Source organism: Cervus elaphus, chromosome X (assembly GCF_910594005.1).
Source record: "Cervus elaphus chromosome X, mCerEla1.1, whole genome shotgun sequence".
Taxonomy (NCBI): domain Eukaryota; kingdom Metazoa; phylum Chordata; class Mammalia; order Artiodactyla; family Cervidae; genus Cervus; species Cervus elaphus.
This window is the reverse complement of record NC_057848.1, coordinates 43,097,438-43,169,526: the sequence shown is the minus strand read 5'-3', so window position 1 is coordinate 43,169,526 and position 72,089 is coordinate 43,097,438. Positions and strand designations below refer to the sequence as shown.

At 41.1% G+C, this 72,089-nt stretch overlaps 1 protein-coding gene and 1 long non-coding RNA gene across 2 annotated transcripts; both read right to left on the bottom strand.

Annotated features, from left to right (window-relative positions):
• Positions 1–36,938: 36,938 nt before the first annotated feature.
• LOC122689744 lies at positions 36,939–51,555 on the bottom strand. Its single transcript, XR_006339909.1, has 3 exons — positions 51,433–51,555; positions 48,801–48,803; positions 36,939–36,950 (listed from the first exon to the last, which is right to left on the bottom strand). It is a non-coding gene; the product is annotated as an uncharacterized LOC122689744 (long non-coding RNA).
• A 1,778-nt stretch (positions 51,556–53,333) lies between these two features.
• On the bottom strand, positions 53,334–70,106 carry LOC122689743 (homeobox protein ESX1-like). Its single transcript, XM_043896443.1, has 4 exons — positions 69,828–70,106; positions 69,285–69,663; positions 57,148–57,193; positions 53,334–53,935 (listed from the first exon to the last, which is right to left on the bottom strand). Exons 1-4 carry the CDS (start codon positions 69,931–69,933, stop codon positions 53,534–53,536), a joined length of 933 nt encoding a protein of 310 aa, XP_043752378.1. The 5' UTR covers positions 69,934–70,106; the 3' UTR covers positions 53,334–53,533.
• Between the last annotated feature and the right edge of the window lie 1,983 nt (positions 70,107–72,089).

The window sequence follows — 72,089 nt, the reverse complement described above, 5'->3', positions numbered from 1 at the left end:
TTAGAAAAAAAAAACACCAAAATTAAGTATGATACTTAGATCTACTAAACAAAGTCCACCTCGTTTTACCTGCTTGCCTGCATTTAATTCAAAAGAAAAACTACACGGAAGGTGTTCTCAACGTTCCCATTTTATACATGAGGACACTGAAGCACAGAGGTATTAGTGAAGTTGCTAGGAAGTGAAAGACATGCGTTTTGGTGAGCATATTTATCTATACTTAGTAAACTTTTTGGGAAAAGACCATCCAGATTGTTGGGGGAAAAATACTCGTTTTCAATTCCATCTCTTACAAAAGTAAACCAAATTAAGTATGTTACTTAGATCTACTAAGAAATGTCCTCGGTGTTTCACATGTTCTGCTTCATTTACTTCAAAAGAAAATCTACGAGGATGGTGTTATCAACATTCCCATTTTATGAATGAGGAAAGTGAGGCACAGAGGCATGAATGAAATTAACTAGTAATTGAAAGACATGCGTTTTGGTGAGGTATTCATCGACCCTTTGCAAAATTCATGAGAATGTGCTTTGACTATCTAGATTGTGAGGAAATAAATCTAGGTTTCAATTCTGTCTATTAAAAAAAACATGAAGTATGTTACTTGGATCTACTAAGCAATGTCCTGGGTATTTTACATGCTCTGCTTCATTTAATTACAAAGAAAATCTACAAGCAGTATGTTATCAACATTCCCATTTTATAGATGAGGAAACTGAGGTGCCGAGGTGTTCATGAAGTGACGAGTGAAAACGATGGGTTTCTTGTCAGCCTATGTATCTATACCTAGGAAACTTGTGGGAAAGGGGTTTGTCTATCTAGACTGTTGGGGCAAAAAAATTCCATTTCAATACTATTTTTCAAAAAAGCAAAACTAAGTATGTTCCTTGGATCTACTAGTAAAGGTCCTCGGTGTTTTACATGCTCTGCTTCATTTAATCAAAAAGAAAATCTTTTAGACTCTGTGGGAGAAGGCGAGGGTGGGATGTTCAGAGAGAACCGCATTGAAACAAGGATACTGTCAAGGGTGAAACAGATCACCAGCCCAGATTGGATGCAGGAGACGGGTGCTCAGGGCTGGTGCACTGGGAAGACCCAGAGGGATGGGGTGGAGAGGGAGGCGGGAGTGGGGATCGGGATGGGGAACACATGTAAATCCATGGCTGATTCATGTCAATGTACGGCAAAAACCACTACAATATTGGAAAGGAATTAGCCTCCAACGAATAAAAATAAATGAAAAAAAACAAAAACAAAAACAAAACAAACAAACCAAAAGAAAATCTACGAGGAAGGTGTTATCAACATTCGCATTTTATAGATGAGGAAACTGAGGTACAGAGACCATTATTAAATCTACTAGTATTTCATGCATTGGAGAAGGAAATGGCACCCCACTCCAATGTTCTTGTCTGGAGAATCCCAGGGCCCGGGGAGCCTGGTGCGCTGCCGTCTATGAGGTCGCACAGAGTCGGACACGACGGAAGCAACCTAGGAGCAGCAGCAGTAAGTGAGAGCAATGATTTTGCTGAGCGTATTTATCTATACTTAGTAAACGTTGTGTGAAAGGGCATTCTCTATCTAGGTTTGGGGGGTGGGAATTACTGTATTTCAATTCTATTGAAAAAAATTAAGAATGCTACTTAGATCCACTAAGAAATGTCCTGGGTGTTTTATATGCTCTGCTTCATGAAATTAAAAAGAAAATCTACAAGGAAGGTGTTATCAACATTCCCATCCCATTTTACAGCTGAGGAAACTGAGGCACAAAGGCACTAGTGAAGTTACAAGAAGTCAAATGGATGATTTCTTTGAGAGCGTATTTATGTACACTCAGTAAACTTTGTGGCAAAGGGCATTGTCTGTCTAGATTGTTGGAGAAAAAAACTCAGTTTTAACTGTCTCTTATAAAAAAAAGAATTTAAGTGTTTTACTTAGATCTCCTAAGTAACAGCCTGGATTTGTCATATGCGCTGCTTCATTTAATCAAAAAAAAAAAAAAAACCCAAAAAAACAAAGAGGAATGTGTTCTCCACAGTCCCAGTTTATACATGAGTAAACTGAGGCACAAAGGCATTAATGAACTTACTAATATGTGAAAGAGATGCTTTATGGTGAGCGTGCTCATGGACAGAGTAAAATTTGAAGAAACGGCACTGTCTCTAGATCATTGGGGGAAAAAGCTCCTTGTCAACTCCATCTTTTAGAAAAAAAAAACACCAAAATTAAGTATGATACTTAGATCTACTAAACAAAGTCCACCTCGTTTTACCTGCTTGCCTGCATTTAATTCAAAAGAAAAACTACACGGAAGGTGTTCTCAACGTTCCCATTTTATACATGAGGACACTGAAGCACAGAGGTATTAGTGAAGTTGCTAGGAAGTGAAAGACATGCGTTTTGGTGAGCATATTTATCTATACTTAGTAAACTTTTTGGGAAAAGACCATCCAGATTGTTGGGGGAAAAATACTCGTTTTCAATTCCATCTCTTACAAAAGTAAACCAAATTAAGTATGTTACTTAGATCTACTAAGAAATGTCCTCGGTGTTTCACATGTTCTGCTTCATTTACTTCAAAAGAAAATCTACGAGGATGGTGTTATCAACATTCCCATTTTATGAATGAGGAAAGTGAGGCACAGAGGCATGAATGAAATTAACTATTAATTGAAAGACATGCGTTTTGGTGAGGTATTTATCGACCCTTTGCAAAATTCATGAGAATGTGCTTTGACTATCTAGATTGTGAGGAAATAAATCTAGGTTTCAATTCTGTCTATTTAAAAAAACATGAAGTATGTTACTTGGATCTACTAAGCAATGTCCTGGGTATTTTACATGCTCTGCTTCATTTAATTACAAAGAAAATCTACAAGCAGTATGTTATCAACATTCCCATTTTATAGATGAGGAAACTGAGGTGCCGAGGTGTTCATGAAGTGACGAGTGAAAACGATGGGTTTCTTGTCAGCCTATGTATCTATACCTAGGAAACTTGTGGGAAAGGGGTTTGTCTATCTAGACTGTTGGGGCAAAAAAATTCCATTTCAATACTATTTTTCAAAAAAGCAAAACTAAGTATGTTCCTTGGATCTACTAGTAAAGGTCCTCGGTGTTTTACATGCTCTGCTTCATTTAATCAAAAAGAAAATCTTTTAGACTCTGTGGGAGAAGGCGAGGGTGGGATGTTCAGAGAGAACCGCATTGAAACAAGAATACTGTCAAGGGTGAAACAGATCACCAGCCCAGATTGGATGCAGGAGACGGGTGCTCAGGGCTGGTGCACTGGGAAGACCCAGAGGGATGGGGTGGAGAGGGAGGCGGGAGTGGGGATCGGGATGGGGAACACATGTAAATCCATGGCTGATTCATGTCAATGTACGGCAAAAACCACTACAATATTGGAAAGGAATTAGCCTCCAACGAATAAAAATAAATGAAAAAAAACAAAAACAAAAACAAAACAAACAAACCAAAAGAAAATCTACGAGGAAGGTGTTATCAACATTCGCATTTTATAGATGAGGAAACTGAGGTACAGAGACCATTATTAAATCTACTAGTATTTCATGCATTGGAGAAGGAAATGGCACCCCACTCCAATGTTCTTGTCTGGAGAATCCCAGGGCCCGGGGAGCCTGGTGCGCTGCCGTCTATGAGGTCGCACAGAGTCGGACACGACGGAAGCAACCTAGGAGCAGCAGCAGTAAGTGAGAGCAATGATTTTGCTGAGCGTATTTATCTATACTTAGTAAACGTTGTGTGAAAGGGCATTCTCTATCTAGGTTTGGGGGGTGGGAATTACTGTATTTCAATTCTATTGAAAAAAATTAAGAATGCTACTTAGATCCACTAAGAAATGTCCTGGGTGTTTTATATGCTCTGCTTCATGAAATTAAAAAGAAAATCTACAAGCAAGGTGTTATCAACATTCCCATCCCATTTTACAGCTGAGGAAACTGAGGCACAAAGGCACTAGTGAAGTTACAAGAAGTCAAATGGATGATTTCTTTGAGAGCGTATTTATGTACACTCAGTAAACTTTGTGGCAAAGGGCATTGTCTGTCTAGATTGTTGGAGAAAAAAACTCAGTTTTAACTGTCTCTTATAAAAAAAAGAATTTGAGTGTTTTACTTAGATCTCCTAAGTAACAGCCTGGATTTGTCATATGCGCTGCTTCATTTAATCAAAAAAAAAAAACCCGAAAAAACAAAGAGGAATGTGTTCTCAACAGTCCCAGTTTATACATGAGTAAACTGAGGCACAAAGGCATTAATGAACTTACTAATATGTGAAAGAGATGCTTTATGGTGAGCGTGCTCATGGACAGAGTAAAATTTGAAGAAACGGCACTGTCTCTAGATCATTGGGGAAAAAAGCTCCTTGTCAACTCCATCTTTTAGAAAAAAAAAACACCAAAATTAAGTATGATACTTAGATCTACTAAACAAAGTCCACCTCGTTTTACCTGCTTGCCTGCATTTAATTCAAAAGAAAAACTACACGGAAGGTGTTCTCAACGTTCCCATTTTATACATGAGGACACTGAAGCACAGAGGTATTAGTGAAGTTGCTAGGAAGTGAAAGACATGCGTTTTGGTGAGCATATTTATCTATACTTAGTAAACTTTTTGGGAAAAGACCATCCAGATTGTTGGGGGAAAAATACTCGTTTTCAATTCCATCTCTTACAAAAGTAAACCAAATTAAGTATGTTACTTAGATCTACTAAGAAATGTCCTCGGTGTTTCACATGTTCTGCTTCATTTACTTCAAAAGAAAATCTACGAGGATGGTGTTATCAACATTCCCATTTTATGAATGAGGAAAGTGAGGCACAGAGGCATGAATGAAATTAACTAGTAATTGAAAGACATGCGTTTTGGTGAGGTATTCATCGACCCTTTGCAAAATTCATGAGAATGTGCTTTGACTATCTAGATTGTGAGGAAATAAATCTAGGTTTCAATTCTGTCTATTAAAAAAAACATGAAGTATGTTACTTGGATCTACTAAGCAATGTCCTGGGTATTTTACATGCTCTGCTTCATTTAATTACAAAGAAAATCTACAAGCAGTATGTTATCAACATTCCCATTTTATAGATGAGGAAACTGAGGTGCCGAGGTGTTCATGAAGTGACGAGTGAAAACGATGGGTTTCTTGTCAGCCTATGTATCTATACCTAGGAAACTTGTGGGAAAGGGGTTTGTCTATCTAGACTGTTGGGGCAAAAAAATTCCATTTCAATACTATTTTTCAAAAAAGCAAAACTAAGTATGTTCCTTGGATCTACTAGTAAAGGTCCTCGGTGTTTTACATGCTCTGCTTCATTTAATCCAAAAGAAAATCTTTTAGACTCTGTGGGAGAAGGCGAGGGTGGGATGTTCAGAGAGAACAGCATTGAAACAAGGATACTGTCAAGGGTGAAACAGATCACCAGCCCAGATTGGATGCAGGAGACGGGTGCTCAGGGCTGGTGCACTGGGAAGACCCAGAGGGATGGGGTGGAGAGGGAGGCGGGAGTGGGGATCGGGATGGGGAACACATGTAAATCCATGGCTGATTCATGTCAATGTACGGCAAAAACCACTACAATATTGGAAAGGAATTAGCCTCCAACGAATAAAAATAAATGAAAAAAAACAAAAACAAAAACAAAACAAACAAACCAAAAGAAAATCTACGAGGAAGGTGTTATCAACATTCGCATTTTATAGATGAGGAAACTGAGGTACAGAGACCATTATTAAATCTACTAGTATTTCATGCATTGGAGAAGGAAATGGCACCCCACTCCAATGTTCTTGTCTGGAGAATCCCAGGGCCCGGGGAGCCTGGTGCGCTGCCGTCTATGAGGTCGCACAGAGTCGGACACGACGGAAGCAACCTAGGAGCAGCAGCAGTAAGTGAGAGCAATGATTTTGCTGAGCGTATTTATCTATACTTAGTAAACGTTGTGTGAAAGGGCATTCTCTATCTAGGTTTGGGGGGTGGGAATTACTGTATTTCAATTCTATTGAAAAAAATTAAGAATGCTACTTAGATCCACTAAGAAATGTCCTGGGTGTTTTATATGCTCTGCTTCATGAAATTAAAAAGAAAATCTACAAGGAAGGTGTTATCAACATTCCCATCCCATTTTACAGCTGAGGAAACTGAGGCACAAAGGCACTAGTGAAGTTACAAGAAGTCAAATGGATGATTTCTTTGAGAGCGTATTTATGTACACTCAGTAAACTTTGTGGCAAAGGGCATTGTCTGTCTAGATTGTTGGAGAAAAAAACTCAGTTTTAACTGTCTCTTATAAAAAAAAGAATTTAAGTGTTTTACTTAGATCTCCTAAGTAACAGCCTGGATTTGTCATATGCGCTGCTTCATTTAATCAAAAAAAAAAAACCCAAAAAAACAAAGAGGAATGTGTTCTCAACAGTCCCCGTTTATACATGAGTAAACTGAGGCACAAAGGCATTAATGAACTTACTAATATGTGAAAGAGATGCTTTATGGTGAGCGTGCTCATGGACAGAGTAAAATTTGAAGAAACGGCACTGTCTCTAGATCATTGGGGAAAAAAGCTCCTTGTCAACTCCATCTTTTAGAAAAAAAAAACACCAAAATTAAGTATGATACTTAGATCTACTAAACAAAGTCCACCTCGTTTTACCTGCTTGCCTGCATTTAATTCAAAAGAAAAACTACACGGAAGGTGTTCTCAACGTTCCCATTTTATACATGAGGACACTGAAGCACAGAGGTATTAGTGAAGTTGCTAGGAAGTGAAAGACATGCGTTTTGGTGAGCATATTTATCTATACTTAGTAAACTTTTTGGGAAAAGACCATCCAGATTGTTGGGGGAAAAATACTCGTTTTCAATTCCATCTCTTACAAAAGTAAACCAAATTAAGTATGTTACTTAGATCTACTAAGAAATGTCCTCGGTGTTTCACATGTTCTGCTTCATTTACTTCAAAAGAAAATCTACGAGGATGGTGTTATCAACATTCCCATTTTATGAATGAGGAAAGTGAGGCACAGAGGCATGAATGAAATTAACTAGTAATTGAAAGACATGCGTTTTGGTGAGGTATTCATCGACCCTTTGCAAAATTCATGAGAATGTGCTTTGACTATCTAGATTGTGAGGAAATAAATCTAGGTTTCAATTCTGTCTATTAAAAAAAACATGAAGTATGTTACTTGGATCCACTAAGCAATGTCCTGGGTATTTTACATGCTCTGCTTCATTTAATTACAAAGAAAATCTACAAGCAGTATGTTATCAACATTCCCATTTTATAGATGAGGAAACTGAGGTGCCGAGGTGTTCATGAAGTGACGAGTGAAAACGATGGGTTTCTTGTCAGCCTATGTATCTATACCTAGGAAACTTGTGGGAAAGGGGTTTGTCTATCTAGACTGTTGGGGCAAAAAAATTCCATTTCAATACTATTTTTCAAAAAAGCAAAACTAAGTATGTTCCTTGGATCTACTAGTAAAGGTCCTCGGTGTTTTACATGCTCTGCTTCATTTAATCAAAAAGAAAATCTTTTAGACTCTGTGGGAGAAGGCGAGGGTGGGATGTTCAGAGAGAACAGCATTGAAACAAGGATACTGTCAAGGGTGAAACAGATCACCAGCCCAGATTGGATGCAGGAGACGGGTGCTCAGGGCTGGTGCACTGGGAAGACCCAGAGGGATGGGGTGGAGAGGGAGGCGGGAGTGGGGATCGGGATGGGGAACACATGTAAATCCATGGCTGATTCATGTCAATGTACGGCAAAAACCACTACAATATTGGAAAGGAATTAGCCTCCAACGAATAAAAATAAATGAAAAAAAACAAAAACAAAAACAAAACAAACAAACCAAAAGAAAATCTACGAGGAAGGTGTTATCAACATTCGCATTTTATAGATGAGGAAACTGAGGTACAGAGACCATTATTAAATCTACTAGTATTTCATGCATTGGAGAAGGAAATGGCACCCCACTCCAATGTTCTTGTCTGGAGAATCCCAGGGCCCGGGGAGCCTGGTGCGCTGCCGTCTATGAGGTCGCACAGAGTCGGACACGACGGAAGCAACCTAGGAGCAGCAGCAGTAAGTGAGAGCAATGATTTTGCTGAGCGTATTTATCTATACTTAGTAAACGTTGTGTGAAAGGGCATTCTCTATCTAGGTTTGGGGGGTGGGAATTACTGTATTTCAATTCTATTGAAAAAAATTAAGAATGCTACTTAGATCCACTAAGAAATGTCCTGGGTGTTTTATATGCTCTGCTTCATGAAATTAAAAAGAAAATCTACAAGGAAGGTGTTATCAACATTCCCATCCCATTTTACAGCTGAGGAAACTGAGGCACAAAGGCACTAGTGAAGTTACAAGAAGTCAAATGGATGATTTCTTTGAGAGCGTATTTATGTACACTCAGTAAACTTTGTGGCAAAGGGCATTGTCTGTCTAGATTGTTGGAGAAAAAAACTCAGTTTTAACTGTCTCTTATAAAAAAAAGAATTTAAGTGTTTTACTTAGATCTCCTAAGTAACAGCCTGGATTTGTCATATGCGCTGCTTCATTTAATCAAAAAAAAAAACCCAAAAAAACAAAGAGGAATGTGTTCTCAACAGTCCCAGTTTATACATGAGTAAACTGAGGCACAAAGGCATTAATGAACTTACTAATATGTGAAAGAGATGCTTTATGGTGAGCGTGCTCATGGACAGAGTAAAATTTGAAGAAACGGCACTGTCTCTAGATCATTGGGGAAAAAAGCTCCTTGTCAACTCCATCTTTTAGAAAAAAAAAACACCAAAATTAAGTATGATACTTAGATCTACTAAACAAAGTCCACCTCGTTTTACCTGCTTGCCTGCATTTAATTCAAAAGAAAAAACTACACGGAAGGTGTTCTCAACGTTCCCATTTTATACATGAGGACACTGAAGCACAGAGGTATTAGTGAAGTTGCTAGGAAGTGAAAGACATGCGTTTTGGTGAGCATATTTATCTATACTTAGTAAACTTTTTGGGAAAAGACCATCCAGATTGTTGGGGGAAAAATACTCGTTTTCAATTCCATCTCTTACAAAAGTAAACCAAATTAAGTATGTTACTTAGATCTACTAAGAAATGTCCTCGGTGTTTCACATGTTCTGCTTCATTTACTTCAAAAGAAAATCTACGAGGATGGTGTTATCAACATTCCCATTTTATGAATGAGGAAAGTGAGGCACAGAGGCATGAATGAAATTAACTATTAATTGAAAGACATGCGTTTTGGTGAGGTATTCATCGACCCTTTGCAAAATTCATGAGAATGTGCTTTGACTATCTAGATTGTGAGGAAATAAATCTAGGTTTCAATTCTGTCTATTGAAAAAAACATGAAGTATGTTACTTGGATCTACTAAGCAATGTCCTGGGTATTTTACATGCTCTGCTTCATTTAATTACAAAGAAAATCTACAAGCAGTATGTTATCAACATTCCCATTTTATAGATGAGGAAACTGAGGTGCCGAGGTGTTCATGAAGTGACGAGTGAAAACGATGGGTTTCTTGTCAGCCTATGTATCTATACCTAGGAAACTTGTGGGAAAGGGGTTTGTCTATCTAGACTGTTGGGGCAAAAAAATTCCATTTCAATACTATTTTTCAAAAAAGCAAAACTAAGTATGTTCCTTGGATCTACTAGTAAAGGTCCTCGGTGTTTTACATGCTCTGCTTCATTTAATCAAAAAGAAAATCTTTTAGACTCTGTGGGAGAAGGCGAGGGTGGGATGTTCAGAGAGAACAGCATTGAAACAAGGATACTGTCAAGGGTGAAACAGATCACCAGCCCAGATTGGATGCAGGAGACGGGTGCTCAGGGCTGGTGCACTGGGAAGACCCAGAGGGATGGGGTGGAGAGGGAGGCGGGAGTGGGGATCGGGATGGGGAACACATGTAAATCCATGGCTGATTCATGTCAATGTACGGCAAAAACCACTACAATATTGGAAAGGAATTAGCCTCCAACGAATAAAAATAAATGAAAAAAAACAAAAACAAAAACAAAACAAACAAACCAAAAGAAAATCTACGAGGAAGGTGTTATCAACATTCGCATTTTATAGATGAGGAAACTGAGGTACAGAGACCATTATTAAATCTACTAGTATTTCATGCATTGGAGAAGGAAATGGCACCCCACTCCAAAGTTCTTGTCTGGAGAATCCCAGGGCCCGGGGAGCCTGGTGCGCTGCCGTCTATGAGGTCGCACAGAGTCGGACACGACGGAAGCAACCTAGGAGCAGCAGCAGTAAGTGAGAGCAATGATTTTGCTGAGCGTATTTATCTATACTTAGTAAACGTTGTGTGAAAGGGCATTCTCTATCTAGGTTTGGGGGGTGGGAATTACTGTATTTCAATTCTATTGAAAAAAATTAAGAATGCTACTTAGATCCACTAAGAAATGTCCTGGGTGTTTTATATGCTCTGCTTCATGAAATTAAAAAGAAAATCTACAAGCAAGGTGTTATCAACATTCCCATCCCATTTTACAGCTGAGGAAACTGAGGCACAAAGGCACTAGTGAAGTTACAAGAAGTCAAATGGATGATTTCTTTGAGAGCGTATTTATGTACACTCAGTAAACTTTGTGGCAAAGGGCATTGTCTGTCTAGATTGTTGGAGAAAAAAACTCAGTTTTAACTGTCTCTTATAAAAAAAAGAATTTAAGTGTTTTACTTAGATCTCCTAAGTAACAGCCTGGATTTGTCATATGCGCTGCTTCATTTAATCAAAAAAAAAAAACCCAAAAAAACAAAGAGGAATGTGTTCTCAACAGTCCCAGTTTATACATGAGTAAACTGAGGCACAAAGGCATTAATGAACTTACTAATATGTGAAAGAGATGCTTTATGGTGAGCGTGCTCTTGGACAGAGTAAAATTTGAAGAAACGGCACTGTCTCTAGATCATTGGGGAAAAAAGCTCCTTGTCAACTCCATCTTTTAGAAAAAAAAAACACCAAAATTAAGTATGATACTTAGATCTACTAAACAAAGTCCACCTCGTTTTACCTGCTTGCCTGCATTTAATTCAAAAGAAAAACTACACGGAAGGTGTTCTCAACGTTCCCATTTTATACATGAGGACACTGAAGCACAGAGGTATTAGTGAAGTTGCTAGGAAGTGAAAGACATGCGTTTTGGTGAGCATATTTATCTATACTTAGTAAACTTTTTGGGAAAAGACCATCCAGATTGTTGGGGGAAAAATACTCGTTTTCAATTCCATCTCTTACAAAAGTAAACCAAATTAAGTATGTTACTTAGATCTACTAAGAAATGTCCTCGGTGTTTCACATGTTCTGCTTCATTTACTTCAAAAGAAAATCTACGAGGATGGTGTTATCAACATTCCCATTTTATGAATGAGGAAAGTGAGGCACAGAGGCATGAATGAAATTAACTAGTAATTGAAAGACATGCGTTTTGGTGAGGTATTCATCGACCCTTTGCAAAATTCATGAGAATGTGCTTTGACTATCTAGATTGTGAGGAAATAAATCTAGGTTTCAATTCTGTCTATTAAAAAAAACATGAAGTATGTTACTTGGATCTACTAAGCAATGTCCTGGGTATTTTACATGCTCTGCTTCATTTAATTACAAAGAAAATCTACAAGCAGTATGTTATCAACATTCCCATTTTATAGATGAGGAAACTGAGGTGCCGAGGTGTTCATGAAGTGACGAGTGAAAACGATGGGTTTCTTGTCAGCCTATGTATCTATACCTAGGAAACTTGTGGGAAAGGGGTTTGTCTATCTAGACTGTTGGGGCAAAAAAATTCCATTTCAATACTATTTTTCAAAAAAGCAAAACTAAGTATGTTCCTTGGATCTACTAGTAAAGGTCCTCGGTGTTTTACATGCTCTGCTTCATTTAATCAAAAAGAAAATCTTTTAGACTCTGTGGGAGAAGGCGAGGGTGGGATGTTCAGAGAGAACAGCATTGAAACAAGGATACTGTCAAGGGTGAAACAGATCACCAGCCCAGATTGGATGCAGGAGACGGGTGCTCAGGGCTGGTGCACTGGGAAGACCCAGAGGGATGGGGTGGAGAGGGAGGCGGGAGTGGGGATCGGGATGGGGAACACATGTAAATCCATGGCTGATTCATGTCAATGTACGGCAAAAACCACTACAATATTGGAAAGGAATTAGCCTGCAACGAATAAAAATAAATGAAAAAAAACAAAAACAAAAACAAAACAAACAAACCAAAACAAAATCTACGAGGAAGGTGTTATCAACATTCGCATTTTATAGATGAGGAAACTGAGGTACAGAGACCATTATTAAATATACTAGTATTTCATGCATTGGAGAAGGAAATGGCACCCCACTCCAATGTTCTTGTCTGGAGAATCCCAGGGCCCGGGGAGCCTGGTGCGCTGCCGTCTATGAGGTCGCACAGAGTCGGACACGACGGAAGCAACCTAGGAGCAGCAGCAGTAAGTGAGAGCAATGATTTTGCTGAGCGTATTTATCTATACTTAGTAAACGTTGTGTGAAAGGGCATTCTCTATCTAGGTTTGGGGGGTGGGAATTACTGTATTTCAATTCTATTGAAAAAAATTAAGAATGCTACTTAGATCCACTAAGAAATGTCCTGGGTGTTTTATATGCTCTGCTTCATGAAATTAAAAAGAAAATCTACAAGGAAGGTGTTATCAACATTCCCATCCCATTTTACAGCTGAGGAAACTGAGGCACAAAGGCACTAGTGAAGTTACAAGAAGTCAAATGGATGATTTCTTTGAGAGCGTATTTATGTACACTCAGTAAACTTTGTGGCAAAGGGCATTGTCTGTCTAGATTGTTGGAGAAAAAAACTCAGTTTTAACTGTCTCTTATAAAAAAAAGAATTTAAGTGTTTTACTTAGATCTCCTAAGTAACAGCCTGGATTTGTCATATGCGCTGCTTCATTTAATCAAAAAAAAAAAAACCCAAAAAAACAAAGAGGAATGTGTTCTCAACAGTCCCAGTTTATACATGAGTAAACTGAGGCACAAAGGCATTAATGAACTTACTAATATGTGAAAGAGATGCTTTATGGTGAGCGTGCTCATGGACAGAGTAAAATTTGCAGAAACGGCACTGTCTCTAGATCATTGGGGAAAAAAGCTCCTTGTCAACTCCATCTTTTAGAAAAAAAAAACACCAAAATTAAGTATGATACTTAGATCTACTAAACAAAGTCCACCTCGTTTTACCTGCTTGCCTGCATTTAATTCAAAAGAAAAACTACACGGAAGGTGTTCTCAACGTTCCCATTTTATACATGAGGACACTGAAGCACAGAGGTATTAGTGAAGTTGCTAGGAAGTGAAAGACATGCGTTTTGGTGAGCATATTTATCTATACTTAGTAAACTTTTTGGGAAAAGACCATCCAGATTGTTGGGGGAAAAATACTCGTTTTCAATTCCATCTCTTACAAAAGTAAACCAAATTAAGTATGTTACTTAGATCTACTAAGAAATGTCCTCGGTGTTTCACATGTTCTGCTTCATTTACTTCAAAAGAAAATCTACGAGGATGGTGTTATCAACATTCCCATTTTATGAATGAGGAAAGTGAGGCACAGAGGCATGAATGAAATTAACTAGTAATTGAAAGACATGCGTTTTGGTGAGGTATTCATCGACCCTTTGCAAAATTCATGAGAATGTGCTTTGACTATCTAGATTGTGAGGAAATAAATCTAGGTTTCAATTCTGTCTATTAAAAAAAACATGAAGTATGTTACTTGGATCTACTAAGCAATGTCCTGGGTATTTTACATGCTCTGCTTCATTTAATTACAAAGAAAATCTACAAGCAGTATGTTATCAACATTCCCATTTTATAGATGAGGAAACTGAGGTGCCGAGGTGTTCATGACGTGACAAGTGAGTGAAAACGATGGGTTTCTTGGCAGCCTATGTATCTATACCTAGGAAACTTGTGGGAAAGGGGTTTGTCTATCTAGACTGTTGGGGCAAAAAAATTCCATTTCAATACTATTTTTCAAAAAAGCAAAACTAAGTATGTTCCTTGGATCTACTAGTAAAGGTCCTCGGTGTTTTACATGCTCTGCTTCATTTAATCAAAAAGAAAATCTTTTAGACTCTGTGGGAGAAGGCGAGGGTGGGATGTTCAGAGAGAACAGCATTGAAACACGGGTACTGTCAAGGGTGAAACAGATCACCAGCCCAGATTGGATGCAGGAGACGGGTGCTCAGGGCTGGTGCACTGGGAAGACCCAGAGGGATGGGGTGGAGAGGGAGGCGGGAATGGGGATCGGGATGGGGAACACATGTAAATCCATGGCTGATTCATGTCAATGTACGGCAAAAACCACTACAATATTGGAAAGGAATTAGCCTCCAACGAATAAAAATAAATGAAAAAAAACAAAAACAAAAACAAAACAAACAAACCAAAAGAAAATCTACGAGGAAGGTGTTATCAACATTCGCATTTTATAGATGAGGAAACTGAGGTACAGAGACCATTATTAAATCTACTAGTATTTCATGCATTGGAGAAGGAAATGGCACCCCACTCCAATGTTCTTGTCTGGAGAATCCCAGGGCCCGGGGAGCCTGGTGCGCTGCCGTCTATGAGGTCGCACAGAGTCGGACACGACGGAAGCAACCTAGGAGCAGCAGCAGTAAGTGCGAGCAATGATTTTGCTGAGCGTATTTATCTATACTTAGTAAACGTTGTGTGAAAGGGCATTCTCTATCTAGGTTTGGGGGGTGGGAATTACTGTATTTCAATTCTATTGAAAAAAATTAAGAATGCTACTTAGATCCACTAAGAAATGTCCTGGGTGTTTTATATGCTCTGCTTCATGAAATTAAAAAGAAAATCTACAAGGAAGGTGTTATCAACATTCCCATCCCATTTTACAGCTGAGGAAACTGAGGCACAGAGGCACTAATGAAGGTACAAGAAGTGAAATGGGTGATTTCATTGAGAGCGTATTTATGTACATTCAGTAAACTTTCTGGCAAAGGGCATTGTCTGTCTAGATTGTTGGAGGAAAAAACTCAGTATTAACTGTCTCTTATAAAAAAAAGAATTTAAGTGTTTTACTTAGATCTCCTAAGTAACACCCTGGATTTGTCATATGCGCTGCTTCATTTAATCAAAAAAAAACCCAAAAAAACAAAGAGGAATGTGTTCTCAACAGTCCCAGTTTATACATGAGTAAACTGAGGCACAAAGGCATTAATGAACTTACTAATATGTGAAAGAGATGCTTTATGGTGAGCGTGCTCATGGACAGAGTAAAATTTGCAGAAACGGCACTGTCTCTAGATCATTGGGGAAAAAAGCTCCTTGTCAACTCCATCTTTTAGAAAAAAAAAACACCAAAATTAAGTATGATACTTAGATCTACTAAACAAAGTCCACCTCGTTTTACCTGCTTGCCTGCATTTAATTCAAAAGAAAAACTACACGGAAGGTGTTCTCAACGTTCCCATTTTATACATGAGGACACTGAAGCACAGAGGTATTAGTGAAGTTGCTAGGAAGTGAAAGACATGCGTTTTGGTGAGCATATTTATCTATACTTAGTAAACTTTTTGGGAAAAGACCATCCAGATTGTTGGGGGAAAAATACTCGTTTTCAATTCCATCTCTTACAAAAGTAAACCAAATTAAGTATGTTACTTAGATCTACTAAGAAATGTCCTCGGTGTTTCACATGTTCTGCTTCATTTACTTCAAAAGAAAATCTACGAGGATGGTGTTATCAACATTCCCATTTTATGAATGAGGAAAGTGAGGCACAGAGGCATGAATGAAATTAACTAGTAATTGAAAGACATGCGTTTTGGTGAGGTATTCATCGACCCTTTGCAAAATTCATGAGAATGTGCTTTGACTATCTAGATTGTGAGGAAATAAATCTAGGTTTCAATTCTGTCTATTAAAAAAAACATGAAGTATGTTACTTGGATCTACTAAGCAATGTCCTGGGTATTTTACATGCTCTGCTTCATTTAATTACAAAGAAAATCTACAAGCAGTATGTTATCAACATTCCCATTTTATAGATGAGGAAACTGAGGTGCCGAGGTGTTCATGACGTGACAAGTGAGTGAAAACGATGGGTTTCTTGTGAGCCTATGTATCTATACCTAGGAAACTTGTGGGAAAGGGGTTTGTCTATCTAGACTGTTGGGGCAAAAAAATTCCATTTCAATACTATTTTTCAAAAAAGCAAAACTAAGTATGTTCCTTGGATCTACTAGTAAAGGTCCTCGGTGTTTTACATGCTCTGCTTCATTTAATCAAAAAGAAAATCTTTTAGACTCTGTGGGAGAAGGCGAGGGTGGGATGTTCAGAGAGAACAGCATTGAAACACGGATACTGTCAAGGGTGAAACAGATCACCAGCCCAGATTGGATGCAGGAGACGGGTGCTCAGGGCTGGTGCACTGGGAAGACCCAGAGGGATGGGGTGGAGAGGGAGGCGGGAATGGGGATCGGGATGGGGAACACATGTAAATCCATGGCTGATTTATGTCAATGTACGGCAAAAACCACTACAATATTGGAAAGGAATTAGCCTCCAACGAATAAAAATAAATGAAAAAAAACAAAAACAAAAACAAAACAAACAAACCAAAAGAAAATCTACGAGGAAGGTGTTATCAACATTCGCATTTTATAGATGAGGAAACTGAGGTACAGAGACCATTATTAAATCTACTAGTATTTCATGCATTGGAGAAGGAAATGGCACCCCACTCCAATGTTCTTGTCTGGAGAATCCCAGGGCCCGGGGAGCCTGGTGCGCTGCCATCTATGAGGTCGCACAGAGTCGGACACGACGGAAGCAACCTAGGAGCAGCAGCAGTAAGTGCGAGCAATGATTTTGCTGAGCGTATTTATCTATACTTAGTAAACGTTGTGTGAAAGGGCATTCTCTATCTAGGTTTGGGGGGTGGGAATTACTGTATTTCAATTCTATTGAAAAAAATTAAGAATGCTACTTAGATCCACTAAGAAATGTCCTGGGTGTTTTATATGCTCTGCTTCATGAAATTAAAAAGAAAATCTACAAGGAAGGTGTTACCAACATTCCCATCCCATTTTACAGCTGAGGAAACTGAGGCACAAAGGCACTAGTGAAGTTACAAGAAGTCAAATGGATGATTTCTTTGAGAGCGTATTTATGTACACTCAGTAAACTTTGTGGCAAAGGGCATTGTCTGTCTAGATTGTTGGAGAAAAAAACTCAGTTTTAACTGTCTCTTATAAAAAAAAGAATTTAAGTGTTTTACTTAGATCTCCTAAGTAACAGCCTGGATTTGTCATATGCGCTGCTTCATTTAATCAAAAAAAAAAACCCAAAAAAACAAAGAGGAATGTGTTCTCAACAGTCCCAGTTTATACATGAGTAAACTGAGGCACAAAGGCATTAATGAACTTACTAATATGTGAAAGAGATGCTTTATGGTGAGCGTGCTCATGGACAGAGTAAAATTTGAAGAAACGGCACTGTCTCTAGATCATTGGGGAAAAAAGCTCCTTGTCAACTCCATCTTTTAGAAAAAAAAAACACCAAAATTAAGTATGATACTTAGATCTACTAAACAAAGTCCACCTCGTTTTACCTGCTTGCCTGCATTTAATTCAAAAGAAAAACTACACGGAAGGTGTTCTCAACGTTCCCATTTTATACATGAGGACACTGAAGCACAGAGGTATTAGTGAAGTTGCTAGGAAGTGAAAGACATGCGTTTTGGTGAGCATATTTATCTATACTTAGTAAACTTTTTGGGAAAAGACCATCCAGATTGTTGGGGGAAAAATACTCGTTTTCAATTCCATCTCTTACAAAAGTAAACCAAATTAAGTATGTTACTTAGATCTACTATGAAATGTCCTCGGTGTTTCACATGTTCTGCTTCATTTACTTCAAAAGAAAATCTACGAGGATGGTGTTATCAACATTCCCATTTTATGAATGAGGAAAGTGAGGCACAGAGGCATGAATGAAATTAACTAGTAATTGAAAGACATGCGTTTTGGTGAGGTATTCATCGACCCTTTGCAAAATTCATGAGAATGTGCTTTGACTATCTAGATTGTGAGGAAATAAATCTAGGTTTCAATTCTGTCTATTAAAAAAAACATGAAGTATGTTACTTGGATCTACTAAGCAATGTCCTGGGTATTTTACATGCTCTGCTTCATTTAATTACAAAGAAAATCTACAAGCAGTATGTTATCAACATTCCCATTTTATAGATGAGGAAACTGAGGTGCCGAGGTGTTCATGAAGTGACGAGTGAAAACAATGGGTTTCTTGTCAGCCTATGTATCTATACCTAGGAAACTTGTGGGAAAGGGGTTTGTCTATCTAGACTGTTGGGGCAAAAAAATTCCATTTCAATACTATTTTTCAAAAAAGCAAAACTAAGTATGTTCCTTGGATCTACTAGTAAAGGTCCTCGGTGTTTTACATGCTCTGCTTCATTTAATCAAAAAGAAAATCTTTTAGACTCTGTGGGAGAAGGCGAGGGTGGGATGTTCAGAGAGAACAGCATTGAAACAAGGATACTGTCAAGGGTGAAACAGATCACCAGCCCAGATTGGATGCAGGAGACGGGTGCTCAGGGCTGGTGCACTGGGAAGACCCAGAGGGATGGGGTGGAGAGGGAGGCGGGAGTGGGGATCGGGATGGGGAACACATGTAAATCCATGGCTGATTCATGTCAATGTACGGCAAAAACCACTACAATATTGGAAAGGAATTAGCCTCCAACGAATAAAAATAAATGAAAAAAAACAGAAACAAAAACAAAACAAACAAACCAAAAGAAAATCTACGAGGAAGGTGTTATCAACATTCGCATTTTATAGATGAGGAAACTGAGGTACAGAGACCATTATTAAATCTACTAGTATTTCATGCATTGGAGAAGGAAATGGAACCCCACTCCAATGTTCTTGTCTGGAGAATCCCAGGGCCCGGGGAGCCTGGTGCGCTGCCGTCTATGAGGTCGCACAGAGTCGGACAAGACGGAAGCAACCTAGGAGCAGCAGCAGTAAGTGAGAGCAATGATTTTGCTGAGCGTATTTATCTATACTTAGTAAACGTTGTGTGAAAGGGCATTCTCTATCTAGGTTTGGGGGGTGGGAATTACTGTATTTCAATTCTATTGAAAAAAATTAAGAATGCTACTTAGATCCACTAAGAAATGTCCTGGGTGTTTTATATGCTCTGCTTCATGAAATTAAAAAGAAAATCTACAAGGAAGGTGTTATCAACATTCCCATCCCATTTTACAGCTGAGGAAACTGAGGCACAAAGGCACTAGTGAAGTTACAAGAAGTCAAATGGATGATTTCTTTGAGAGCGTATTTATGTACACTCAGTAAACTTTGTGGCAAAGGGCATTGTCTGTCTAGATTGTTGGAGAAAAAAACTCAGTTTTAACTGTCTCTTATAAAAAAAAGAATTTAAGTGTTTTACTTAGATCTCCTAAGTAACAGCCTGGATTTCTCATATGCGCTGCTTCATTTAATCAAAAAAAAAAAACCCAAAAAAACAAAGAGGAATGTGTTCTCAACAGTCCCAGTTTATCCATGAGTAAACTGAGGCACAAAGGCATTAATGAACTTACTAATATGTGAAAGAGATGCTTTATGGTGAGCGTGCTCATGGACAGAGTAAAATTTGAAGAAACGGCACTGTCTCTAGATCATTGGGGAAAAAAGCGCCTTGTCAACTCCATCTTTTAGAAAAAAAAAACACCAAAATTAAGTATGATACTTAGATCTACTAAACAAAGTCTACCTCGTTTTACCTGCTTGCCTGCATTTAATTCAAAAGAAAAACTACACGGAAGGTGTTCTCAACGTTCCCATTTTATACATGAGGACACTGAAGCACAGAGGTATTAGTGAAGTTGCTAGGAAGTGAAAGACATGCGTTTTGGTGAGCATATTTATCTATACTTAGTAAACTTTTTGGGAAAAGACCATCCAGATTGTTGGGGGAAAAATACTCGTTTTCAATTCCATCTCTTACAAAAGTAAACCAAATTAAGTATGTTACTTAGATCTACTAAGAAATGTCCTCGGTGTTTCACATGTTCTGCTTCATTTACTTCAAAAGAAAATCTACGAGGATGGTGTTATCAACATTCCCATTTTATGAATGAGGAAAGTGAGGCACAGAGGCATGAATGAAATTAACTAGTAATTGAAAGACATGCGTTTTGGTGAGGTATTCATCGACCCTTTGCAAAATTCATGAGAATGTGCTTTGACTATCTAGATTGTGAGGAAATAAATCTAGGTTTCAATTCTGTCTATTAAAAAAAACATGAAGTATGTTACTTGGATCTACTAAGCAATGTCCTGGGTATTTTACATGCTCTGCTTCATTTAATTACAAAGAAAATCTACAAGCAGTATGTTATCAACATTCCCATTTTATAGATGAGGAAACTGAGGTGCCGAGGTGTTCATGAAGTGACGAGTGAAAACGATGGGTTTCTTGTCAGCCTATGTATCTATACCTAGGAAACTTGTGGGAAAGGGGTTTGTCTATCTAGACTGTTGGGGCAAAAAAATTCCATTTCAATACTATTTTTCAAAAAAGCAAAACTAAGTATGTTCCTTGGATCTACTAGTAAAGGTCCTCGGTGTTTTACATGCTCTGCTTCATTTAATCCAAAAGAAAATCTTTTAGACTCTGTGGGAGAAGGCGAGGGTGGGATGTTCAGAGAGAACAGCATTGAAACAAGGATACTGTCAAGGGTGAAACAGATCACCAGCCCAGATTGGATGCAGGAGACGGGTGCTCAGGGCTGGTGCACTGGGAACACCCAGAGGGATGGGGTGGAGAGGGAGGCGGGAGTGGGGATCGGGATGGGGAACACATGTAAATCCATGGCTGATTCATGTCAATGTACGGCAAAAACCACTACAATATTGGAAAGGAATTAGCCTCCAACGAATAAAAATAAATGAAAAAAAACAAAAACAAAAACAAAACAAACAAACCAAAAGAAAATCTACGAGGAAGGTGTTATCAACATTCGCATTTTATAGATGAGGAAACTGAGGTACAGAGACCATTATTAAATCTACTAGTATTTCATGCATTGGAGAAGGAAATGGCACCCCACTCCAATGTTCTTGTCTGGAGAATCCCAGGGCCCGGGGAGCCTGGTGCGCTGCCGTCTATGAGGTCGCACAGAGTCGGACAAGACGGAAGCAACCTAGGAGCAGCAGCAGTAAGTGAGAGCAATGATTTTGCTGAGCGTATTTATCTATACTTAGTAAACGTTGTGTGAAAGGGCATTCTCTATCTAGGTTTGGGGGGTGGGAATTACTGTATTTCAATTCTATTGAAAAAAATTAAGAATGCTACTTAGATCCACTAAGAAATGTCCTGGGTGTTTTATATGCTCTGCTTCATGAAATTAAAAAGAAAATCTACAAGGAAGGTGTTATCAACATTCCCATCCCATTTTACAGCTGAGGAAACTGAGGCACAAAGGCACTAGTGAAGTTACAAGAAGTCAAATGGATGATTTCTTTGAGAGCGTATTTATGTACACTCAGTAAACTTTGTGGCAAAGGGCATTGTCTGTCTAGATTGTTGGAGAAAAAAACTCAGTTTTAACTGTCTCTTATAAAAAAAAGAATTTAAGTGTTTTACTTAGATCTCCTAAGTAACAGCCTGGATTTGTCATATGCGCTGCTTCATTTAATCAAAAAAAAAAAAAAAACCCAAAAAAACAAAGAGGAATGTGTTCTCAACAGTCCCAGTTTATACATGAGTAAACTGAGGCACAAAGGCATTAATGAACTTACTAATATGTGAAAGAGATGCTTTATGGTGAGCGTGCTCATGGACAGAGTAAAATTTGAAGAAACGGCACTGTCTCTAGATCATTGGGGAAAAAAGCTCCTTGTCAACTCCATCTTTTAGAAAAAAAAAACACCAAAATTATGTATGATACTTAGATCTACTAAACAAAGTCTACCTCGTTTTACCTGCTTGCCTGCATTTAATTCAAAAGAAAAACTACACGGAAGGTGTTCTCAACGTTCCCATTTTATACATGAGGACACTGAAGCACAGAGGTATTAGTGAAGTTGCTAGGAAGTGAAAGACATGCGTTTTGGTGAGCATATTTATCTATACTTAGTAAACTTTTTGGGAAAAGACCATCCAGATTGTTGGGGGAAAAATACTCGTTTTCAATTCCATCTCTTACAAAAGTAAACCAAATTAAGTATGTTACTTAGATCTACTAAGAAATGTCCTCAGTGTTTCACATGTTCTGCTTCATTTACTTCAAAAGAAAATCTACGAGGATGGTGTTATCAACATTCCCATTTTATGAATGAGGAAAGTGAGGCACAGAGGCATGAATGAAATTAACTAGTAATTGAAAGACATGCGTTTTGGTGAGGTATTCATCGACCCTTTGCAAAATTCATGAGAATGTGCTTTGACTATCTAGATTGTGAGGAAATAAATCTAGGTTTCAATTCTGTCTATTAAAAAAAACATGAAGTATGTTACTTGGATCTACTAAGCAATGTCCTGGGTATTTTACATGCTCTGCTTCATTTAATTACAAAGAAAATCTACAAGCAGTATGTTATCAACATTCCCATTTTATAGATGAGGAAACTGAGGTGCCGAGGTGTTCATGAAGTGACGAGTGAAAACGATGGGTTTCTTGTCAGCCTATGTATCTATACCTAGGAAACTTGTGGGAAAGGGGTTTGTCTATCTAGACTGTTGGGGCAAAAAAATTCCATTTCAATACTATTTTTCAAAAAAGCAAAACTAAGTATGTTCCTTGGATCTACTAGTAAAGGTCCTCGGTGTTTTACATGCTCTGCTTCATTTAATCCAAAAGAAAATCTTTTAGACTCTGTGGGAGAAGGCGAGGGTGGGATGTTCAGAGAGAACAGCATTGAAACAAGGATACTGTCAAGGGTGAAACAGATCACCAGCCCAGATTGGATGCAGGAGACGGGTGCTCAGGGCTGGTGCACTGGGAACACCCAGAGGGATGGGGTGGAGAGGGAGGCGGGAGTGGGGATCGGGATGGGGAACACATGTAAATCCATGGCTGATTCATGTCAATGTACGGCAAAAACCACTACAATATTGGAAAGGAATTAGCCTCCAACGAATAAAAATAAATGAAAAAAAACAAAAACAAAAACAAAACAAACAAACCAAAAGAAAATCTACGAGGAAGGTGTTATCAACATTCGCATTTTATAGATGAGGAAACTGAGGTACAGAGACCATTATTAAATCTACTAGTATTTCATGCATTGGAGAAGGAAATGGCACCCCACTCCAATGTTCTTGTCTGGAGAATCCCAGGGCCCGGGGAGCCTGGTGCGCTGCCGTCTATGAGGTCGCACAGAGTCGGACAAGACGGAAGCAACCTAGGAGCAGCAGCAGTAAGTGAGAGCAATGATTTTGCTGAGCGTATTTATCTATACTTAGTAAACGTTGTGTGAAAGGGCATTCTCTATCTAGGTTTGGGGGGTGGGAATTACTGTATTTCAATTCTATTGAAAAAAATTAAGAATGCTACTTAGATCCACTAAGAAATGTCCTGGGTGTTTTATATGCTCTGCTTCATGAAATTAAAAAGAAAATCTACAAGGAAGGTGTTATCAACATTCCCATCCCATTTTACAGCTGAGGAAACTGAGGCACAAAGGCACTAGTGAAGTTACAAGAAGTCAAATGGATGATTTCTTTGAGAGCGTATTTATGTACACTCAGTAAACTTTGTGGCAAAGGGCATTGTCTGTCTAGATTGTTGGAGAAAAAAACTCAGTTTTAACTGTCTCTTATAAAAAAAAGAATTTAAGTGTTTTACTTAGATCTCCTAAGTAACAGCCTGGATTTGTCATATGCGCTGCTTCATTTAATCAAAAAAAAAAAAAAACCCAAAAAAACAAAGAGGAATGTGTTCTCAACAGTCCCAGTTTATACATGAGTAAACTGAGGCACAAAGGCATTAATGAACTTACTAATATGTGAAAGAGATGCTTTATGGTGAGCGTGCTCATGGACAGAGTAAAATTTGAAGAAACGGCACTGTCTCTAGATCATTGGGGAAAAAAGCTCCTTGTCAACTCCATCTTTTAGAAAAAAAAAACACCAAAATTATGTATGACACTTAGATCTACTAAACAAAGTCTACCTCGTTTTACCTGCTTGCCTGCATTTAATTCAAAAGAAAAACTACACGGAAGGTGTTCTCAACGTTCCCATTTTATACATGAGGACACTGAAGCACAGAGGTATTAGTGAAGTTGCTAGGAAGTGAAAGACATGCGTTTTGGTGAGCATATTTATCTATACTTAGTAAACTTTTTGGGAAAAGACCATCCAGATTGTTGGGGGAAAAATACTCGTTTTCAATTCCATCTCTTACAAAAGTAAACCAAATTAAGTATGTTACTTAGATCTACTAAGAAATGTCCTCGGTGTTTCACATGTTCTGCTTCATTTACTTCAAAAGAAAATCTACGAGGATGGTGTTATCAACATTCCCATTTTATGAATGAGGAAAGTGAGGCACAGAGGCATGAATGAAATTAACTAGTAATTGAAAGACATGCGTTTTGGTGAGGTATTTATCGACCCTTTGCAAAATTCATGAGAATGTGCTTTGACTATCTAGATTGTGAGGAAATAAATCTAGGTTTCAATTCTGTCTATTAAAAAAAACATGAAGTATGTTACTTGGATCTACTAAGCAATGTCCTGGGTATTTTACATGCTCTGCTTCATTTAATTACAAAGAAAATCTACAAGCAGTATGTTATCAACATTCCCATTTTATAGATGAGGAAACTGAGGTGCCGAGGTGTTCATGAAGTGACGAGTGAAAACGATGGGTTTCTTGTCAGCCTATGTATCTATACCTAGGAAACTTGTGGGAAAGGGGTTTGTCTATCTAGACTGTTGGGGCAAAAAAATTCCATTTCAATACTATTTTTCAAAAAAGCAAAACTAAGTATGTTCCTTGGATCTACTAGTAAAGGTCCTCGGTGTTTTACATGCTCTGCTTCATTTAATCCAAAAGAAAATCTTTTAGACTCTGTGGGAGAAGGCGAGGGTGGGATGTTCAGAGAGAACAGCATTGAAACAAGGATACTGTCAAGGGTGAAACAGATCACCAGCCCAGATTGGATGCAGGAGACGGGTGCTCAGGGCTGGTGCACTGGGAAGACCCAGAGGGATGGGGTGGAGAGGGAGGCGGGAGTGGGGATCGGGATGGGGAACACATGTAAATCCATGGCTGATTCATGTCAATGTACGGCAAAAACCACTACAATATTGGAAAGGAATTAGCCTCCAACGAATAAAAATAAATGAAAAAAAACAAAAACAAAAACAAAACAAACAAACCAAAAGAAAATCTACGAGGAAGGTGTTATCAACATTCGCATTTTATAGATGAGGAAACTGAGGTACAGAGACCATTATTAAATCTACTAGTATTTCATGCATTGGAGAAGGAAATGGCACCCCACTCCAATGTTCTTGTCTGGAGAATCCCAGGGCCCGGGGAGCCTGGTGCGCTGCCATCTATGAGGTCGCACAGAGTCGGACAAGACGGAAGCAACCTAGGAGCAGCAGCAGTAAGTGAGAGCAATGATTTTGCTGAGCGTATTTATCTATACTTAGTAAACGTTGTGTGAAAGGGCATTCTCTATCTAGGTTTGGGGGGTGGGAATTACTGTATTTCAATTCTATTGAAAAAAATTAAGAATGCTACTTAGATCCACTAAGAAATGTCCTGGGTGTTTTATATGCTCTGCTTCATGAAATTAAAAAGAAAATCTACAAGGAAGGTGTTATCAACATTCCCATCCCATTTTACAGCTGAGGAAACTGAGGCACAAAGGCACTAGTGAAGTTACAAGAAGTCAAATGGATGATTTCTTTGAGAGCGTATTTATGTACACTCAGTAAACTTTGTGGCAAAGGGCATTGTCTGTCTAGATTGTTGGAGAAAAAAACTCAGTTTTAACTGTCTCTTATAAAAAAAAAGAATTTAAGTGTTTTACTTAGATCTCCTAAGTAACACCCTGGATTTGTCATATGCGCTGCTTCATTTAATCAAAAAAAAAAAAAAAAACCCAAATAAACAAAGAGGAATGTGTTCTCAACAGTCCCAGTTTATACATGAGTAAACTGAGGCACAAAGGCATTAATGAACTTACTAATATGTGAAAGAGATGCTTTATGGTGAGCGTGCTCATGGATAGAGTAAAATTTGAAGAAACGGCACTGTCTCTAGATCATTGGGGAAAAAAGCTCCTTGTCAACTCCATCTTTTAGAAAAAAAAAACACCAAAATTAAGTATGATACTTAGATCTACTAAACAAAGTCTACCTCGTTTTACCTGCTTGCCTGCATTTAATTCAAAAGAAAAACTACACGGAAGGTGTTCTCAACGTTCCCATTTTATACATGAGGACACTGAAGCACAGAGGTGTTAGTGAAGTTGCTAGGAAGTGAAAGACATGCGTTTTGGTGAGCATATTTATCTATACTTAGTAAACTTTTTGGGAAAAGACCATCCAGATTGTTGGGGGAAAAATACTCGTTTTCAATTCCATCTCTTACAAAAGTAAACCAAATTAAGTATGTTACTTAGATCTACTAAGAAATGTCCTCGGTGTTTCACATGTTCTGCTTCATTTACTTCAAAAGAAAATCTACGAGGATGGTGTTATCAACATTCCCATTTTATGAATGAGGAAAGTGAGGCACAGAGGCATGAATGAAATTAACTAGTAATTGAAAGACATGCGTTTTGGTGAGGTATTCATCGACCCTTTGCAAAATTCATGAGAATGTGCTTTGACTATCTAGATTGTGAGGAAATAAATCTAGGTTTCAATTCTGTCTATTAAAAAAAACATGAAGTATGTTACTTGGATCTACTAAGCAATGTCCTGGGTATTTTACATGCTCTGCTTCATTTAATTACAAAGAAAATCTACAAGCAGTATGTTATCAACATTCCCATTTTATAGATGAGGAAACTGAGGTGCCGAGGTGTTCATGAAGTGACGAGTGAAAACGATGGGTTTCTTGTCAGCCTATGTATCTATACCTAGGAAACTTGTGGGAAAGGGGTTTGTCTATCTAGACTGTTGGGGCAAAAAAATTCCATTTCAATACTATTTTTCAAAAAAGCAAAACTAAGTATGTTCCTTGGATCTACTAGTAAAGGTCCTCGGTGTTTTACATGCTCTGCTTCATTTAATCCAAAAGAAAATCTTTTAGACTCTGTGGGAGAAGGCGAGGGTGGGATGTTCAGAGAGAACAGCATTGAAACAAGGATACTGTCAAGGGTGAAACAGATCACCAGCCCAGATTGGATGCAGGAGACGGGTGCTCAGGGCTGGTGCACTGGGAACACCCAGAGGGATGGGGTGGAGAGGGAGGCGGGAGTGGGGATCGGGATGGGGAACACATGTAAATCCATGGCTGATTCATGTCAATGTACGGCAAAAACCACTACAATATTGGAAAGGAATTAGCCTCCAACGAATAAAAATAAATGAAAAAAAACAAAAACAAAAACAAAACAAACAAACCAAAAGAAAATCTACGAGGAAGGTGTTATCAACATTCGCATTTTATAGATGAGGAAACTGAGGTACAGAGACCATTATTAAATCTACTAGTATTTCATGCATTGGAGAAGGAAATGGCACCCCACTCCAATGTTCTTGTCTGGAGAATCCCAGGGCCCGGGGAGCCTGGTGCGCTGCCGTCTATGAGGTCGCACAGAGTCGGACACGACGGAAGCAACCTAGGAGCAGCAGCAGTAAGTGAGAGCAATGATTTTGCTGAGCGTATTTATCTATACTTAGTAAACGTTGTGTGAAAGGGCATTCTCTATCTAGGTTTGGGGGGTGGGAATTACTGTATTTCAATTCTATTGAAAAAAATTAAGAATGCTACTTAGATCCACTAAGAAATGTCCTGGGTGTTTTATATGCTCTGCTTCATGAAATTAAAAAGAAAATCTACAAGGAAGGTGTTATCAACATTCCCATCCCATTTTACAGCTGAGGAAACTGAGGCACAAAGGCACTAGTGAAGTTACAAGAAGTCAAATGGATGATTTCTTTGAGAGCGTATTTATGTACACTCAGTAAACTTTGTGGCAAAGGGCATTGTCTGTCTAGATTGTTGGAGAAAAAAACTCAGTTTTAACTGTCTCTTATAAAAAAAAGAATTTAAGTGTTTTACTTAGATCTCCTAAGTAACAGCCTGGATTTGTCATATGCGCTGCTTCATTTAATCAAAAAAAAAAAAAAAAACCCAAAAAAACAAAGAGGAATGTGTTCTCAACAGTCCCAGTTTATACATGAGTAAACTGAGGCACAAAGGCATTAATGAACTTACTAATATGTGAAAGAGATGCTTTATGGTGAGCGTGCTCATGGACAGAGTAAAATTTGAAGAAACGGCACTGTCTCTAGATCATTGGGGAAAAAAGCTCCTTGTCAACTCCATCTTTTAGAAAAAAAAAACACCAAAATTAAGTATGATACTTAGATCTACTAAACAAAGTCTACCTCGTTTTACCTGCTTGCCTGCATTTAATTCAAAAGAAAAACTACACGGAAGGTGTTCTCAACGTTCCCATTTTATACATGAGGACACTGAAGCACAGAGGTATTAGTGAAGTTGCTAGGAAGTGAAAGACATGCGTTTTGGTGAGCATATTTATCTATACTTAGTAAACTTTTTGGGAAAAGACCATCCAGATTGTTGGGGGAAAAATACTCGTTTTCAATTCCATCTCTTACAAAAGTAAACCAAATTAAGTATGTTACTTAGATCTACTAAGAAATGTCCTCGTTGTTTCACATGTTCTGCTTCATTTACTTCAAAAGAAAATCTACGAGGATGGTGTTATCAACATTCCCATTTTATGAATGAGGAAAGTGAGGCACAGAGGCATGAATGAAATTAACTAGTAATTGAAAGACATGCGTTTTGGTGAGGTATTCATCGACCCTTTGCAAAATTCATGAGAATGTGCTTTGACTATCTAGATTGTGAGGAAATAAATCTAGGTTTCAATTCTGTCTATTAAAAAAAACATGAAGTATGTTACTTGGATCTACTAAGCAATGTCCTGGGTATTTTACATGCTCTGCTTCATTTAATTACAAAGAAAATCTACAAGCAGTATGTTATCAACATTCCCATTTTATAGATGAGGAAACTGAGGTGCCGAGGTGTTCATGAAGTGACGAGTGAAAACGATGGGTTTCTTGTCAGCCTATGTATCTATACCTAGGAAACTTGTGGGAAAGGGGTTTGTCTATCTAGACTGTTGGGGCAAAAAAATTCCATTTCAATACTATTTTTCAAAAAAGCAAAACTAAGTATGTTCCTTGGATCTACTAGTAAAGGTCCTCGGTGTTTTACATGCTCTGCTTCATTTAATCCAAAAGAAAATCTTTTAGACTCTGTGGGAGAAGGCGAGGGTGGGATGTTCAGAGAGAACAGCATTGAAACAAGGATACTGTCAAGGGTGAAACAGATCACCAGCCCAGATTGGATGCAGGAGACGGGTGCTCAGGGCTGGTGCACTGGGAACACCCAGAGGGATGGGGTGGAGAGGGAGGCGGGAGTGGGGATCGGGATGGGGAACACATGTAAATCCATGGCTGATTCATGTCAATGTACGGCAAAAACCACTACAATATTGGAAAGGAATTAGCCTCCAACGAATAAAAATAAATGAAAAAAAACAAAAACAAAAACAAAACAAACAAACCAAAAGAAAATCTACGAGGAAGGTGTTATCAACATTCGCATTTTATAGATGAGGAAACTGAGGTACAGAGACCATTATTAAATCTACTAGTATTTCATGCATTGGAGAAGGAAATGGTACCCCACTCCAATGTTCTTGTCTGGAGAATCCCAGGGCCCGGGGAGCCTGGTGCGCTGCCGTCTATGAGGTCGCACAGAGTCGGACACGACGGAAGCAACCTAGGAGCAGCAGCAGTAAGTGAGAGCAATGATTTTGCTGAGCGTATTTATCTATACTTAGTAAACTTTTTGGGAAAAGACCATCCAGATTGTTGGGGGAAAAATACTCGTTTTCAATTCCATCTCTTACAAAAGTAAACCAAATTAAGTATGTTACTTAGATCTACTTAGAAATGTCCTCGGTGTTTCACATGTTCTGCTTCATTTACTTCAAAAGAAAATCTACGAGGATGGTGTTATCAACATTCCCATTTTATGAATGAGGAAAGTGAGGCACAGAGGCATGAATGAAATTAACTAGTAATTGAAAGACATGCGTTTTGGTGAGGTATTCATCGACCCTTTGCAAAATTCATGAGAATGTGCTTTGACTATCTAGATTGTGAGGAAATAAATCTAGGTTTCAATTCTGTCTATTAAAAAAAACATGAAGTATGTTACTTGGATCTACTAAGCAATGTCCTGGGTATTTTACATGCTCTGCTTCATTTAATTACAAAGAAAATCTACAAGCAGTATGTTATCAACATTCCCATTTTATAGATGAGGAAACTGAGGTGCCGAGGTGTTCATGAAGTGACGAGTGAAAACGATGGGTTTCTTGTCAGCCTATGTATCTATACCTAGGAAACTTGTGGGAAAGGGGTTTGTCTATCTAGACTGTTGGGGCAAAAAAATTCCATTTCAATACTATTTTTCAAAAAAGCAAAACTAAGTATGTTCCTTGGATCTACTAGTAAAGGTCCTCGGTGTTTTACATGCTCTGCTTCATTTAATCAAAAAGAAAATCTTTTAGACTCTGTGGGAGAAGGCGAGGGTGGGATGTTCAGAGAGAACAGCATTGAAACAAGGATACTGTCAAGGGTGAAACAGATCACCAGCCCAGATTGGATGCAGGAGACGGGTGCTCAGGGCTGGTGCACTGGGAAGACCCAGAGGGATGGGGTGGAGAGGGAGGCGGGAGTGGGGATCGGGATGGGGAACACATGTAAATCCATGGCTGATTCATGTCAATGTACGGCAAAAACCACTACAATATTGGAAAGGAATTAGCCTCCAACGAATAAAAATAAAGGAAAAAAAAAAACAGAAAAAACAAACCAAAAGAAAATCTACGAGGAAGGTGTTATCAACATTCGCCTTTTATAGATGAGGAAACTGAGGTACAGAGACCATTATTAAATCTACTAGTATTTCATGCATTGGAGAAGGAAATGGCACCCCACTCCAATGTTCTTGTCTGGAGAATCCCAGGGCCCGGGGAGCCTGGTGGGCTGCCATCTATGAGGTCGCACAGAGTGGACACGAGGGAAGCAACCTAGGAGCAGCAGCAGTAAGTGAGAGCAATGATTTTGCTGAGCGTATTTATCTATACTTAGTAAACGTTGTGTGAAAGGGCATTCTCTATCTAGGTTTGGGGGGTGGGAATTACTGTATTTCAATTCTATTGAAAAAAATTAAGAATGCTACTTAGATCCACTAAGAAATGTCCTGGGTGTTTTATATGCTCTGCTTCATGAAATTAAAAAGAAAATCTACAAGCAAGGTGTTATCAACATTCCCATCCCATTTTACAGCTGAGGAAACTGAGGCACAGAGGCACTAATGAAGTTACAAGAAGTCAAATGGATGATTTCTTTGAGAGCGTATTTATGTACACTCAGTAAACTTTGTGGCAAAGGGCATTGTCTGTCTAGATTGTTGGAGAAAGAAACTCAGTTTTAACTGTCTCTTATAATAAAAAGAATTTAAGTGTTTTACTTAGATCTCCTAAGTAACACCCTGTATTTGTCATATGCGCTGCTTCATTTAATCCAAAAAAAGAAAAAAAACAAAACCGAAGAGGAATGTGTTCTCAACACTCCCAGTTTATACATGAGTAAACTGAGGCACAAAGGCATTAATGAACTTACTAATATGTGAAAGAGATGCTTTATGGTGAGCGTGCTTATGGACACAGTAAAATTTGCAGAAACGGCCCTGTCTCTAGATCATTGGGGAAAAATGCTCCTTGTCAACTCCATCTTGTAGGAAAAAAAACACCACAATTAAGTATGATACTTAGATCTACTAAACAAAGTCCATCTCGTTTTACCTGCTTGCCTGCATTTAATTCAAAAGAAAAACTACACCGAAGGTGTTATCAACGTTCCCATTTTATACATGAGGACACTGAAGCACAGAGGTATTAGTGAAGTTGCTAGGAAGTGAAAGACATGCGTTTTGGTGAGCATATTTATCTATACTTAGTAAACTTTTTGGGAAAAGACCATCCAGATTGTTGGGGGAAAAATACTCGTTTTCAATTCCATCTCTTAAAAAAGTAAACCAAATGAAGTCTGTTTCTTAGATCTACTAAGAAATGTCCTCGGTGTTTCACATGTTCTGCTTCATTTACTTCAAAAGAAAATCTACGAGGATGGTGTTATCAACATTCCCATTTTATGGATTAGGATAGTGAGGCACAGAGGCATGAATGAAATTAACTAGTAATTGAAAGAGATGCGTTTTGGTGAGGTATTTATCGACCCTTTGCCAAATTCATGAGAATGTGCTTTGACTATCTAGATTGTGAGGAGATAAATCTAGGTTTCAATTCTGTCTATTAAAAAAAACATGAAGTATGTTACTTGGATCTACTAAGCAATGTCCTGGGTATTTTACATGCTCTGCTTCATTTAATTACAAAGAAAATCTACAAGCAGTATGTTATCAACATTCCCATTTTATAGATGAGGAAACTGAGGTACAGAGGCATCAATGAAGTTACTAGTGAGTGAAAGAGATCCCGTTGTTTTGCGAGCATATTTATCTACACTCGGTAAACTTTGTGCAAAGTACACTGTCTATCTAGAATGTTCTGGGGGGAAATCAATTTCAGTGATCTCTATTCAAAAGATAAAACAAAATTAAGTATGTTACTGAGACTACTAAGCAATGTTCTCTGTGTTTTACAGGGTCTGCTTCATTTAATTGAAAACAAAATCTATGAGGAAATTGTTATCAATATTCCAATTTATACTTCAGGAAACTGAGGCCTTAATGAAGTTGCTAGTAAGTGAAAGAGTATTGCTTTTGCTAACCATATTTATCTATACTTAGTCATCTTTGTGGGAAAGGGCATCGTCTATCTAGAATGATTCAGGAAGAAAACTTGATTTCAATTTTATTAAAAAAACAAAATTAAGTATGTTACTTAACTCTACTAAGCATGTCCTCAGTGTTTTACATGCTCTGCTTCAGGTAATTACAAATAATATGTACAAGGAAGGTGTTATCAATATTCCCATTCTATATATGAGGAAACCGAGGCACAGAGGCATTAAGGAAGTAATTAGTAAGTGAAAGATGATGTATTGGTGAGTATATTTATCCATACTTAATAAACTGTGTTGGTAAGGGCATTGTCTATTAGATTCTTGGGGGGAAAATATTTCCATTCTATTAAAAAAATTAAGTATGTTACTTAACTCAACTAAGCATGTCCTGGGTAGTTTACATGCTCTGTTTCATTTAATTAAAAATAAAAATCAGTAAGCTAAAAAGAAAATCTCCAAAGCTGAGGGGAGAAAAATAAAGAGTTTAGCACTCTTAAAAAAACAATACTGTGTATGTTCGTTAGCTCTCCTAAACAATGGTGGCTGTTTTACATGTTAAGCTTCATTTAATTAAAAAGAAAATCTACGAGGAAGGTGCTGTCAATATTCCCATTTTATAGATGAGGAAGCTGAGGCACAGAGACTTAACGAAGTCAGTAGGAAATGAAAGTTTTTTTGGTTAGCGTATTTATCGACAGTTAGTAAGCTTTTTGGGAAAGGGCATGGTCTATCTCGATTATTGAAGGGGGATCTTGATTTCAATTCTACCTATTAAAAAAAAAACTTAAGTATGTTATTTAGATCTACTAAGTGATGTCCTGGGTGTTTTACATGCTCTGCTTCATTTAATTAAATTGAAAAGCCACGAGGAAAGTGTTATCAGTGTTCCCATCTGATAGATGAGGAAACTGAGGTGCTGAGGTATTCATGAAGTGACAAGTGAGTGAAAACGATGGGTTTTTTGTGAGATTTTAGAAGGGTTAACTTCCTCCCTAAAGGATATTTTTGTTAGGAGGACCCGAACTTTATAGGAAGAGACTGTATCTGTATATATATATTCACATAGATAGATGGTAGATAGGTAGGTACTGAAAGATTGTTGCTGAACGATAAGACGCTGGGATTCTTGGCCTCCGGAGGAGACGAATTCGATCCGGGGCAGAGACAAGGCTGGATCACTCAGAGCTTTTGTGTAATAAAGTTTTATTAAAGTATAAATGAGATAGAGAAAGCTTCTGACATAGGCATCAGAAGGGGGCAAAAGAGTACCCACCTCCTAGTGTTTAGCTGCAAGTTATATAGTCACTCACAGTCTGTTAATGAAAAGAAAGGAATGTCTTAGAATTTAGAATGGCACCAGATAATTCATCCCTGGCCATGAAACGATTGACTTGAATCTGGTAGAAGGGCAGATTACCAACAAGTAGTTTCCTTGACATAGATTAGGGAACAATATCTGAGTAAGTAGGTTAGGCCCTTTGGTGGAACCAACTTGAAGATAGAGTCTGGGGTACATTAACATAGCTTAAGACAACATTTCCATAAGAAAAAGAAATGTATTGGTTAACTCAAGGTTTGAGAGTAGTTAGCTTCAGGCGAAACCAGGTGTCATGGCAACACAGCATGTTAAGAGAAACCTTTTAAATTTGTATAGAGAAGAAAAAATATCGCTGGTTTGTCTCCTCCTGCCGCTTAAGAGAGATAAAAACGTCTGGCACTTGCAGCCTATTTCCTCCGTTTTGAGACCCCTGGCCTTGCTGCCTGTTAGGCTCTCAGTACCACAGGGGTAGGAAAAGGGGCTCTATTTTTTTCCTTTGGGAACTGTGTTCTCACTGGTCATGGGCTATTCCCATGAGCTTCAATTTACTGATCCCATTTAGTGCCCCTGAGAGCCCCTAAGGGCTTCCCTGGTGGCTCAGCTGGTAAAGAATCTGCCTGCAATGCAGGAGACCTGGGTTCGATCCCTGGGTTGGGAAGACCCCCTAGAGAGACGAATGGCTACCCAGGCCAGTATTCTGGCCTGGAGAGTTCTATAGACTGTATCGTCCATGGGGTGTCAAAGAGTCAGACAGGACTGAGCAACTGTCACTTTCAGAGTCTGCTGATTGTGACTGCAGCCATGAAATTAAAAGGCGCTTACTCCTTGGAAGGAAAGTTATGACCAACCTAGACAGCATATTAAAAAGCAGAGACATTCTTTTGCCAACAAAGGTCCATCTAGTCAAGGCTATGGTTTTTCCAGTGGTCATGTATGGATGTGAGAGTTGGAATATAAAGAGAGCTGAGCACCGAAGAATTGATGCTGAAACAATCCTGGCATTCAGGATAGCCGGCAGAGATAAAGGCATATATTTGTATGAACGAATCATGAGGGTGAAGGGACGATGGTGGAATCCAAGAGAGAAGAGGAGATCATAAAGGGAAAAGTGAGAATTCAAGAGTGCTAAGAACTGGGCTTTGGGCAACAACTGATCCTTGAAGAGTGGGGAGGAGAAAAGTCAGCAAACCAGACAGACGAGGAGCACCTGGAGAGACAGGATAAAATCCCAAAGAGAGCAGGTCACGGAAACCCAGAGAGGAGAGCAATTCAAGAAAGGGAAAGTAGCCAACTGTGGAGAGACAGACAGACACAGAAATAAAGGAGACTGAGACCTGGGTGTGGGAAGTCCCCACGGAAGTGGAAAGTGTTTTGTAAGGCAGGAGTCTCATTCAAGGGATTGTAGAGAAAATCAGAAGAAAAATAAGTTGGCAAGAAAAGTAGAGTACAGTTTCAAAGAGTTTGACATAAAAAAGAAAGGAAGGAGGTTTCCCTGGTGATTCAGGAGTTAAGAATCTGCCTTGCAGGGCTTCCCAGGTGTCTCAGTGATAAAGAATCTGCCTGCAATGCAGGGGACACGGGTTCGATCCCTGGTGCAGGAAGATCCCACACGCCATGGAGCAGACAAGCTCGTGTGCCACAACTATTGAGCTTGTGCTCTAAATCCTAGGAAGCACAACTACTGAGCCCACGAGCTGCAACTATTGAAGCGCAGGCACCCTAGAGCCCATGCTCCACAGCGAGAGAGGCCACTGCAGCGAGAAGCCCATGCAGGACAACTAGAGGGCAGCCCCCACTCACCACAGCCAGAGAAAGCTCGCACGCAGCAACAAAGACCCAGTGCCGTCAAAAATAAATAAATAAATGTTTTTTAAAAAGAAAGCAAGGGTGGGACTTCTCTGGTGGTCCAGTGGCTAAGACTCTGTACTCTCACTACAGGGCACCTGGGTTCAATGCCTGGTCAGGGAACTAAGGTCCCACATGCCACAACAAAGACCCAGTGCAGCCAAATAAAGAAATTAATTAATTAATTAAAAAGAAATAGTCAACAATTAACACTAAAAAAAGAACGCAAGGGTAACAGAGCCTTAGTTAACTGTCATGTACAAATCTTTTTTTTTTTTTTTTTTGACAAATCAAAAATTCTTTTGTCAGCCACAGTAATCAAACCACCATGGTACTGGAACAAAAACAGACATATAGATCAAAGAACAGAATAGAGACCCCCAAAATAAACCCACACTCCTGCTGTCAATTAATCCATGACAAAAGAGGCAAAACTATACAACGGAGAAGACAAGCAAGCGGTGCTGGGAAAACTGGATGCTACACATGAAAGTGTGAAATTAGCACATTTCTTCACACCACACACAAAAACAAACTCAAAATGGTTTAAAAACTTAAATGTAAAACAAGACACTGTGCAACCCCTAGAAAAAACATAGGTGAAACATTCTGTGACATAAATCATAGTGACATTTTCTTAGATCAATCACCCAAGGCAAAAGAAACATCAATCAAAGCAAAAGTAAACAAATGGGACCTAATCAAACTGAAAAGCTTATTATGCACAGCAAAGGAAACCACCAACAAAACTAAAAAGAAAACCTACTGAATAGGAGAAAGTATTTTCAAAGGATGCAACTGACAAGGGGTTATTATCCACAACATAGCAAACTGCCCGGCAGCACGGCACCCAGCACTCCTCACTCACCGCCGAGAGCCCGAGTCCTTCTTCTTTTTTATTTTTCTCTTGTGTTGTGGTATAGTTGATTAACAATGTCGTGTCTGTCTCAGGTGTACGGCAGAGTGATTCAGTTATACACACACATGTGTCTATTTTCTTCAAAATTCTTCCCATTTAGATTATTACAGAATATTGAGCAGAACTTTTCTGGTGGCTGAGTGATAAAGAATCTGCCTGCAATGCAGGAGATGCAGGTTCGATCCCTGGGTCAGGAAGATCCCCTGGAGAAGTGCATGGCAACCCACTCCAGTAGTCTTGCCTGGAGAATCCCATGCACAGAGGGGCTTGGTGGGCTACAGTCCATAGGGCTGCAGAGTCCGACACAACTGAAGTGACTGAGCAGGCACTCACATTGAGCAGAGTTCCCTGTGCTATACAGTAGGTCCTTGCTGGGTATCTATTCATTTTATTTTTAACTAATTAATTTATTTTAATTGGAGGCTAATTATTTACAATATTGTAGTGCAGCTTTTTGCCATCCATTGACATGAATCAGCCATGGGTGTACATGTGTTTCCCACCCTGAACCCGCCTCCCACCTCCCTCCCCATTCCATCCCTCAGGGTCATCCCAGTGCACCAGCCCTGAGCACCCTGTCTCATGCATCGATCCTGGACTGGCGACCTGTTTCACATATGATGACATACATGTTTCAATGCTATTCTCTCAAAGCATCCCACCCTCGCCTTCTCCCACAGAGAGCCCAAGTTCTATCCCTAATTCAGAACTAAGATCCCACAAGGCATGCAGCATGGCCCCAAAAACACTGCAGAAAAAAAATGAAAGATTAAATTCAAAAAGTAAACCTAAGAAATCTAAAATACACAAGCAGCTCATACAACTCAATGCAGAAAAGATAAACAACCTAATCACAAAACGGGCAGAAGACCTAAATAGATATTCTCTAAAGCAGACATACAGAGGGCCAAGAGGCACATGAAAAGATGACCAACATGGCTACTCATCAGAGAAATGCAAATCAAAACCACAATGAGGTAACACCGCACACAGGTCAGAATGCCTGTCATCAAAAACTCTACAAAGAAATGGTAGACAGGGTGTGGAGAAAAAGAAACCCTCCTATACTGTTGGTGGGAATGTAAATTGGTGCAGGCACTATGGAAACTGGTATGGAGGTTCTTCAAAAAATTTAAAAAAGAATTACTATTTGATCCAGCAATTCCATTCCTGGATCCAGAAAAAAAATGAAAACTCTAATTTGAAAAGACATATTCACCTTAATGTTTACAGCAGCCAACTGCTCTTGGCTGAAAATAATCTGAGATACACACACACACACACACACACACTCACACACACAGACATACACACAGACACACACACACACACACACACACTCGGCTTCCGTGCTGGCCCACGGCAACAAGGGGTGTCAGCGAGTCGGGGCCAGTGCATACAAGTGGCAATCACACCTGCTCGTACACCCAACTTCAGAACACAATGGCTGGGGCTTCACTCCCACCTGACAAATCTTGCCCCAGCTTTTCTTGCGGCCAACCTTCACTCAGGAAGGGAAGGCAAACTCAGGAAACGAAGCTCGAGCCTAGCTAAACTGACAAACCCACGGCAACAAGCAGAGACAGACACCACAGGAGACTGGACCTGGTCATTACCGGAGGAAAGGACGACACAGCATGGCAAATGACACACGCGGGGCCATCCCGGGCCTCAGTTAGACAAGGATGTCCCAGCATTTGGTGCTCAGATTCCACAAAAGCTGTGTCCACAAAGGACTCATGTAACCACCACATTTATGCCACCCATCCTGTTGAGTGTCTCTGTCCACAATGCTCGGTGGAGCAGAAGAGGAAGCTACCCTAAGTAAGCGTGGAGTTACTGGCAGCATTTCAGAAAACTGGTCACCATGACTTTTGGTCGCTGACCGCTGACTTCTGAGCTAGGCCATCAACCTCTGGACATTCCACCAGCTTCTCAAAGAGGGTGAGTGTTCCTAGGGAGCTATCCGAAAAAAATTGAAAGACTCATTTGGAAAGATATATGCACCACGGCATCCATTGCAGTACTATTTACAATAACCAAGATATGGAAGCTACCCAAGTGTCCATCAACAGAGGAATGCATAAAGAAGATGTGGTGTATATATATAGACACACACACAATGGAATACTACTCAGCCATAAAACGAAGGAAATTTTGTCGTTTGTAACAACATGGATGGACTTGGAGAGCATTATGCTTAGTGAAATAAGTCAGAGAAAGACAATAACTGAATGATACCACTTGTATGTGGAATCTAAAAAATAAAACAAGCAAGTAACTATGACCGAAGAAAAGAAACTAAACTCACCGATATAGAGAACAAACTAGTGATTACCAGTGGGGAGACAGGTGGGGAAGGACAAGATAAGAGTAAGGGATTGATAGGTAACAAACTACTTTGTATAAAATAAAGAAGCTACAAGGACATATTGTGCAGTACATGGAATATAGCAATATTTCATAATAAATATAAACAGAGTATAACTTTTAAAAATTGTGAATCACTATGTTGTACACCTGAAACTTACATAACATTGTACGTCAACTATAACTCAATTAAAAACGTGTAAATACAAACAAAATCAACCTATAGAACAGAATGAGTGTTTCCTTACTTTTTCATGATCCTTGGACAAATAAGGGTGATAGTATATAGGCTTTGGGAGGAAGCGTAACTAGTTTACAAAGCTTCAGGTGCGAATATGAACCTGAAATCTGTCCCAGTGTGACCCTTGGATATCTTCCCAGATTGAAAAGCAAACTTTGAGAGGCAACAACTTCTGGCTCTGTGCACTCTCCCACATCTATTAGGAATAAGAACTAGTGGGCCCAATCACAGGAGAAGAGCTTGAAGATACAGGGAAGTTGCAAAGATGATAGCACAGATATTCTGCTGATTTTATGGGATAAGACGGGCTTGGAGCATTTTCCAAAGGAGAAAGAATCGGAAGTGGCTTTATCCATCACAAAACAGCTGATTCTTACATAAGAACATCCAGCAAAAAGCTCTGCTTTCCTGGTTTGACTGGCAGAAAGCTATGCAAGCAGAGCATGGTAAATAGCTACACAGCACACACTTCATTTAAAATTATTATTTATCCTCTGGGTAAACAAAGTTAGAAATAGAAAATATTAATTTAGCTACTAAAGTTTTACACCTAAAGACTTCCTCCTGAAATTCTGATTACTCTCTTTTAAAGAGTAATAGAAACTACGGGAGTTTCTTTGAAGAACCAGTTTTCTTCAGGGGTCATGGTGGCATTAACAACAATAGTAACAGCAACAGTGGCTAATATTGATTTAGGACTTGCTATGTGCTAGGCACTAACCAAATATTTCACATGTATTATCTCATTTAATCCTCCCCATAACTGTAAACAATCAGTAGCCTGATTGCTTCCACTTAAAAGATTAGGAAATTGGAGCCTAGAAAGGTTGTGATTTGTGTAAAGACACACAGTAAGCTCCAGAGCCAGATTCCAAACCCAGTCGCCCCACGTTCCTACAAAAATTCACACTGGGGACTTTCCTGGTGGCCCAGTGGCTAAGATTCTGAGTTCCGAGTGCAGGGGGCCCGGGTTCAATCCCTGATCAGGGAACTAGATCCCACAGGCCACACCTAAGAGTTCACATGCAGCAACTAAGACCCAGCGCAGCCAAATAAATTAATTAAAATAGTCTTTAAAACTGACATTAAAAAAAATTCACACTGATCAAGAGGTAGACATTACTTTGTCAAAAGATGTATAAACAGGAATGTTGAGTGCAGCATCTTTTAAAAGAGTTTAACATTTGAAAAAATCTTGCTTATCATAAGGAACTGATTAAATTAATGAAGGTCCCTCCATCCAACAGTTTTATGCATCTGGTAGGAACTATATGGCAAAGAGGTATGGATAATATGATCCAATTTTAGTTGAGACAGCATTTTACCAGTACTTACATATACGAAAACATCTGGAAAATTATACAGAAGAATACAACAATCATTTTGAAGTGGTAGGATGCAAGGTGAATGAAAACCTGAACTTCCAACTTGCCCTACAACAATTATTACCTAATAAAGAATAGAATAAAATCTTTAAACATCACACTACTCCGTTTCCCTGAGAGATACTGCTTCCAGCTTGAGCTCCAGGCTGGAAACCGACTGCACTCAGGTGGTCTGTCATTATCCTCTCTGGGCTTCCTATTCCACATATGTAATAACAAGAAGGTGGTTTAATTTCATAAAAATTCCTTCCAGCTCTAACATTCTTTGAGTTGGTCAATTTCATTCCTAAGGAAGTTCTTTACAAAAAAAGAAACATTTAAGAAGGCCGTGTGGGGATTTAATGTCCAAAAAGGTCTCGTCACACCTTCCCTGTTGTCAATTAACAATGTTGTGATAATTTCCGGTGAACAGCCGATGGGCCTCAGCCATATCTACACATGTGTCCATTCTCCCCCAGACTGCCCTCCCATCCAGGCTGCCACATCACATTCACCAGTATCCACTCTTTTTTAAGATTCGTTCCCCAATACAGAATATTGAGTTCCTTGGTCTACACAGTAGGTCCTTCTTTGTTATCTATTTTATATACATTAGAGTGTGTATGTCAACCCCAGTCTCCCGAGAAGGCCGATTTTTAACCTACACATTAACAGACAAACAAAAAACACTATATGCCGAAACAGCACACCGGGCGACCCAAGCCAAAAAAGAAACAAAAGCAAAGAGGCCAAACACAATCCCCGGTCCCGTTCTCAGTCCATAGACTCTTGGTTTCTTTCTTAAGATCACCCGTTACCCATACATCAGAAAATGATAATAATAATAATAATAATAATAACTAACCTTTATTTCTCGGCTATCCATAGGGCCATTTAGGGCTTCCCTGGTAGCTCAGCAGTTAAGAATCTGCCTGCCAATGCTGGAGACAGAAGAGACACAGGTTCGATCCCTGGGCCGGAAAGATCCCCTGGGGTAGGACATGGTAACCCACTCCAGTATTCTTGCCTCGAAAATTCCGTGGTCAGAGAAGCCTGGCGGGGTAGAATCCATGGACTCGCCAAGAGTCGGACACGACTTAGCGACTGAGCACACAGGTATAGGCGAACTCACTGCCCAGCAGAGGAAGTCGGAAGAGTGTTTCTTAGAAAGGCGGAGGCGGGGGGGGGGGGGGGGGGGGGCGGAGGCGGGGGAGGGGGGGGGCGGCGGCGGCGGAGGCGGCGGCCTTGACTTCCCAACCTGCCAGGAGGTACAGGCGCGGGGGCGGCCGGGCGCGCGCCTGTCCCGCGGGCGCAGGGAGGCTCTCCCGCGCCCTCTGCTGGGGACTTGGCTCCACGCAGACTCTCCGCGTCCTCGCCGTCCCGACAAGCTTCTGGCCCTTTGTGCGGCGATGTGAGACTGCTAGGTGACAAGGCGGTGAACTGGGGGTTACTAGGGGCTGCAGTGGGGACGTGTGGAGTCTGAGAAGTGAGGTGCAGACTGAGGGCGATGTGCAGCCTGCGGGATGCAGGGTCACCAAGATCTACTTTCCGCTCTGCGAGTGTGGTCCTGGCACCGCCGGTGACGTCTCCCGCGCCCCGCAGCCCTTTGCTCTGCCTAGAAAAATGGTAGAAAGCGGGGGCGGGGGGCAGTTTCCATGGAGCCTTTTAAGCCTGACTCCTTCCCATAAACTGCAAAACCTGCCCTTACAGGGAAAGCGCTGTGTTTTCTATTAGCCCTCAAGCAGGACCGTTTATCAGCAATCTGTATTATGAAAACGGAGGACGTTTTCCAACAACTGTAAATCCTGAAACTATGTCTTGCAGGTCCTCCGCCGGGGACTATTTCCCTGAGAGTCACTGGTCTGGAATCTTCCAAACTGACTTGCTCCACACCCGACTTCTCCCCCACCCCTACTTTCCATCCCCTTCGCAAATACTTTCCTAGATGCATATTCACCTAAGAACTGTTAATTCTGAGTTCTCACCCATTTATGTCCACCTGCTAGTTGTGCGGCAGCAGGTACGTCACTCCTCAGAGATAACAGCATCAACTGCTACAGAATGGATGAACAAACCTCCTTTATTCCCTCATTCCACCTGTGTCAACCGAGCACCTACTCCATTTGGGCCCTGGGCTGGGTGCTGGGAAGACCTCAGGGAGAAGGATGCTTTCCTTCCTGTCATGAAATTTGCCTCCCAACTAGGGACCCAGACAGGAAACCAATAAATACACAAATGGTGATGTGTCCACGTAAGGAACGTGGTACAAGGAGAGAGAATACATGGATTCTGACTTGGGTTGTAAGGTCAAGGAAGGGACACAGAAGCTCAACCTGAAGGATACCTAAGCCGGATGAAAGTTGTTCGGCAAAAATCCTGAACTGGGAAGGTTTCACATGTTCTAGGAAAGGCCCAGGAGTGGCTAGATATCAGGAGTGAGGAGGAGAGAGGCTCCAAAGGAGTTTGGAGAAGTAACCAGGGGACCCTAGGTGGTGTACTTTCTTGGGATTTGGACAAATGTATTAATGACGTGTATCCATCATTATTCTGTCAAACAGAGTATTGTCACCACCCCCCACATCCTCTGTGTTCTGCCTACTCCTCCCTTCTCCTGACTCCTGGCAACCACTGATCTTTTTTGTTTTTGTCTGTCTCCACACTTCTGCCGTTTCCACAATGGCATATGAATGGACTCATACAGCATGTAGCCTTTTGAAACTGGCTTCTTTCACTTAGTAATAATGCATTGAAGATTCTTCCATGCCTTTTAGTGGACTTTTTTTCAGATATTTTAATGTATCCAAGTGTGGAGAAATGAAAGTCGCTCAGTCATGTCTGACTCTTTGCTAACACATGGACTATACAGTCCATAAAATTATCCAGGCCAGAGTATTGGAGTGGGTGGCCTTTTCCTTCTCCAGAGGATCTTCCCAACCCAGGGATCAAACCCAGGTCTCCCTCACTGCAGGCGGATTCTTTACCAGCTGAGCCACATGGGAAGCCCTGATGTATCCAAAGAGCTAAAGAAAACAATTTCTAAAATCAAAAGGAAAGATTCCACTCCAATAAGAGCTTGCAAGTCATCATCCCACCCTCACAAGAAAAGAATATGAATAGATTAAAAATCAATGACTATTCTTGACTCCATCACAGAATTGAAGTCATGGGACAAATTGTAATCCCCAAACTGTTGATTCTCAAGATTACAGATTATAGTGAACAGAGATTCAGCACACCTGAGGCAGAAAATCTTGAAATCTATAAAACTGGAACTTAAAAGGTAGCTTCAATGAATTGCTGGTGACTGAGTGTGGACTAACTTGAGAATTAAAAATTCCTAGGGACCTAATCAAAGCAACCCCCGACCCCACAATCATGGTGTTTACCCCTAGGATCCCCAACAGGTTTTCTTTGGTAAAGATCAGAGAAAAATTGCCTCCTGTTTGACCAAGAAAGAGGGGAGAAGTAACTATTTGGAAACAAGCGAAGAGTATTCTCCATAACAATGGCCTATGCAGCAAGGGAGAAGACTTCACCAGAGCCTTCTTGGACTTGGGGTAAGGGAGATTACCAGACTTCAAACCTTCTAGACATCCACCTTCACCGAAGAGAAGAAAAGAGCTGAGGAGTACTTGTGAAGGTCATAGTCCAGGGAGTCAGGCACACTAAAAAACGGAGACCAAAAAAAAAAATAAATAAAAAAAAATAAAAAAATTTTAAAAACTGAGACCAAAGCATCAGATTATAGAACGTGTCCCCTCAACCCAGACTTGACCAAACATCAACAAGGTCTCCTTATAATACAGTGGGTCACAGCTGAAAGAATGGAAGGCTCAGACTCTATTTAAGAAGGGGCTTCTAAGGGAAATGAAAGATGCAACAGATAAAGACAAACACATGTGTGGAAATTGAATCCTCTGATACTACAGATACAGAAAACAGTAAACACAGCGTATCTCTTGGTCAGATAAAAATAAGATGTCATACAAAGTCCTGTGTACTTCCAAATACCTGATCGTTACTGGCTTTCAATAAAAAAATTACATAGCATGATAAAAGAAAAGAAGAAATAGTCTGAAGAGACAAAGCAAGTGCCACAAGCAGATTCAGGTATAGCAGAGATTATGAAATTATCAGACTGAGAATTTAAAATAAATATGATCAATATGCTGAGGGCTCTAGTGGAAAAGGTGGACAACTTGCAAGAAGAGATGGATAATGTAAACAGAGAGATAGAAATCCTTAGAAAGAATATAAAGGAAATAGTAGAATAAAAAACTAAAGAAATAAAGAATATATTTAATGGACCCATCAGATGATTGGAAAGGGCTGGGATTAGAATCAGAGAGTTTGAAGATGTCTCAGTAGAAACCCTCCAAACTGAAATGTAGAGAAAAAAATTAATAAAACGTAGATTAGAATATCTTCCAATCACTGTGGGACGATTACAAAAGGTATAACATGTATAATGGGGCTACTCAAAGCAAAGAAAGAGGAAAGAAACAGAGGAAATATTTGAAGTAATAATAACTGGGATTTTTTCTAAAATAAATGACAGGTCGACACATATAGGAAGTTCAGAGAACACCAAGCAATATAAATGTCAAAAGGAAAAAAAAAACACCTAGGCCTATCATATTCAAATTGCAGAAAACCAAACACAGAGAAAATCTTGAAAAAAGTAGAGAATAAAAACACCTTACCTAGAGAGGAACACAGGTGGTCCCCACAGGGAGTCTTGCTCTATATGCCAGTCTGAGTCTTGCCAGAAGCCTGACCGAATGGCAAGGCTATTAGCCATATCCACGGTTCAGTGAAGATACAGCAAGCCTTCTTGTTGAAGTGACCCGGACAGACATCCACACTGCATGAGGCTCTGCCCATTGCAATGAGCATCCCTCCTCACACTCAGTAACGGAAAGGCCATTCTCAGATTCGATGGCAGCTGTGCCCCATTCCTGCTTGTTAGTAGTTGCCTGGGAGGAGCCATCAGGTGTGCTGATCAGGCCCATTTATGGTCCAGGACAGCGGTCCCCAACCTCCGGGATCTAATGCCTGATGATCTAAGTGGAGCTGATGTCATGATAATAAAAACAAAGTACACAATAAATGTAATGTGCTTGAATTGTCCTGAAACCACCATGACCCCCGCCCTGTCCCTGGAAAAATTGTCTTCCACGAAACTGGTTCCTGGTGCTAAAATGGTTGGGCATTGGTGATCCAGAAGGTCTTCGTACCTGGACCCTCAGAGGGCCAGTGGAAGCAGTGGCTCTTTGGGCAATATGCCAGGAAGCCAAAGAGACACCCCTGAGAACTTTTCAAGGAGTTGTGAGACCCCATCTGGGCTGCGTTTTGCTCATTCCTGTATGTACCATTTCTATAGAAGATTCCTGAGCCAACTCCACCAGGTGAGTTGAGACATCTGCTTGGATCCATGCCACGATTGGAATTTATGGTCTTAAGATTACTTTAGGGGCTTCTCTGGTGGTCTGGTGGTTAAGAATCCACCTTCCAACGCAGGGGATGCAGAATTGATCTCTGGTCAGGGAACTAAGATCCTACATGGCTCAGAGCTACTTAGCCATATGTGCCCACAGCTACAGAGCCCATGTGCCTTAATGAATTATCCCACATGAAGCAACAGAGATCCCACTTGCCGCAGCTAAGACCTGACATAGCCAAATAAATGAATAAATTTTTTTTTTAAAGATTACTTCACAGCCATGAATCATGTGCACAGTATCCACCAAGGGCCAATAAGAGGCCAATAACTGTGTCCCGAGCTGACTAAGACACTGGGGCTGCCTGATTCATCTCCAGATTCACCAACAAAGGTGAAATCCAGGGCCATCACCATGCAGACTCTAGTGGGACTCCGTGTCGGGTTCCTCATAGTCTGGTTGCTGGCCCCAGATTAGAGTTCCTTAGTGGGGAGAGCCTATGAATATCCCTTGAGGCCCCGGGATTGAGTGAGTAGACCCAGAGATGTCTTTGGGAAAGTCCTTGCCCAGATTGTCCAGAAGAGTGCAGCTGAATACCATTTTTACATTATTCTTTCCGTTGGTCTGTGCTGTGCTGAGTTGCTCAGTCCGGCCCTTTGCGAGACCCCCAGGCTCCTCTGTCCACGGGGATTTTCCGGGCGAGAATACAGGATTGGGTTGCCATGCCTTCTTCCAGGGGATCTTCCCAACCCAGGGATTAAACCCAGGTCTCCCACATTGCAGAAGGATTCTTTACCATCTGAGCCACCAGGGAAGCCCATGAATATTGGCATGGGTAGCCTATCCCTTCTCCAGGGGATCTTCCCAACCGAGAAATAGATCTTGGGTATCCTGCACTGCAGGTGGTTTTTTTTTTACCAGCTGAGCTACCAGGGAAACCCCAACTTTTGCTACTTCTGCCATAACTATTTTTTTTTCCTTCTGTGGCCAGGGAGAATTCTGGTTTGGGGCCTGCTGTGGCACCAGAGGTTCATAGCAGTTGATCTGATGGGCTTTGTGGGATTCAGGCGAGTGAGCAGAACTCGGGCCAGTCTCCAGCATCAGCAGTATTCATAGCTCTGGAGCATGTGTGCTCATCAGTGAGGGGCCATACAAATCCTCCTTCTTTCTTGGCTGTGGGGCATTGACCCTACTGAGGGAGAGGTCAAGACACATCTGTCCTTGGTGCACTGAGAAAATTCTCCCTGCTTCTGGGAAGCAGTGGGCTCTTTTTGACTCCTCTGCTTTTTAGTTCTGTCTACTGTATTAGTGTCTTCATCATCTTGGCGGTAGCAAATGTTTACTGAACACCACAGCTTGCCATGTTTTCTTCTGAGTGCTCCACGTGAATCTCTTCATCTTATTTTCAGCTCTATGGACTAACTACTATTAAGATCCCGTTGTATGGATGAGGCTCAGAAAGCTCTGTTCAAAGTCACAGAGCCAGTAGTGGCAGAGCTCTGATTTCAATCCGAGTCCAAAGTTCCTCTTCTTGCTATAAAGCCTCGGTGCCTCTCACACTTTCTCCTCCCCACCCGCATGCCTCTCCCTCTCCAGGCCGTCTCAGCAGCATAGTCTCTATGTGGGTCCCAGGTTTCTGTGCTGTTCTCCAGGAAATGAGCTCAGAGATGGCACTCAGCTAAGCACTTCCCTTTCTTTATTGGGACTGAGACATTGTCTTAACAGGAGAAACCAACCACTCTATATACAAGCACCATGGTTAAGGGCAGGGGCTCCAAGCCTTGGAGATTTCATAGACTAGTAATATTAGTAAAATAAAACTGGGTTTGGACAGAGGTCATAATCTTTTCATTTTACCAATTAAGACCTTGTCATACTCCTCCTCCTACTAATATTAATAATAGAAATAATATCTAAAGGTTATAGAGAAATACTACCATATACTATTTTCAATCTGTCAGTGAAGTACCTGATTTGATCCTCACAAAAAGCATACTCAGTAGGTTTTATCTTTATCCCCATTTTGGAGGCAAGGAAATTGACAAAGAGAAACGTTTTGTAAATTACTCCTGACTCTGCTGGTAACCATTATAGTAGACTGTCTCTCTATGTGTTTCATAAAAGGTATTTTTTAAAAAAACCATCAAAGGACCTCCCTGGTGGTCCAGTGGTTAAGACTCTGCGCTTCCACTGCAGGGGGCGTGGGTTTGATTCCTGGTTGGGGAGATAAGATCCTGAGTGCCACAGGGTGTGGCCAAAAAAAGATAGTAAGAAAGAAACCATCAGGCACAACTGGAGGCCCTGACCTTAGAATTTAGAAACAACCAAGTAAAACACGGAGGGTTCAGGGTTTGTCTTGAACAAAGTAAATGCTGTGTCTCTGTTTTGTTCCCTGTTTTTTGTAATTTAATGTGACAATACTACTATGTGCTTTGAAAATTAAACGACTTCATACATACTGAGACCTTAACCCAGTGACTGGCACACAGTAAGAATACAGTACATATCAGCTACGACACTTATCATTGTAATTCCTTGTGGCACAACCCTGCAAACTAACCTCTTGCTGGGAAGAAACTAAGGCAACTCTAGACTCTTCCTGTTGCTGAGGTCAGGTAAGTTTCTGTAACTGACAACACCCTCCTTCCTCAGCTGTCTCCAGTTTCCCCTCCTTGACTGAACCGAAGCAGACAGAAATGTCTGGGCTTTCCCTCCCACTGGTTGATGCTGTTGTTGCCATCAGTTCAGTTCAGTCGCTCAGTTGTGTCTGACTCTTTGCAGCTGCATGGACTGCACCAAAACAGGCTTCCCTGTCCATCACCAACTACTGGAACTTGCTCAAATTCATGTCCGTCAAGTCGGTGATGCCAACCAACCATCTCGTCCTCTGTCATCCCCTTCTCCTCCTGCCTTCAATTTTTCCCAGCATCGGGGTCTTTTCCAATGAGTCACTTCTTCCAATCAGGTGGCTAAAGTATTGGAGCTTCAGCGTCAGCGTCAGTCCTTCCAATGAATATTCAGGACTGATTTCCATTAGGATTGACTGGTTTGATCTCTTTGCCGTCCAAGAGATTCTCAAGAGTCTTCTCCAACACCACGGTTCAAAGGCATCAGTTCTTCAGTGCTCAGGTTTCTTTACAGTCCAACTCTCACATCCATACATGACTACTGGAAAAACCAGAGCTTTGAAGTAGATGGGCCTTTGCCAGCAAAGTAATGTCTCTGCTTTTTAATATGCAGTCTAGGTTGGTCATAGCTTTTCTTCCAAGGAGCAAGCGTCTTTTAATTTCATGGCTGCAGTCACCATCTGCAGTGATTTTGGAGCCCAAAAAGATAAGTCTCTTACTGTTCCCATTGTTTCCCCATCTATTTGCCATGAAGTGATGGCATGATCTTCCTTTTTTGAGTGTTGAGTTTCAAGCCAGGTTTTTCACTCTCCTCTTTCACTTTCATCAAGAGGCTCTTTAGTTCCTCTTCGCTTTCAGCCATAGAGGTGGTGTCATCTGTATACCTGAGGTTATTGATATTTCTCCTGGCAATCTTGATTCCAGCTTGTGTTTCATCCAGCCTGGCATTTCACATGATGTACTCTGCATATAAGTTAAACAAGCAGGGTGACAATCTACAACCTTCACATACTCCTTTCCCAGTTTGGAACCAGTTCATTGTTCCATGTCTGGTTCTAACTGTTGCTTCCTGACCTGCCTACAGATTTCTCGGGAGGCAGGTAAGGTGATCTGATATTCCCATCTCTTGAAGAATTTTCCACAGTTTGATGTGATCCGCACAGTCAAAGGCTTTGGTGTAGCCAATAAAAGAGAAGTAGATGTTTGTCTGGAATCCTCTTGCTTTTTCTATGATCCCACAATGTCAGCAATTTGATCTCTAGTTCCTCTGCCTTTTCCAAATCCAGCTTGAACATCTGGAGGTTCTCAGTTCATGTACTGTTGAAGCCTAACTTGGGGAATTTTGAGAAATACATTGCTAGCATGTGAGATGAATGCAGTTGAGTGGTAGTTGGAACATTCTTTTGCATTGCCTTTCTTTGAGATTGGAATGAAAGCTGACCTTTTCCAGTCCTGTGGCCACTGCTGACTTTTCCGTATTTGCTGGCACATTGAGTGCAGCACTTTCACAGCATCATCTTCAGGATTTGAAATAGCTGTTGCCATAGCAGCACTCAAACTTTCCTTCTGAAAACCCTGGGGAACAGGGACTCATAAACTTCTTCCGAGGCTTCTGCCACAGCTGCTTGCAGGTTGGATGGCCACTCAGGTATTTATTTATTTTTCATTGAAGGATAATAGCTTTATCGTATTGTGTTGGTTTCTGCCCAACATCAGCATGAATCAGCCACAGGTGTACACATGTCCCCTCCCTCTAGAATCTCCCCTCTAGCTTGTCCCCTGTTTGAGTTCCCTGAGCCATACCGCAAATTCCCACTGGCTCTCCATTTCCCATGTGCTAATGTCTGGTTCCATGTTCCTCTCTGCATGCATCCCACCTTCACTAAGGTATTGAGGGTTAGTAAGGGACGACTCCTCAGAAGTCACCTGCAGGGGTTCTCCCCATTCATCACCCAGACCCCAAACTTGACCACGCCCCTGACTTCACGCCGATTCTGCCAAACAGCCTCTCATCAGGAAGGTCAAGGGAGAGAAGGATCTAGGAGAGCACAGGGCGTGCCGCTGTGCTAACGACTCAGTCGTGTCCGACTCTCTGTGACCCCACGGACTGTAGCCCACCAGGCTCCTCTGTCCATGGGGTTCTCCAGGCAAGGATACTGGAGTGGGTTGCCATGCCTTCCTCCAGGGGATCTTCCTGAGCCAGAGATGGAGCCCCAGTCTCTTATGTGTCTGGGAGAGTTCCTTACCCCTAGCGCCACCTGGGAAAGGCCCTTAGGAGAGAGGATCAAGAATGATTTTCCTCACTCATATGTGAGAATAAAATCCCAGCCTTGTCCTTCTCATGTTGGAGCCTGGGGCTCCATGAGGGAGTTCTAAATAGGACCTTTCTGTAAATAAACACCCTGCCTCCTTGGTTTGGCCTTAGACATCTTGGATTTGGCTCCAAGTCAATTCATCAAAAGCCATCCTTTTACCAAAAGGATCCTTTTACACAATGACCAAATGAACAAGCGGGTCATTCTTTGCAGGATTAAGTTACTATATGACTAATGTGCCAGAGCTTACCAAACTTACTGACTTACCAAAAACTTTATTGTTGTTCTGTGTATTTATTTCAGCTTGTTGTTACTTAACATACAAAAATGCACATATTTAATGTATATATTTTGACGAGTTTGGACATATATACACAACCATAATACCATCACAATGTTGTTATCTGTTTTAAGAGAAGAAATAATCTGGATTTTTTAAAATATTCTATTTCTTTATTTGTCTGCACTGGGTCTTTGTTACGGCAGAAGAGATCTCCCATCTTCATTGCGGTATGTGGGCTCTTTAGTTGCAGCATGTGAACTCTTAGTTGCTGTGTGGCATCCAGCTCCTTGACCAGGATTCCAACCCGGGCCCCCAGCATTGGGAGTGCAGAGTCCCAGCCACTGAACCACCAGAGAAGTCCCAATGCTGTTATTTTTAAATCCAGAATTTACTGGGGTTTTCTTTGCGCACAGTGGCCTGGCCCAGGGCTGGGGAGAGCCAGCTGCATACGGTTCTGTGCCTGGACGCTCCCCGTCCCCATGCTTTAATCCCTCCTTCCTCTGGGATAGGAAACTGGAGAGGACTCTCTTCCTCTGACAGCAAATGACCCCTCCTCCACCCCAACCCCCAGCTACAAGGGGAACTTGGCTGAGGGCCTTCTCCTTCTCCTCACATACCCCTTCCTGGGTGGTTTCTACCTGGGAATTCCATTTGAAGAAGAAAGGCAAGGACTTCCTGCTTCTATTAAATAATGTGATTATGCTGCATCAGTGCTCAGGGACCACTCCTCCTGGATTCAGGCAGCACCCAAACAAGAGCCTCCTTTGCAGTGTTAAATTAGCTGGAACCCAGGTTCTCCCCAGGATGTTGAAGGTGACAAGATATATCTGAAGGCCACATGATCAGCTTTGAGCTGAGGAAGGAGGGTTACGGTTTCCACCTCTGGAAAAGGGGAGGGAGAGGAAAAAAGTCTCACACTGACCTAGACAGAGTCTCCTCTTGCAGTTCCTCTACAGAGCCAGGAACACCCTGTCCCGTAGAGTGGTTTCTGTCTGCACCCCGGCCCCACCCCGCATCCCCTGCACAAAAGGGAAGGCGGTGAACAGAACTGGGAGAGAACCAGATGAACACCCAGCTCCCTCTCCTCCATAAAGCCCTATGAGCTGCCCCTGTAGAAGTGGCCCTTGGGGTCCTTGCCTCTGACAACATGAAAGTGGCTCAGGCCTGCCTTGGAACACACTGTCCTTCCTTGGAGACTCACGCCACCCATCTTGCACATTGGTAGTCCCAATGGGGCAGGGTGGGGGGAGGATGGGTGTTGGAGATGAGGGTGGAAGAGAATGGGTGGGTCTGTGTACACCCCTCCTGGGCACCTGGGAAACTCTGGAGATGTGTGTGGCCTACTGATGGCGAGTGTGGCTCAGCAGTTTCCATCAGACGCACTAACCCCATGTGACAGAACAAATGTGCAGAGATTTCACAACTTTATTGAAAATACAGAAAATGTGCCCTAAAACAGTGGGTCAATGACTCGGCACGTGTATGTAACACACTTGGCAGGCACTTGGCAGGCACTGTGTGCTTGATGGTGAGGTATCAGAACTTCAATCTGGCTCAAAGGCACTTTCGACAAAGCTGTCTTGGAGACCATTCAAGAGGAAACGGGGCTACAGAAAGGCCACTGGTGGTAGGGGACCAGGCAAGGCCATGTGAGGGCAGCCGGGGTGAATGGGGGGTGGTAGAAACCAGGGCAGAGGCAGAAACAGAGGGGGTAATGGTGGCATGGGCAGCAAGGCCAGCATGGGGGGCATGGGCGGCATGGGCATCAGCTCCAGGGGCGTTGGCTCCAGGGGCGTCAGCTCCAGAGGTGTCGGCTCCAGGGGCATCGGCTCCAGGGGCATCGGCTCCAGAAGGACCCAGACCCAATTCGGCTCCTGAATGAGGATGGTGTTGCAGGGTCCACCCCAGTTGGTGGCCACAGGGTGGGCCCGGCGCAGAGGGGGCGCATCTCTGAACCTCAGTGCTCTCTGACAGTTCCTCCACTTGGTCCTTCTACGCTTAAACCACACCTCCAGTCAGAGAGAAAAAGGGGCTGCGTTAGTACATGGAGCAGTTAATGTCAGACAAAAAAAAAGGAGCAGGGAACTCTTGGTGACTTGAAATGGGAAACTACACCAGGAGAAGCTATTTCCTTCCGGTTAAATTGTTTAGGCCATTTACTTAAAGGCCCTCCCATCAGCCCCACCCCCACCCCCAGCAAGTGAGCCCTGATGACGCGCCTGGCTCTGGACTGGCTTATGGCCTCCTCTCTCCTCCCGCCTGTTACTCTTCCTGCCACTAACCCCACTCACTGGGCAGGTGCACCTTCGCCATGGGAGAAGTTGGGCACAAGATAAAGTGGGCGCCTTTGAAAACCACACTGAGAGGAACGGGACCCGTTTTGAACGGCCCATCTTTGGTGCACAGTAAATAAGCAGTAGGCGCGGCTGGATTCGTAAATAAAAGCTGTTCCCAGGGACCGCTGGGACGGCTCTAGAGACGGAGCTGGTGCTGCCAGGGAGGTTTGGTCGTGGGGGCCCAGGGACTCTGTGGCTCGTCTGCCGGCACCAGCGGAGTTGAAGCCCTGGACACTGCCTTAGCTCTAGCCTGCAGATCAGAGAGGTTTAGGCTGCTGCTGCCGCTGCCGCTGAGTGGTCAGTCCTGTCCGACTCTGGGCGACCCTATGGACTGCAGCCTGCCAGGCGCCATGTCCATGGAACAAACTCGGCCCAAACTGACTAACATTCTTAAATCTTGGCCCAGCCAAGAGATGGCGGGGAGGCGGCAACCACTGTTGCCTTTCTCAGTTCTGCACTCTCCACCCTGCCCACCCTCCAAACCTGCCCGGGCTCAGGCCCCGGTTGGCTCCCTCTGCTCTGGGTGCGGCTGCAGGACCTTGGACCAGAGTCTCTGGGGCCCAGCAAGGCCCTGCTGTCTAGGTGCTGCCACGCAACCAGGGAGCCTCATCGTCCCCTCATGCTTAAGGCAAAAGGGTGCAACCTGCACGTTAGGAAGAGACTTGACAACCACGTGGGTCAGGATTCACAAAATGGCTCCTTCCGAAATATGAGCCAACTTTTAACAACTGAAAGAAAAGCCTGTGCTGTGGGCCCCACTGCTCCCTCAGCATCCCAGTGATTGGAATTACATCATATTTAATATTTTTGGATGTTTTCACACTGCAAACTTTACATGAAACCAAGGGCCTCCTCTCTCTATCGCCTCATTTTTCCTCTCCCATCTTAGTATCTGGGCCCTTCTGATGCATGAATATGTAGTCTTAAGGAGCCACATTAATAGAGCTCATTTTGGAGGTGGGGATAGAGTGTACCAGGGATCAAGTCTACTTAAAGATAAGCAAAATGCAAAACTGGCTAACTGAAGTTCTGGCGGCTACTGCTTCCATATTCCCAGTACTGCTTTCACTGAGTAACGCTTACTATATGTGAAAACAAGGGGAAGTGTTCATTAAATATTTCTTTGGGAAATTGGTGCCATAGAATTTGGAAATAGGTGCCAACATTCTCTCTTTTCCCTTATTTGTTTCCTGTGGGTCCTTTTCCCTTCAGAACTCCACTAAGAGATCACTATGTAAACCCAGGAGAAGCATGTCACCAAAACTTCAGGTTTTCTTTCCCAGTGAGCTTGCTTTGCCTGCATAAGAGAGCAGAGGCCCAGGCCTCCCAAGCCCCGGCCAGACCTGACTGTGAGCCCAGCCCCTGGACTTAGGCTCCCAGCCCCGATTTCCAGACCCACCACCCCCATGCCCCCAGGTCTGCAGCTCAGGTCCATCACAACCCTCACATATAGGCTCTGCAGCAAAGCAAATAAAACCTTCCTGATTTTTCTTCCTTCCTTTCTTAATTTTCTAGTTTAAAAAAATATTCCCTTGATACAACTTACTCTGTTGTAAGAACAAATATTTAGTTTCTGTACCTTGAGCTACCGAGTAGTCATCACCATCTAAGTAAATGGGCAAGTACTTCAAATTAACACTGGTAAGCTACTGGCTGACAGCCATGGACCACGGACCATCAGAGAGAAATTCTTCAAAACCAATCCCTCCAAATAATATGAAAAGGGCAGAAAAAAAATCCTTAGACATTAGAAATTGCTCAAAATAATATTCAGTGATACATTTGGTAGTTTCATAATGTTGCATATATGCAGTATCTCCAATAAATATATTGACAGTGTCCAATTTTCTCAAACTCACTTTTCTAGGTCAGTGGAAATTTATTCAACTTCTTTTAATATATATATTTAGACAAATTCCTAAGGGTTGCAAACCTTTCCTCCACCTCCATCATAATGCACAACCTACTATGTTAGCAATGTTTTCAGGCTTCACTTCAAACAATTTCAGAAAATTAAAATTTACAGCTGAAACTCTACACTATTGTGAGTGTGAGTATGTGTGTGCTCAGTTGTGTCTGACTCTTTGCGACCCCACAGAGCCTGCCAGGCTCCTCTGTCCATGGTATTTTCCAGGCAAGAATACTGAAGCAAGTTGTCATTTCCTACTCCAGGAGGTCTTCCTAAAACAGGGATGGACCCCACATCTCTTGTGTCTCCTGCACTGCTCTACCAAACACACGAAAACAACAGCAGGAGGATCAGGCACTTGGAATTTTAAATTATCCCCCTCCCCATCAGTCTCAGCTAAACTAAACGTACATTTGTTGCTCATATGTTGCGTCCTGAGGTGAATTATTCCCTTACCCAAATGCCTGAATACTTGAAAATTCACTCCTTGCAGAAAGAGCTGATGCCTGGCTTAAATATTTTAAATAATTTAGCTTACTTGAACCCCCTTGTGTGCTTAGTCACTCAGTCGTGTCCAACTCTTTGTGACCCCATGGACTGTAGCCCACCAGGCTCCTCTGTCCGTGGGGATTCTCCAGGCAAGAATACTGGAGTGAGTTGCCACTCAAGGGGTGGGACCCCCTTATAACCCAGCAATTTGGTGCATTAATTTGAATAATTCCCAAGTCAGACTCTGTCCCAACATGAGTCTGCAGAGAACTGCCCCCTAAAGGATATCAGTGTTACAAGGAGTTTACTTTACTGAACAGGTATATATTCTGGCCCCAAAGTCCCAGAAGTTCCAATCTTACTTCCCAAATATAGTGAAGGCTGCAAAAACAAACCAACGTGAGAATGTCCAGGACAAGGTATCCAGTTCCTAAAGTGGGTTTTAGAATGGCTGTTACGCCATAGTGCTTTTTTCCAGTTTACTCACCTGTATTCTATCTTCAGTCACTCCCATGCGTCTTGCAAGCTCCTGTCTGAGGGGGAATAATTACAAATATTCAGCATTTGACATTATGCATGAAGTGAAATATATGTTGTACATTTCTCACTATTTAAAATATTTATTCAGAGAGTAGCCAAGATAACAGCATAAGAAAACTCTGAGCTTACTTCCTCCTTTGGGCACACCAAAATTATAACTATATACAGAGAAGCTATTGATGAGAATGACCTGAAAGATGAGCAGACAAGATCTTACACAGCTACAGATATAAAGAAAGAAACACGATAAGATGGACAGGAAAGGTGGGGAAGGGGTATAGTCAAGACTCACACCCACAGGTCAGCAATCCATATGTGCTGTGCTTAGTCGCTCAGCCGTGTCCCACTCTTTGTGACGCCATGGACTGTAGCCCACCAGGCTCCTCTGCCCATGGGGATTCTCCAGGCAAGAAAACTGGAGTGGATTGCCAAGCCCTCCTCCAAGGGATCTTCCCAACCCAGGAGTCGAACCCAGGTCTCCTGCACTGCAGGTGGATTCTTAACCATCTGAGCCACCAGGCAACCCATATACAGGATGATAATTATAATTGAAGAGATTCACCACAAGAAGCAAGGGGTCTGAGCACAGTAGATTTCCTAGCCTGGGGTCCTGAGCTGGGAAGATAAGCTCTCGGAACATTTTGCTTTGAAGGCCAGCAGGGCTTCCTTTCAGGAGACCCGGGGGCTGTGAGAAATTGAGACTCCACTCTGAAAGGGTGAAAATCTCACATGCTCCGGGACCCAGGGCAGAAGCAGTGATTTGAAAGGAGCCTCGGTCAGACCTATCTGTTGATCTGGAGAATCTCCTGAAGAGGCAGGAAACAACTACAGCTCACCCTGGGCACACAGACGCTGGAAGCAGCCATTTTAAGGTGCTCGTTGGACCGTGAGGATTCTGTGGCTGGCAAGGGCCATTTTGAAATCCTCCCTCTAGATTATTAGCACTGTGACCCAGCCCTCCCACCAGTCTATTGGCACTAATCCCAGCACACCCCAAACCAAGCAGTTAGCTGGGCAGGGACACAGCCTCACTCACCAACAAGTCAGTTGCCATAGGACCTCCTGAGTCACCAGTCACACAAGAACCAGACTTGCCCGCCAGAGGACCCAAGACTCAGCCCCAAACACCAGTGGGCCAGCAGCCTATGCACTAGGCAATGCCTGGTAACCAACAGACCTGGGGTCCACCCACGGTAGTCAGCCCACCACAATAGAAGGGTTCATGCAGCCCATACAGAAAGCACCCTTGGAGCATATAGTTCTGATGACCAGAGGAAGTGACACGGTGTATTTAATGTGATCAAAGGGAAAAAAAATCTACAACAAAGAATACTCTACCTGGAAAAGCTATCATTCAGAGTCGAAGAGAAGATAAAAGACTTTTACAGACAAGCAAAAGCTGAGTTTTCTACACCACAAAACATGCTTTAAAAGAAACAAAGGAACTTCTCTAAGAAAAAAAAAAAAAGGCTATTAACACAAATAAGAAAAGAATAAAAAGTAAAGTTATAAGCTTTTACACAGCAAAGAAAGCCATAAAGAAAATGAAAGTCCGTAGGTTTACAAAACAGAAGAAAGTATTCGCAAATGATGCAATCAACATGAGCTTAATTTTCAAAATATGCAAACAGCTCATACAACTCAATAACAACAAAAAACAACCCAATCAAAAAATGAGAAGACCTAAATAGACATTTCTCCAAAGACATGTCTCCAAAGAAGACATATGTGCATGTGCTCTATCGTGTCTAACTCGTTGTGAATGTATGGGACTGTAGCCTGTCAGGCTTCTCTGTGCATGGAATTTCAAGCCAAGAATCCATGGGGTCACAAAGAGTTGGACACAAATGTGCACACACACACATGTCTTCTTTGAAGAAATCTCTGTTTTGGTCTTCTACCCATTTTTTGATTGGGTTGGGTTTTTATTGCTGTTGTTATTAAGTTGTATGAGCTATTTCTGTATTTTGGAAATTAAGCCCAGACATTTCTTCAAAGAAGACATATAGATGGCCATCAGGCACATGAAAAGATTCTCAACACTGCTCATCCCACATCCGGGCATATATCTAGAAAAGAGCAAAACTCTAATTAGAAAAGATACACATACACCAATGTTCATAGTGGCACTGTTTACAATAGCTAAAACATGGAAGCACCCTAAGTGTTCATCAACAGATGAATGGATAAAGATGTGGTATGTATATACAATGGAATATTACTCAGCCATAAAAAGAATGGAATTCTGCCATTTGTAACCATGTGGATGGACCTGGATAGTATTAAGCTAAGTGAATTAATTCCAACAAACATTATAAGATATCACTTACATGCAGAATCAAAAAAACAGTACAAATGAACTTTTTTACAAAACAGAAATAGATTTGCAGACGTAGAAAACAAATTTATGGTTATGGAGGAGGGGGAATAAATTGCGAGTATGGGATTAACAGATGCACACTATCATATATAAAATAGATAAACAACAAGGATTTACTGTATAGCACAGGGAAGGTTATTCAATATCTTATAATAAACTGTAATGGAAAAGAATCTGAAAAAGAATACATATACATGTATATATATATATATATATATATATATATATAAGTGTAATCAAATACACTGTCCATATAAACCTCATGGTAACCACAAACCAAAAATCCATAATGGATACACATACAACAAAAGAGAAAGGAATCCAAACATAAGACTAAAGAAAGCCATCAAATCACGAGGGAAGAGAGCAAAGAAGAAGAAAAGAACAAAAAGAAAAGAATTAACAAAATGGCAGTAAATATATACCTACCAATAATTACTTTAAATATAAATGGAATAAATGCTTCAATTAAAAGGCACAGAGTGGCTGACTGGACACAGAAACAAATCCCACATACACACTGCCTACAGCGAGTCTCCCTTCAGATCTAAATACTCAGACAAAAAGTGAGAGGATGGAAAAAGGTATCCAATGCAAATTTAAATCAAAAGAAACCTGGGGTAGCAACACTTGTATGAGATAAACTAGTCTTTCAAACAGAGACCATAACAAGAGACAAAGAAAGACATTACATAATGAACATAGAATCAACTCAAGAAGATATAACAACTGTAAATATATAGGCACCCAACATAAGAGTACCTAAAATACATACAGTACATACTAACAAACATAAGGGAGAAACTGACAGTAAGCATGAAATTCGGGACTTTGACACCCCACTTACATCAATGGACAGATCATCCATACAGAAAATCAATAAGGAAACACTGACCTCAAATGACATATTAGACTTAATGGACTGATTGAGCATCCCATCCAAAGGCAGCAGAATACACGTTGACATTTTAGGAATGTAGACATTTTAGAAATCAGTGAACTAAGGTGGACTGGAATGGGTGAATTTAACTCAGATGACCATTATATCTACTATGGTGGGCAGGAATCCCTTAGAAGAAATGGAGCAGCCATCATAGTCAACAAAGGAGTCGGAAATGAAGTACTTGGATGAAATCTCAAAAACGACAGAATGATCTCTGTTCATTTCCAAGGCAAACCATTCAATATCACGGTAATTCAGGTCTATGCCCCGATCAGTAATGCTGAAGAAGCAGAAGTTGAGCAGTTCTATGAAGACCTACAAGACCTTCTAGAACTAACACCCAAAAAATTATCTCCTTTTCATTATAGGGGACTGGAATGCCAAAGTAGAAAGTCAAGAGATACCTGGAGTAACATGCAAATTTGGCCTTGGAGTACAGAATGAAGCAGGGCAAAGGCTAACAGAGTTTTGCCAAGAGAATGCACTGGTCATAGCAAACACCCTCTTCCAACAGCACAACAGAAGACTCTACACATGGATATCACCAGATGGTCAATACTGAAATCAGATTGATTATATTCTTTGCAGCCAAAGACAGAGGAGTTCTATACAGTCAGCAAAAACAAGACTGGGAGCTGACTGTGGCACATACCATGAACTCCTTATTGGCAAATTCAGACTTAAATTGAAAAAAGTAGGGAAAACCACTACACCATTCAGATTTATGACCTAAATTAAATCCCTTATGATTATACAGTGGAAATGACAAATAGATTCAAGGAATCAGATCTGATAGAGTACCTGAAGAACTATCAAAGGTTCATGACATTGTACAGGAGACAGGAATCAAGACCATCCCCAAGAAAAAGAAATGCAAAAAGGCAAAATGGTTGTCTGAGGAGGCCTTGCAAACAGCTATGAAAAGAAGAGAAGGGAAAGGCAAAGGAGAAAAGGAAAGATATACCCATTTGAATGCAGAGTTCCAAAGAATAGCAAGGAGAGATATAATAAGACAGTCTTCCTCAGCAATCAATGCAAAGAAATAGAGGAAAACAATAGAATGGGAAAGACTAGAGATCTTTTCAAGAAAATTAGAGATACCAAGGAAACATTTCATGCAAAGATGGGCTCAATAAAGGACAGAAATGGTATGGACCTAACAGAAGCAGAAGATATTAAGAAGAGGTGGCAAGAATACACAGAAGAACTATACAAAAAAGATCTTCACGACACAGATAATCACTATGGTGTGATCACTCACACTCAGCTAGAGCCAGACATCCTGGAATGTGAAGTCAAGTGGGCCTTAGGAAGCATCACTACAAAGCTAGTGGAGGTGATGGAATTCCAGTTGAGCTATTTCTTTTTTTTTTTTTCCAGTTGAGCTATTTCAAATCCTGAAAGATGATGCTGTGAAAGTGCTGCCCTCAATGTGCCAGCAAATTTGGAAAACAGCAGTGGCCACAGGACTGGAAAAGGTCAGTTTTCATTCCAATCCCAAAGAAAGGCAATGCCAAAGAATGCTCAACTACCGCACAATTGCACTCATCTCACACACTAGTAAAGTAATGCTCAAAATTCTCCAAGCCAGGCTTCAACAGTACATGAACCGTGAACTTCTAGATGTTCAAGCTGGATTTAGAAAAGGCAGAGGAACCAGAGATCAAATTGCCAACATCTTCTGGATCATCAAAAAAGCAAGGGAGTTCCAGAAAAACATCTGTTTCTGCTTTAATGACTATGCCAAAGCCTTGGACTGTGTGGACCACAACAACTCTAGAAAATTCTTTTTTTTTTTTAGTTTTTAATTTTTTTTCCATTTATTTTTATTAGTTGGAGGCTAATTACCTTACTTAGAGATGGGAGTATCAGACCACCTGATCTGCTTCCTGAGAAATCTGTATGCAGGTCAGGAAGCAACAGTTAGAACTGGACATGGAACAACAGACTGGTTTCAAATCGGGAAAGGAGTACATCAAGGCTATATACTGTCACCCTGCTTATTTAACTTATATGCAGGGTACATCATGAGAAACGCTGGACTGGAGGAAGAACAACCTGGAATCAAGATTGCTGGGAGAAATATCAATAACCTCAGATATGCAGATGACACCACCTTTATGACAGAAAGCAAAGAAGAAATAAAGAGCTTCTTGATGAAAGTGAAAAAGGAGAGTGAAACAGTTGGCTTAAAACTCAACATTCAGAAAACTAAGATCATGGCATCTGGTCCCATCACTTCATGGCAAATAGATGGGGAAACAGTGGAAACAGTGGCAGACTTTATTTTGGGGGGCTCCAAAATCACTGCAGATATTGACTGCAGCCATGAAATTAAAAGACGCTTGCTCCTTGGAAGAAAAGCTATGACCAACCTAGACAGCATACTAAAAAGCAGAGACGTTACTTTGCCAACAAAGGTTTGTCTAGTCATAGCTCTGGTTTTTCCAATAGTCATATATGGATGTGAGAGTTGGACTATAAAAGCTGAGTGCAGAAGAATTGATGCTTTTGAACTGTGGTGTTGGAGAAGACTCTTGAGAGTCCCTTGGGCTGCAAGGAGATCCAACCAGTCCATCCTAAAGGAACTCAGTCCTGAATATTCATTGGAAGGACTGATGCTGAAGCTGAAACTCCAATACTTTGGCCACCTGATGCAAAGAAGTGACTCATTGGAAAAGACCCTGATGCTGGGAAATATTGAAGGCAGGAGGAGACGGGGACGAATGAGGATGAAATGGTTGGATGGCATCACCGAGTCAATGGACATGAGTTTGAGTAAGCTCTGGGAGTTGGCGATGGACAGGGAGGCCTGGCATACTGCAGTTCATGGGACTGCAAAGAGTCAAACACGACTGAGCAACTGAACTGAACTGAACACATTCTCAAGTGCACATGGAACATTCTCCACAAAACAAGTCTCAATAAATTTCAGAAAACTGAAATGGTATCAAGCATCTTTTCCAACTACAATGCTGTGAGACTAGAAATCAAGTACAAGGAAAAAACTTCAAAAAAACACAAATACATGGAGGCTAAACAAAATGCTACCAAACAACGAATGAGTCATTGAAGAAATCAAAGGCGAAATAAAAAAAAAAAAACTGGCAACAAATGAAAATGAAAACATAATAATCCAAAATCTATGGGATCCACTAAAAGCAGTTTTCAGAGGGAGGTTTGTAGTAATTCAAGCTTACCTCAGGAAATAAGAAAAATCTCACATAAGCAACCTAACCGCACACCTAAAGGAACTAGAAAAAGGAGAACTAACAAAACCCAAAGTTAGTACAAGGGAGAAATCATAAAGATCAGAGAAGAAATAAATGAAATAGATTTAAAAATATATAAAATAGCAATGCAAATAAGAGTTGATTCTTTGTAAAGGTAAATTAAATTAATAAATCTTTAGCCAGACTCGACTCATCAAGAAAAAGAGGGTCCAAATCGATAAAATCAGAAATGAAAAAGAAGTTACAATCAACACCACAGAAATACAAAGGCTCATGAGAGACTACTATGAACAATCAATTAGACACCAATAAAATGGATAACCTAGAAGAAATTAACAAATTCCTAGAAATGTACAGTCTACCAAGACTGAAGCAAGAAGAAATAGAAAATTTGAACAGATAAATTATTAGTAATGAAACTGAATTGGAAAATTAAAAAGGATGTATTTATTTTACAGCAGCAGGAATATAGCCAATATCTTATAATAACTTTAAATGAAGAATAGTCTATAAAAATTTTCAGTCAGTATGTTGCACATCTGAAACTAATAGAATATTTGAAATCAACTACACCTCAATGAATCAGACATCACTAATCACGAGAGAGATGCAAACCAAAACTACAATGAGATATCACCTCACACATGTCAGAATGGCTATCATCAAAAAGACTACAAATAACAAATGTTGGTGAGCTTGTGGAGAAAAGAGAGCACTTGCACACTGTTGGTGGGAATATAAATTGGTGCATCCACTGTAGAAACCGGTAAGGAGGTTTCTCAAAAAAATTAAAAACAGAACTACCGTATGACCCAGAAATTTCAATCCTGGGTATATACCTTAAAAAAAATTAACTCAAAAAGATACATGCACCCCAATGTTCATACCAGCATTATTCACAACAGTGAATATGGAAGAAATATAAGTGTCCATCAACACAAGAATGGATAAAGAAGATATGGTATACACATACAATAGAATACTACTCAACATTAATAAGAATGAAATTTTCCCATCTGCAACAACATGGATGGACTTGGAGGGTATTATGCTCAGTGAAATAAATAAGTAGGACAGAGAAAGGCAAATAGTGTATGATACCACTTATATGTGGAATCTAAAAATGAAAACAAACTATTGAATATAACAAAAAAAGAAACAAGACTCATAGATGGAGAGAATAAACTAGTGGTTACCAGTGAGGAGAGACAGGAGAGAGGAACAAGATAGGGGTAGTGGATTAATAAGTACAAACTACTATGTATAAAATAAATAAGCTACAAGGATAGATTGTACAGCACAGGGAATATAGCCAATATTTCCTAAGAACTATAGTGGAGTACAACCTTTAAAAATTGTGAATCACTATGTTGTACACCTAAAACATATAATATTGTGTATCAACTATTCCTCAATTTTTTTAAAAAAGATAACTTTAAAGTCCCCACCAAAAATCTATTAGAACTAATAAATTAATTCAATAAAGTTTCAGGATTCAACATTAATATTAGATATGTGTTGCTTTTCTATACACTTAATAATATATCAGAGAAATAATATCAGAGAAAGCAAGAAAACAATCCCATTTAAAATAGCATTAAAAAGAATGCCTAAGAATAATCTTAACCAAGGAGGTTTGGTTTCACCAAAGGAAGTGAAATAAACTTTCACCAAGTGAAAGGCCTATACTCTGAAAACTATAAAACACTGCTGAAGGAATTTAAAAATTATACAAAGAAATGGAAAGATAATCTATGTTCTTGGATTGGAAGAATTAATATCGCTAAAATACCCACACAACCCAAAGTAATCTACAGATTTAATGCAATCCCTATCAAAATACATGACAAGGAAGGAAATTAAAAAAAAAGAGGCGCTATGTGTATATGTATAGCTCATTCATTTTACTATACTGCAGAAACTAATACATTGTAAAGCAACTATACTTCAATAAAAATTAATTTAAAAAACAAAAAGAACCTACAAAAAAGTGAAATATATGACATTATTCATCCAACAATAAATTCACCCAAAGAATAAATAATCCTGAAATTTATGTGAAAACACAAAAGACCCCCAAATGGCCAAAGTAATTTTGAGAAAAAAGAACAAAGCTAGAGGTTTCACACTCCATGGCTTCAGACTATACCACAAAGCTATAGTCATCAATGCACTTCCCTGGCAGTCCAGTGGTTAAGACACCTGACACCGCCCTTTCACTACAAGCGGCTTGGGTTCGATCCCTTGTCAGAGAAGATTCTGAATGGCATGGCGTGTGGCCAAAAAAAAAAGAAAAACCTCAGTATGGTACTGGCATTAAAAACAGACACATAGATCACTAGAACAGACTAGAGAGTACAGAAATAAACCCAAGTACTTATCGTTAATTAATCTATGACAAAGCAGGTAAGAATATACAACAGGGAAAAGAGTCTCTTTAATAAGTGGTGCTAGGAATACTGGACAGCTGCATGTAAAAGAAATTAGAACATTTTCTCACAGAACATTAAAAAATAAGCTCAAAATGGATTCATGACCTAAATGTAAGACTAGATACTATAAAACTCCTAGAGGAAAACATAGGCAGAATACTCTTTGACATGAATCACAGCAATACTTTTTGGGAATCTGTCTCCTAAGGCAAAAGACATAAAAGCAAAAACAAACAAATGAGACCTAATTAAACTTAAAAGCTTTTGCACAGCAAAGGAAACCATATACAAAACAAAAGGATAACCTACTGGACAGGAGAAAATTTTTGCAAAGGCTATTACTGACAAGGAGTTAATATCCAATATTTATAAAAACAGGTCGGGCTTCCCTCATAGCTCAGTTGGTAAAGAATCCACCTGCAATGCAGGAGACCCTGGTTCTATTCCTGGGTCAGGAGTATCTGCTGGAGAAGGGATAGGCTACCCACTTCACTATTCTTGGGCTTCCCTTGTGTGGCTCAGCTGGTAAAGAATCCACCTGCAATGCAGAAGACCTGGGTTCAAGCCCTGGATTGGGACGATCCCCTGGAGAAGGCAAAGGCTACCCACTCCAGTATTCTGGCCTGGAGAATTCCATGGACTGTATAGTCCATGGGGTCACAGAGTCGGACATGACTGAGTGACTTTCACTCCACTTCATACAATTCAGTATCAAAAAACAAAGAACCTAATGCAAAAATGGGCAGAAGACCTGAATAGACATTTTGCCAAAGAAGATACACAGATGGCCAACAGACATATGAAAAAAAATGCTCAACACTGTTAATCATCAGAGAAACGCAAATCAAAACCATAATGAGAACACCTCATACCTGTCAAATGGCTGTCATCAAAAGGATAACAAATGTTGGCAAGGATGTGGAGAAAAGGGAATCCTACACTGTGGGAATGTAAACTGGTACAGCTACTATGGAAAACAGTATGGAGGTTTCTCAAAAAAAAGCTAAAAATAGAACTACCATATGATCCAGCAATTCCACTCTTGGGTAAATATCAAAGAAAATGAAAACAGTAATTCAAAATGATATTTGCACCTCAATGTTCATAGCAGCATTATTTACAACAGCCAAAATATGACAGCAACCTAAGTGCCCAGTAACAGATAAATGGATAAAGAAGATGTGGTATATATATATACAATGGAATACTTCTCAGTCATAAAAATGAATGAAATTCTGCTATTTGTAATAATGTGGATGGACCTAGAGAGTATTATGTTTAGTGAAATAAGTCAGACACAGAAAGACAAACACTGTATGATTTCACTTACATCTAATAAATGAAACAAATGAACAAATATAACTAAACAGAGACAAAATTATATATACAGAGGAAAAAAACAGGTGGTTGTCTGAAAGGAGGAGTTGGGGGAGGAGAGAAATAGGTGAAGGAGATTAAGAGGTAAAAACTTCCAGTTGCAAAATAAATGAATAACTGGTATGAAATGTACAGTGTGGGGCATATAGTCAATAATTATATAATATCTTTTATGGTGACAGACTTATGGTGATTATTTTTAAATGTATAGAAATAATGAACCACTATGTTGTATAACAGGAACTAACATGTTGTTGTAGGTCAATTATACTTCAAAAGTAAACAAACTAAAAAAAAGAGATTAGATTGTTGGTTACAGGAGGGAGTCAGGTGGGGGAATTGGGTGAAGGCAGTCAAAAGGTATAAATGAGATATAGGCAGTTCTAGACACCCAAATCAAGGGGCATCTTGAGTTTGACACTTGAGAAAGGGAGAAATTGGACTGATTCTTAGAATTATCACACAGCAAAAGCCAACTGAACTTGGAGTAATCAAACTGAACAGAAAATACTGAGCCAAAGCTGATGCTATTTACCTTCTCATCCCTTCTCATTAAATTATCTCCTACCACCATGGAGGTTTCCATGATATGGTTTGCCTACAGCCTCTCCAATCAGTCCTTCTCTGTCTCTTGCAAGCTTCTGTCACTCTTTCAATATTCCCTAGCTCAGTGAGTATACCACCCGACATTCAGTTAGGCAAATCAGAAACTCAGATATTTTTCTAATCATTTCCTTTTATTCCTATGTCTAAATTACCATGAATTGCTATCAATTTTACCTTCTAAATACCTCTTTAAGCTGTTCGCTTCTATCCATTACCACTACCTGGAGCCACACACCATCACCTCTGGCCTTGCCTACTGAACAGCCTCCTAGGATCAAATCTCAGCCACATCCCAGCTGTGTGGATCTTGGGCAAGTCTCTTCATGTCTCTGGGCTTCAGTTTTTTAACAGGTTAAGCCGGGATAAAAAACAGTAGCTACCACATTCACATAGGGTTGTGAAGATTCAATGACAATGTGTAGAAAACCCTTTAGGGCAAGTGCTTAACACAATAAGTGCAATGTAAATGATAGCTTTTAAAATTTTATCTGCATTCAAAGATACTCAGCAATCCATTCATTCTCCACTCGGTAGCTTGCTTTAGGGACAATTCTACCTCAGGCACAACTTTAAGGGTAACTAAAAATTCAGTAATTAAGATAAAGGATGTTTTAATGTAGTATTTGGGCTTCCCTGGTGGCTCAGCTGGTAAAGCATTCTCTTGCAATGCGGGAGACCTGGGTTTGATCCCTGGGGTGGGAAGATTCCCTGGAGAAGGGAACTGCTACCCACTCCAGTATTCTGGCCTGGAGAATTCCATGGACTCTACAGTCCATAGGGTCGCAAAGAGTCTGACACGACTGAGCGAATTTCACGTTCAACGTAGTATTTACATTAATGCGAATATAATCCATGAATAACTGATGACCAATATTTTAAAACAAAGTAGAATCTAACCGCGCACGTACTCCACCATGCCTCAGGCGACTCATTTGTTAACTGTGAGCCGACAGTTTCCCGACGTGACTTATTCTAACTCCGCACCATAATGCTGACTCAATTCCCACCGCGCAGAGCCCCCGCCCCCGCCCCAGGCCCTGGGGTTTTCGACTCCAGAGCTGAGGACAGGGACCCGCTCGCCTCCAGCCAACTGCCCCAGGGCTGCCCGCTTACTGCATGGCCTCGTCGAGATACGGAGTGCGGTGGAAAACTCCCTCCAACTCCCACAGCTGCTCCAGCGTGAAGGTGTGCTGGCGGACTCGGCGGCGCCCGTCTGCCGCCTTCCGAAGCTCGACGGCGGCTCCCGGGCGCTGCTCCTCCCCGCCATTCTCTCCGCCTTCGCCGCCGCCCGCGCCCGCCTCAGCCTTGGCCTCGCGACTTTCCCCATCCTGGGGGCCCGCATCTCCCGCGCCCACATCGCCGCCTTCCTTTCCTTCTCCTTCTTCATATCCTGCCTCTTTCCCCTCCGCGGCTGCTCCCTGCTCAGTTTCGGACTGAGCCTTCGGCTCCTCTCCCCTCTCTCTAGGAAACGAGATCTTCGCGGGCTCGGCCTCTGCAAGAGAAGAAACCCAAAGCCAAAGATCAGGCCGTCGAGCAAGCCGGCTGGGGAAGAGGTGGGAACCCGCTGCGTCAGAGGAGGAATTCTCCCGCTCGCCCCTCCCTAGGGAAATTCGTTTCTGGGTATCCCCTGAACCGAGTGCCCAGCCTGCCACTGACCGTGCGCTTCTTCCCAATTCTCCTTGAACCCCAGCCTGAGGAAGCCCGCAACGACCGCGTGGGTGTCGGCATCGGCACTGTGGCCCCTCTGCGGTTGAGGCTTCATGTTCAGACCCCTGTCCTGGATGCTGTGCCTTCAGCGGAGGCTGTCCTGGATCTCCCGAGACCCCGGCTCTTGACTCAGGGCTAGAAGCGGCGGCCCGCGATCTGGCACCGTCAAGGCTACTCTGGCGTCGGCTCGGGACGAGTCCGAATACACACCCTCTGGGGGGTTTATTATCAACTGCTGGGGGTTGGGTCGGCCGAGGTGCGCATGCGGCAGGGGCGTGGCTGTCCTGGGGGCCGGGGGAGGGAGGCGGGCAGGAGGTGCGGGTGGGGGGCACCACGTGGGGCGCTGGTAGGGAGCGTGAGTGAGAGCAGAACTCAGGCCCCCAAGTTGCAACTTAGCTGACCAAGTACTGCACACTTGGTCCAGCGTCTTCCCAGACCAAGGGCCTGTGCCTAATTTGTGGACGGGAAGAGTGGGCGCTCACCGTAGCTCCGTAGACCTTAGAGAATCGTTTGGGGACTATCTCCTGGCTCAGCTCGCCATATCCAGCAGCCAGTACTAAGTAAGGAGAAGCAATCAAACTAATACGTTCACCTCTTGGTGTCGCCCAGGATTGGTTCCGGGACCCGCGAGGGATACCAAAATCTGCAGATGCTCAAGTCCCATAGCGGGCCCTCCACATCTGCCGGTGTGAAACCCACAGATATGGAGGGCCCTCTGTTTGTTTACAGAGAAAAACCTATGTATAAGTGGACCAGCTAGGCTTTTGCTTGCTCTGAGTTTTTGCAGTGAGGCTGAAGTCCCAGTCTGCCATACTCCAGCGGTCTCCAGGAGCAGGAGTACAGGGTTGAATTTTCTGAGCAGGTGGGGTGCTCAGATGCACAATGGAAACAAAACAAAACCCAGCCCACCCCCTTAAGAAAGGCCCTTAGCCTACTTTAGTAATGAATCCACATCAAATTGCAAGTGTAGAAACCTCCACAGTGTTTAGAACATTCAAGAATGCTTATGGGGTAAGGAGAACGCACCTTCCTTTTGTTTTTGCCTTTGTTGCAACTATGAATTCTGCTACATCTTTATAAACACCTCCCATTGCTTCTGGCTGTAAATACTCCACAGAGGTATACGCGTCCCCTGTGGTGGACCCCTGTGGACATGGCTAAATTACCTGCTTTCTTGCAGCTGCCTCCCCGACCCCCTTATCTCCCCTCATCATGTTTTCTAGAAACCTTCCTGAGCCCTTGCTGAGGAATAAATAAATTTTATTTTTTATTTTCATTTATTAGTTGGAGGCTAATTACTTTACAATATTATAGTGGTTTTTGCCATACATTGACATGAAGCAGCCATGGATTTACATGTGTTCCCCATCCCGATCCCCCCTCCCACCTCCCTCCCCACCCCATCCCTCTGGGTCTTCCCAGTGCACCAGCCCTGAGCACTTGTCTCATGCATCAAACCTGAGCTGGTGATCTGTTTCACCCTTGATAGTATACTTGTTTCTATGCTATTCTCTCAGAACATCCCACCCTCGCCTTCTCCCACAGAGTCCAAAAGTCTGTTCTGTACATCTGTGTCTCTTTTTCTGTTAGGGTTTCCGTTACCATCTTTTTAAATTCCATATATATATGCGTTAGTATACTGTATTGGTGTTTATCTTTCTGGCTTACTTCACTCTGTATAATGGGCTCTGGTTTCATCCATCTCATTAGAACTGATTCAAATGAATTCTTTTTAATGGCTGAGTAATATTACATTGTGTATATGTACCACAGCTTCCTTATCCATTCCTCTGCTGATGGGCATCTAGGTTGCTTCCATGTCCTGGCAATTATAAACAGTGTTGTGATGAACATTGGGGTACATGTGTCTCTTTCAGATCTGGTTTCCTCTGTGTGTATGCCCAGGAGTGGGATTGCTGGGTCATATGGCAGTTCTATTTCCAGTTTTTTAATGAATCTCCACACTGTTCTCCACAGTGGCTGTACTAGTTTGCATTCGCACCAACAGTGTAAGAGGGTTCCCTTTTCTTCACACCCTCTCCAGCATTTATTGCTTGTAGACTTTTGGATAGTAGCCATTCTGACTGGCATGTAATGGGACCTCATTGTGGCTTTGATTTGCATTTCTCTGATAATGAGTGATGTTAAGCATCTTTTCATGTGTTTGTTAGCCATCTGTATTTCTTTGGAGAAATGTCTGTTTAGATCTTT

Excerpts from the sequence above, each read along its gene's own strand:
- LOC122689743 (XM_043896443.1), bottom strand. The coding sequence starts at position 69,933 with ATGAAGCCTCAACCGCAGAGGGGCCACAGTGCCGATGCCGACACCCAC. Across the intron at positions 69,664-69,827 it reads GAATTGGGAAGAAGCGCACG|AGGCCGAGCCCGCGAAGATC; the intron begins GTCAGTGGCAGG and ends CTTCTCTTGCAG. Across the intron at positions 57,194-69,284 it reads TATCTCGACGAGGCCATGCA|ACAGGAGCTTGCAAGACGCA; the intron begins GTAAGCGGGCAG and ends ATTCCCCCTCAG.